At 43.3% G+C, this 69370-nt stretch overlaps 1 protein-coding gene across 1 annotated transcript; it reads right to left on the bottom strand.

Moving 5' to 3' along the window:
• Positions 1 to 31799: 31799 nt before the first annotated feature.
• net1 (neuroepithelial cell transforming 1) lies at positions 31800 to 63568 on the bottom strand. The gene is given in 12 exon segments (XM_030046160.1): positions 31800 to 33805; positions 33911 to 34097; positions 34364 to 34534; positions 34643 to 34900; positions 35042 to 35215; positions 35470 to 35532; positions 36121 to 36209; positions 36212 to 36284; positions 36456 to 36563; positions 47820 to 47882; positions 55515 to 55578; positions 63350 to 63568. Coding segments are annotated over 12 exon segments (1854 nt in total). The 5' UTR covers positions 63490 to 63568; the 3' UTR covers positions 31800 to 33341.
• Between the last annotated feature and the right edge of the window lie 5802 nt (positions 63569 to 69370).

Here is a 69370-nt window from a genome sequence, read left to right as displayed (position 1 = left end):
TGAGCTGATCATGTCTTATTTTAAGTGTAATGAGATATTTTGACTAGTAATAAGACATTTTTGACTTGAAATAAGACAAATAATCTTCTTGCAGTGTTATTCATACGCTGTTAGATATAATCAGTCCGGGATGCTTCATACATCATTTTGTGGTGACTTCATCGTCTTGATCAACCGGTTCTCCCTCAACCTGCCTCATCAGCTTCTATTTTTATCAGGGATTTCCTATATTTCCTATATTTTCTCAAATTTCCATGATTGCAGGTGCATCCAAAGTGCAAAGACGCAGCATGTCTTGCAGCTGCATGGCATTCTGGTCAACTGAGGCTACTGCTGATGGAGAAATTGGTTTCTATCCTCCTCTAACGATGGATTTCTGTTGAATATTTGTGCAAAACGATGTTTAGAAAGTTTCAGAAAGTTATGCTATTTAACATCATTGTAGGCAGATTCAGATCTATGTTTGGCCGTCCACAGCAACAAGAAAAATTAGGCTGGAGGTTTCTCTTCTTTTAAGGCGAACTGTAGGCTGTGTTGACGATCTGGACTCAGAGACAGAGTCTGATTCCTGAAAAACGTCAGGAAGCTTGAAGGAGTCGTTGCGGTGGTTTGTACGGGGCTGCTGAGGGCTGATCAGATGGCAGCAGCAGATCTGTAATATGACTGACACGGCATTATCGCTCTGCTGAGACAAGACCAAAACATTATCTCAGTTTCATCCAGGTAAACACATTTATCGTGGAGTAACTGCACAGTCTCTCTTGTATGTCTGTTTTGCTCACGGCGCTGCGCTGAACCTCGCCAGACGACAATAAGCCAAACATCCCACAATGCACCGAGCATCAGATTAAAGCCACACGTGCGCCTCGTCACGGCGAGAGAGCTGTTCTGGGTTTTTGTCTTAAGAGATTATCGCAGGTGACAAACTCGGTTCCTCCGCTCTGTTAGTGACTGTGCCCATTGTACTTTATCTGCCGCACAGAGGTCGCGGCGGTGACGGATGGAGGCAGCGGCAGCGGCGGCTCTGGCGGTATGTTTATAAGGACAAAAACAGCAGCGGGCTAATTGTAGTGTTGCAGACAGCAGAACGATGGATAAGAGACAGAAACTGAGCCAGGGAGGGGGAACTCCGCAAAAACACATCCTGCCCGGTGACAGAGGACTGACAGAGGACATTTCATCCATTTATAAACAATGAAGTCATATATAGATTGTTACTGTGCGGGTATATGTGTGTGTGTGTGACCTAAGTGTCCTTCCCTTGGGACTGTATTGTTCTAAAACACCTTCCTAATGCAGCTGGAAGTCTCTATTGAAAGAACAAGGGTTTCTTCACTGTGATGTAACCTGCTTTTTTAAAAGGAGCCCTGCTGTGCTGCGGTGGTAAAACCAGCCCGTGGGGTGCACACGCTCTATTTTCAGCAGGTATATTTCAGCTTCAGCCTTGGTGTCACGCTGTGCTGATCTAATGACTCTGAAATAAGGCACTAACGCTCATATCAGGGTGCCCTGATGGAAAATGAGGAAAAGAATAAAACCAGCTGCTGGGCTGGGCCACAAATAGACCTGAAGTCAGCAGGTAGGGAGCCAAAATCCCCTGTGGCAGAGAGCTAAGAATAACTCGCTTTGTGACCAATATCAGCCCCGTAGTGTTCAATATAAAATAAATCCAAACATGATGAGCAACTCCGCAGAGGCCTGCAGGCCCAACACGTTCATCCCACAGACTTTATTTTTGCTTTACAAAGACATTTTGGTATGTGACAGGGTTAGACCACTCGATTGGTTCTCAGGAATACCGAGCCAAGATTAGCCTTTCGCCGAACATCGGATATCAGTCATTGTCATCTGCTGCTGATATGATGGAGGTTACAGCTACATAAAACCAAGCTGTAAAACCTGACATAAAACTTCTATCTGCCTCTATTTGCTTTGCATGTTTTATTTATGAAGTTAAATGTACAATCATGTTTATTGTGGTAGGTTGCCCTGCCTCAAACAGCTGCAGACTCTAAAGAAATTGCGTTAATCTGGTTTCAATAACAAGTTTTAGTCTTCCATGACAGTCTAAGTGCTGTTGCAGCAGCTTTTCTACCTTATCAACCACACAGCGTTGGGGGTCAAACAATGATTATTTGTAATTTTTAGGCTCTATAAATAAAAACATTGAATGTAGTGAATATCAGCACAAAATACTGTCTCTCAGCAGCTTTCAAAAATCCATTTCAGTCTGACACAGCGATAAAACTAAACATAAAAACTAAGTAATGAAAACAGTGATAAAATATGATGATTAAAGGCACAAAGAGGAGAAAACATGCAAATCTCTTCTGGTGGAAAAAACAAAACAAACCGACTGTAATAAAGGAACAAACAAGCAGACTCAACTGATTTGGGCAGCACAAATGAAGTGGCAACATGATGGAAAAAGGTGGAACAGCAACAAAGTGCACAGCCTGACAGAAAAAGGGAATGAATTAAAATTCCCCGGTGGTGAAGGATGAAGCCACAAGGGGAAATGAGCGTGATGGCAAGTTGGAGGGCGTGTGTAGAAACTGTTATTCCCTCCATCTCGGCTGCATTTTACAGAAATAAAACAAAACAGCAGGATTGAGGCGCTACCTGGCAACCCGTAGCGCTGATGTCAGTGCGGCTGCAGAACAGTATGCACTCTGCTCCCTGCCAGAGCAGAGTCAATCATCTAACCACAACCACCGCTCAGGCAGTGAAACCAGTAAATAACACCAGTATGACGAGATGGAAGGCACACAGTTTGGTGCAACTCTCCGAGCGTTCAGGCCCGGCTCTAAAGTAAAATCAATATTTAGGTTGGCCGGACTCGGGCCTTCGCTCACCGCAGCCAAACCTCCCCTGCTATTAGAAAAGCCAACATGTGTACTGAGTCATGCATGGAGGCAATTTCAGATAAAAGACATCGCTGCAGGGGAGCACACGGTTCACCTTGTGATTTCTTCAACACACAGATGAGCTCTTGTGCGTCGCCTTGTACACGCAAGCAGGCCGGCGGTCGGGAGGCAAAAGGTGAAGTGAAGTGAAGTGAAGTGAAGTGTTGCTGGGTGAGGTTGCCAGGCAGACATGCAGAAACACAGCGACATCTGTGCACGATTGGCCTCAAAGAGAAAACCAGCAATCATCTCACGTGAGTCAGTCGTACGAATGAGTGAAAGCTTGTGCAAGTCTGGTGTGTACCCACAGTGCTCCTCTGGCCAGCCACTGAACAGGCTGCATCGTCAAAAATCACATATCAAAATTTTATGATTGATGGAAAACCATGGAAATGAAGTGCAAAGCCGAGGTGTTTGTTCCCAGTGGGCGCGGGGCGTCCACCAAGGCTGTGCTTTCTCACCAATTCTGTTTGTGCTTTTCATGGTCAGGGATTGGAGGTTGTCCAGTGTGGTAACCTCAGCGTTATATATCTGCTTTTTTACAGACGATTTGCTCCTGTATCATCGAGCTGTGACATCCAGCATTCACTGGGGCGGTTTGAATCGGTCGAAATGAGAACCAGTACCTCCAAGTCTGAGGCAATGGTTCTGCTGGAAAACGGTGGTTTGCCTCCTCTGAGTTTGGAGTGAGTCACTGCCTCAAGTGGAGGAGCTCGAGTGTCTCGATGTGTTGATCACGAGCGACGGTAAAATGGAGCGGGAGATCGGCACATGGACAGTCGTCATGGTGGAGCGTTGTGGTGAAGAGGGAGCTGAGCCCGCTGGTGAGGCTTTCAGTTTTCGGCTCGATCTTTGTTCCAACCCTCACGTGGCTTCCCTCGCAGGATGCACCGTTAAAGGGCAGTTTGAGGAGCTCAGAGGAGAGCCACTGCTCCTCCACGTTGCAGGAGCCGGTTCAGGCGGTTTGGGCATGTAATCAGGATGCCTCCGGAGTGCCTTCCTCAGGAGGCGTATCAGGCACATCCGACTGGGAGGCGAATTCCCAGGGATGACCAAGGACACAGGCCTGGGAATGCTTTTAGATCCCCCAGGAATTAATGGTGGTGGGGAAAAAGAACATATGGGCTGCCCCTCTCAGTCAGGCAAAGTTGAACGGCTACTTTGCCTTTTTTTTACTGGACTTCAGTCTAAAATGATTTAGCCAGATAAAGTAGTTGGCTCTTTAACTCCATCCATTGATTTTTCGCTCTTAATTTCTGCCACCAGAGAAGCTCTGACTTCTGCGCAAACGAAGAGGAATCAACTTGATTTCAAACAAGTCATTTAGCGAAATCCAATCAAAAAATGAGTTTAAAGCATACTGATACTTTCAATAAAAGGAATTCACCATGTTTTCAGGAGACAGCTCAGTTTCGCTCTTTGCACTGTACTTGTCTCAGCACCGTTTGTTGCTCTGCTGGTTTTTATTATGGGTACATTACGTCAAATAAAACAATACATTGGTAAATGAGGTACAAAAGCGAAGCACCCACTATTTTCCTCTGTGCTGTTATAATGCAAGGAGGGGCAGATGAAACCAGTCAGTGTGCACAGTGTTGTGATTATAGTAACTGTCTGGTCAGCACTTTTTTTTCCCCCTTCTCTCCAGTGATCCGGTAGATTCACAACTTTCTGCACATCCAAGGTGGTCAGGATGGGGAAGTACTTTCATTACCTCATGAAACTGACAGAGAACCAGACAGCAGCATCTGTCACCTCGGCGGCCCGGTGGTCCAGAGCTGCAGACGCCCCAGACGGAGCTTCCTGCCGCTGCCGACTCTCAGAGGGAGAGGCCACGTTCTGCTCTGCTGACTCAGCGCGAGGCGAAGACGAACCCAGACGTATGACAGCGGCTGCACAAAACTCCTCGCTCCCACCGCTGTCCTCCTCCGCAAAACTTTAATTATACCTGTCAGTCAAGATAAACCTGAGTGTTGCACAACCTGACGTGCAGTTTACAGGCAGCTAGGGGGCACGCATATGTTTTATTTTAGGATTTAAGCATCATGAGGACAATGGGGAAAAAATGTGCTATACATTGTAAATACTGAACAATGAAACATCTGTCCTCACAGGTTAGAAAGGGGCCTCTAGCCTGGGGCAACCATGCAATGAGTTCACAATGTAAATCTTATACAGATTTATTTAACATCTCATGTTATTCAGCCACATTTCCTCCTGTATACTCTGTTACACATACAGTATTTGCCACTGGGTGGAAGCTGTTTTCTTTTTAAAGCACCTCACAGCGCCATGATGCATTTTAGCGTGCGTAGCCCCCGGTGGGAATCGAGCGCCCTAAGCCTGGCTATAGGAACGCCACCTCGTTCCAGAACAAACACTAAAACAAAAATGAATTTCAGTCTCGGGGAAACTCTGCCAAGTTCTCCTGCTGGCAGCGACGTCTCTGCGTTTATAATTCCCAGTCCAAACATTACAACCTTTCCTGCCTCCACTGCAGGCTGCAGAGCGGCAGACAAATTTGCAAGCACACCACTGCTGCCCAGGCTACCATGAGCACCAGCACACACACACACACACACACACACACTCCTTCCCTGTGTTCCCTGATTAACAAGAGCTCTGTGGCAGCCACTTCTCCGATTTCAGCAATAAACCTCGTCGGGGGGTAATCAGGCGACCTCGGCGTGGAGCAGCGGGGGTAAAATAATACCCGAGCCGCCGCCAAGTTCCTTGATCCTTGGGCAGTCAGACAGGAAGTGCTTTAATCACAGCTTCCTGTATAGCTCAGTGCGACTGCCTTGTTTTGTCTGAAGGGGAGAGGGGAGGGTAATGCATCGGGCAGCTGTTGCGGGAGGCGCTGCGGACGAAGACACGACGCACGGCGAGGGCAGCGGTGACAGCTTGTGACCGGAGAGGCTTTCCTGTACTTTCACTGCAGGAAATCACAGTATTTAAATGAACCAGGAAATCAAGGCGTTTAACTGTTGCAGGTTTCTTGGGAAGCTTTTTGGCTTGCGACCCCCGTCTCACATTGAATATGCAGAGTGGTGAACTATCCAACTAGAGAATAATCACCCCTGTTTGGGATATTTTATTAATAATCAAAGTGGGGCTGGAGGCCTTAAGGATACCAGTGATTTTGCGTTTATACTTCATGTTTCTGATCATTTTTCCCAAAGCATGTGCTACTCTGGAATACTGTGTCTGATATTATGTTTCCTAGCATTTTATCCAAACATTGGTTTCTATTTACTCCACTGCGATATGAAAATGAACTTCAAACTTTCTTCACGCCAGTATCCCACCACTGTAATAAAGTCGTCCACATTAGTTTCCCTAAAAGCAGCAGCACTGCTTCTGATGACTTGACATTGGTGTAGTGGAGTGAAGCGCTCCCTCCGCCAGGGAAAATAGTCCCCGGGGAAAATGCAGAAGCAGAACATTATAAGGTGGCTGCTTCATCAATAAATTCAGCTTTGAATTGAGGGATTTTGATTGTATGTTGTGAAATCTTTTTATTTCCCCTTGCATGACTTGCACAATAATTCATTGCAGTGTAAAATGTGGCTTAATTATAACTAAACCAGACATTTGAAATCACTAGTATGGTCTTTTAAAACTACTCAAGAAAAAAAACAGTGAAAAACAAGAATCCCATGACACTCAGCTCTGGATAAGAGTGTCAGCAGAAAATGTCCATGTAAAATAATAACCCATAAGAAGGTTTCTGAGGAAAGCTGTGACATGGGATTTGTTCCCCTCGCTGGATCAGCCACACAATCCGGCCGTAAGACAAAGGCTGACAAACACTGGCTTCACATGACCGCATGTGGATTTCAGCCTCATACGTCTCTCCCTTGCTGGGACCCTTGCTGTTTCTCATGCGGCGTGCCCGCAGTTCAGTAACCTCTGGCCACAATTTAACAGCACGCTCATTATCAGTAATAAACGTCTTAACTCACTTGGCGAGATGAGCCGCACAAAAGAAACCTTGTTCGCTGAGACATGAGCTCACTAACAGCCAGGCCTGTCTGCATGAACCGGTTTGCAGACACATGACACCCTGACTGTGTCCTCTGAACATCAGGGGGACGGCTGCGGTACGAGCCTCCAGAGGGAAAACACTCCTGGCTGGAGGGTTGCTAGTTCGAATCCCTTGATTGGCTGGGAAAATCCATGTGCACGAAAGTGAATGTGAACCAATGTGTCTTATTCCAAATGTCCTGGCAGTAAAAGTGACTGAGCTCCTTTTTCCAAACAGTAACTGTGTTCGCTGTGATCTTTTCCATGCAGTTAGAAAAAGGAGGAGAGAACACGCTGCACACTACATGCTTTTAAAGGAGCATTACGTAAAAAATTAGAAGACAAATTTATAATAAGCACATAAGTCTGCATGGTTTTTCTTTGTCAGGCCAACTCACTGTTGTTATTCCTCTTTTAATTTATGTATTTATTTATTTTCTTCAACTGTTTTACTCCATGTCTAAATGGTCCTCGCTTCTGCACTTTTTCACGGTGCAGCTTTTGTTGTGAAATTTGGAAATGACAAAAAAAAAAGTAGAGCCAACAAAGTAGAAGCAGGTTCCTCTTCTCATCTTTGCTGACTGAACTTTTATTGTGAAATGAATTAAACCTAAAGTCAATTGAAAGCGAAAAGTCAATATGAAATAAAAATAAGAACTAATGAAAAATGTAAAACTGTAATAATCTTTTTGTTCAGTGCTGTCCTCATGCATTCTCTCCAGGTCTTCAGCGGTGGCCATCGCTTCGTCGACTGTTATGATGCGGTGGGTTTCGGCGCGCAAGCTGCAAACTCAGGGGAGAAGCTGATTGGTCCACCTGATCTTGGCGAGCCAGCCGCCTCTAAATGCTGCCAATGTTGTGGGCGGCTATCGCAATGTGGAAACCTGTGAGATTCATCTGACGTGTGACGCAGGCGGCGGCAGCAACGGTTTGTTTGGAATAAACAGAAGAAGAAGAAGATGAACTGGGCCGTCGCTCAGCAGGTGAACCGGGGGGAACGCTCAGCCCGAGGACAGAAATGAATGCAGAATCCTGTGTTTTTGTTCATTTCTGCAAGATATGAAACGCTGTCTGCTTCTTGTAGCACAGCACAAACAGTGAAAATAAAAAGCACAGAGGGAAGGACAGTTTGGTGTTCACTGGTGACAGGAAGGCCGCTGTTCTGCTCTCCGTGTGCAAAGACAGATAAACCCATCACAACACCCCGAGTCATCTTTATCTAATCGGCTGATATGGAGCCTGTGTCCTTCATAATGTGCCTGCCCCCCTTTCTTTCTCTCTCTCTCTCTCTCGTTATCTCTTTATCTCTCCTTGGTGTGAGTCACGGCTGAACACCACAGCTCGTCCTCCCACTCTCGCTGTTGCTCTTGGAAAATTCAGCTCGTACGATAGATACAACATAGATACGAGGGGGGAAACGCAAACAAAGAACAGTACATTGTATTAACGTTGCATCACTGTTTGTTGTCAAGTCACATGATATGCATAAAGCGATAACTGACAGAATGAGAGCAGAGTGATGGATGAGGGTATTGTTGTTGTTTTTTTTTTAAAATCCATTTAAACGATTGCAACATATTTGATTTTGTCGATGTACGCCTCAGCGTCGGTCTCCCGCGTTGGCTCGGCGATCGGAGACGTCACCTGTCCGACAGCCCAGGGTTATGATTTTGTTGTTTATGCGCAAGCAGATGATGACACTGTGGTTTCTGAGAAAAGCTCCCGCAGGCACAGCGCGTGGTCACTTTCTCAGAATTCACCGCAGGCAAAATAGCAGACCTCCATGTCGCGCTGTTGACACCAAACAGCGACCGTGCAGGCGCCGCGGCCCTGATCACCTCTGCAGCCCGGAGAGACGGCGGCAGCGGCGTCTGAAGTGTGGAAAAAACCAAACTGCAGTGGAGACCTTGAATGCATTTCTCTTTTTCATTTTCATACACATCTAGCCTTGTTTGCTTATTTCACCACCTTGATAAAACTGGAGGAAAACTGAACTTGTGCAAGCAACTTCAATCTGCAGACAGAATGAGCTGCACCTAAAGGAATACTCTTTCAGTTTTGGGCAAAATCTCCTTTTTCCAGCTTACCCAGACTGAGACAAGATGTTTGATACCATTGTCACCTCTGTATGTGCAGTGGTTCAGTTTCTATGGGTAGCATTTGGTGTTAGCTTAGCATAAAGACTTGAAGTCTATGGGAGTCGTTAGCTTAGCTCCATCAAAGTGCAAAAATAAACCTCACAGTAACTCCAGAGCTGTCTTATTCACACAGTGCATAAATAATGACGGGTTAAATATAAATAATGAGGGTCTAAATAAGTTTTGGAGTTGGTGAAAGTTTTATTTTCTCACTTTGACAGAGCTAGGCTAATAACATCCATAGACTTCAAGTCTTTATGCTAAGCTAACACGAAATGCTGCCCATAGAAACCGAACCACTGGACGTACAGAGGTGGAAATGGTGTCAAACATCTTGTCTCAGTCTGGATGAGTCAGAAAAATGGGTTTTGGGCAGAAGGGTATTTTAACCAAAATATTGGTATATTCCCTTAATGTTTACCACCATCAGTTTTTCCAAATAATGAGTGTTTGGTTTGAGAATGCAGCATAGGGTGGCATAAGAGTTGAGTAATATTGCTGACACGACTTCTCCTGGCAGGCAATCGTCTGAAGACAGAGTAACGCGGTGGCCTTGTGCAAATCAAGATACCCGAGGCTTACAAAGCATTTAACTGTACCAAAGTTCACATGTAGATTAGAGCAGATTATGACATGGTATCTCCGGTTGATCTGGTTGAAGCTGTGCCACAACTCAGTCAAACGTCGTCACGGCCTGCCGGTGAATGTCACAATATCCAGCCCCGCCTCTCCGACAACACATCAGCGCCCGGTCCTTTATCAGCTCAGACAATGGGCTGATGTTTTCCCACCTTATCCTGGCAGGTGTAGCTTTGTCGCCGCTGCAGGGGCGAGCCAGCCTGCTTTCCCATCGCCGTGGAGAGGAAGGGGAGTTTTCCCTTCGCTTTTCTCACGGTGGTCGAATCCAAAACTCCGGGGATTAGTTTACAGCAACTTACAACTGTGGCTGCAGATCAGCTGGAGCGATCAATCATTAGTCAACTGCTGGCTGTTCGTTCAATTGCCTGCAGAACAATGCAGAGCGGAGTGGCAGCTCTTGGAAATAGGTCACGGGACAAAGCAGAGGAACAGCCACAGTTCAAGTGAAGATACACAATACTTACAGGACAATACAGAGAAATGACAACTGCTGCAGGCACCTATAAATCTAGGCAGAGTGCTTAAGGAGAAATCCACCTCGAAACACTTAAATGCTGTTGAAAAAAAAAAAAAAAAAAACAGCTAGTGGCGATGCAGCTTGCATTTCTGGGCCCATTTTGCTGTTTAGAGGTACATGCCTGGAAAATTGAGACATAGATGGCGTGACAAGATATTTTCAGCGGAACTGCGATGGAGGGGGGGGGAACCTGAATGATAAACATCAGGTTTCCATTCAACAAGCAGGAAGGCCAAATTGTCCACTAATAAGCTCTACAGAGCATGATGCAGCCACAAATCAAAACACAGCAAAAATCTGCATTTTAGCAAGTCGTTCAGAGTCATTTATACTGTTAATAATCTTGTTTTTCTTAAAAAAAAAAAAAAAAGTAAAAAAAATCTGCCAGTAGGATGAGATAATCCCACTTGTCTCCCAACTGTAATCCAGATCTGCCTTATTCTGCCTTGTTTCCGGGTATTCAAACTTTAAAAATCCTGAAAAAAGTGAAACTGCATCAGAAATAAGAAGGATTATTTCATCCCACTAGCAGATTTTTATGCTGTTGTTCACTATTGCTCTCTCCGCCGACTTGTAGAACTTAAAGCTGAATGCTGCAAGTTCATCTATGTTTTCTATCTGTTGAAAGGCATTCTGGGAAATGTAGGAACCAAACTAGACGACGTAGAAGTTGGGGTTGGAGTTGGAGTTGAAGGGTTGGGCTCGTCAAAACGACACTTCATCGCAGAATAACTCCAGGAATGCCCTGAGAGTCACCGGCCGATAATGTTTAACAGAGTAAATGTCTGAGGGTGGATTTCCTTTGAAGCCTCTCCTCGTACGCAAATATTGACACGACTTCCAGATGTGTCAGGAAATGATCGGCTTGATAAGGAAGCCGCAGACCAGCTCACCTGTGACCGCAGACCAGCTCACCTGCTCGGGTTGAGTCTTTGACCTAGAAGCTGCTGGTGTCAAGTGAAACTAGATGAGTACGTCATGCCATCGCTGCAAAGTTAGGCTAAAATTTTGGCGAGGGAAAAACCGGCATGGCTGTTTCCAAAGGGATCCCATGACCTCTGACCTCCAGATGTCTGAATGAAAATGGGTTCTCTGGGCAGCCACGGCTCTCCCCTCTGCAGACATGCCCACCTTCTGCTAATCCCATGCAGATTGGGCCGCAAACCCTGCAGTCCACATGTGTTCTTTTGGCCTGTTGTAAAATTTGTGCAGCCTGGGGCCAAAATCTAGCAGCCATTTCATTGCAGTGAGACCGTTTTTTTTTTAAACTTGACGTCACTGTATAAAATGACCTGTTGTGACCTCTAGAATAATCACAGCCTCATGAAACTTTACAACTACAAACTAGAGTGAGGCCATTTAGAGGATGTCTGTTTTTTTTTTTTTTTTTTAGGCATATTGACAATAAAAGAGGAGTTTCTGAGCAATTTCCAGAACAAAATGCTCACCAAAGTCCAACTTTTTCCAGTTTTTCTGTGGTGTTCCTCAGGGTTTTTGTGTCCAAATGTGGTATTTTGGAGGGATTTTTTTTAACCATTTTTATCACTTCTCTGGGGTGAAAGAGGTTAAATCAGATTGCCCAGCACTCAGTGTTTTTCTACAACCCTCTCCCCCAAAACAAATCAGCGCAACGCTGCCAATTTCTCTCCCCTCCTGCTGGAAACGCAGAGGAAATGAACGATGACTACCTCTTTAAAATTAAAGATAATAGCGCCCAACAACCATGACTTCATCTAATGGCCATTTAATGAAAAACAAAATAGTGGCTAACTAAGCGATCTGCAAGCAGAGCAATGTAAATTCTCAATGCTGTGTGTGTGTGTATGTGTGTGTGTGTTTTCATTAAAATACCCCATGGTCCTGTGAAAATAGCTTACCCCCACTGGACAGTTCATTAATGGATCCAGCGTGTTGTTTCGGTGGATGAGGGGTCGCTGTCATTACACTGACGAGGAACTCGCCGAATGCTCGTTTCCCGGGAATGTTTCCGTTCTGGTTTTTTTTTCTGCCCGTTTGGCCGAATTACATCAGATCTCCTGACTTGAATACCTGCATTATGTCGTCCTGCTAATTGCTTGTGACATTTTGAACCGAGGGACGGATGATGTGATTGCATACTGTATGTCAAGTAGCTACTTACTTCGGGACGTAATGTGCATTTAGGCCTCGTAAACACGACAGGGAGGCTCGGTCCGGCATTACCCAGGCCTCTCTCGTACATTCAGGGCCAGTTGGTTTCATTCAGAGTTGTAGAGCAGAAACCCCGTCTTCCTCTCTCTCTGTCTTGTCTTTATTCCTTTAAATATCGGCGCTATGGCTTTGACTTTTGCACTCTTTATTCTAAAAGATGCTGCTCTTGATAAAAGTGTCAACCAAATGCTGTTTTTAAGGCACCAAGTTAGAAACATGGCCATTTTAATCACATCCCGCAGCTCCATAATGTCTTTTATACATTTGAATTGTGTTTTATTTTGACATTTCATGCTTTTCATGTAATTGTATCTTGCTTCTCTTATTGATTAGACCCTTTTTATGATCATACTTTATTATTTTTTATTCTTTATTCGGATTCCCCATTAGCTTCCACACAGTGGTTTCTAATCTTCCTGGTTTTCCACATAAAAACAACAATGAAACACAAGGAATAATCAATCTTCAATAACACAAAAAGACAAAAACAAGCCAAATGTAAAGATCAGTAAGTAAGTGAAATGAAAACAAAACAAAAATCATTTGGAAACTCATCAGTATTTCTTTTAGTTCCCTTTTAAAAGAAAATCTACTTTTAGTCTGTCTAATATTGAGGACTAATAATGATACTCATTCAGAAATTCCCATAAACATGCCGCTACTGACTCAAGAGAAATGCTGACTTGCACTTTGGGACAAAAGCGGCAGTGACGAACTGCGAGAAAGGCCACATTCAGTTTTATGTGAAGTGACGACAGCGGTGAATTTCTGAGTTTCAAGTCTGGTGGTGCAGCGCGTGAAGTCACTTCCCCTCCTGAAGGCACGTCTGCTGCCTCTCAGGATGCCTCGTCTCATAGGAAACAAATCTCCGCCTTTACGCTTACGTCACCGCTTCCGCTGTCAGTTTGGTGTGCGAGGCCGAGGGAACCCGTGTGAGGCGAGACAAAGGAGACGCTGTCGAAACCTGTCCCAGAAACAGCCGGCGACACAAAAAGAGGCTTAGGGCCCGAGAGCCTAACATCACACAACATGAGCCAGGTGTGTAACGGCAGCTCTTTTAGACGTTCAGGGGGTCCGACAGCTGCTTTGAACTTAAGTGAGCATTTCTGAGAGGCAAAAAAATAACCTCAGTGGTTGTGTGGAACCATGGAAACAGGGTTTTTTTGGTGTGTGAATGAGCACAGAACAACTGAAAGTACATCTTCAGTTCCTCAAATTATGTTGCATTCATGGTGGTGGGACAGTGTGCTCAGTGAAAGTAGTGGCTTACAGTCATCGCTGTGGTTCAGTGAAATTCAGCGCACTTTTTGTTCTTCTTTTTGTACTTTTTGTTTTTGTGTATGAACACAGCTCTGGTAAAAGGTAAAAAGGACCCAACAATAATTAAAAAATTCATTAAAAAAATGGACACAGTCTCCTCTGTTCGCACTTTGGTAGCAACAAGCCCAAAATAACCAAAGGGTCCTGTGGCCAGAGCTGTTTTAGTTTTGTATTTTTCATTAGTTTTTAATTTATTTTCTTTTTTTAATTTTTGTTTTCAGCTCAGATTAGTTTCCACAATGGGTTTGCTCATTTCAGTTTCAGTGCACAGTAACGTTTCAGTTAATCTTTCCTCCCTAAAGCCTAGTTTTCAATTTTTATTTCAGTTAACCAAAATGATTTTTTTTTGTTTTTTCACACCTAATTTCAGTTTTTAGTTTAGTTTTAGTTAACTGTAATAACCTTGCCTACAATAGGGTACATTCCCCATGAATCACACGTTCGCTTTAAAAAGATTTCGAGCGACTCTGCAGGTCTGGTTGGTTCTCTCTGACCTTTTGCCTTTTGCCCTTTTCATTCTTTGACTCCGCCCACGGAGGTTCAAATCAGCCAATGAGATCACATCTGCCTCCAAGAAAAGAATGAACTGCTAAAACCTACAAATCTACAAACAAAAACTAAACCTACTTTAACCTTCTTTGAAACATTTTGCACCTGGAAGTTAATGATATAAACATACGCCGCTTTCATATTTGTTGTGAATAAAAGAAGGCACAGTGCAGATTTTAAATTCAGAAGATAGACAAAAGATAATACAAATGCAGTGAGATGAGAACAGCTGTTGTTCTCAGGGTTGGGCACGTGTTAACAGCTTAGGACAGGAACTTTTATTGTAATAATCCTCAATAAACAATATTGTGATATCTTCACAGGAGCCCTGCAGTGCTGTCGGTGTCGCCTGTAGCAGGGCGGGTGAGACAGGCGAGCTCTCTCTGTCTCTCTCTCTCTGTGTTTCTGTGTTTATCACCGTAGGCAAGAGGTGTGTCTGTTGGCAGGGAGCGACTCCCCCTGAGCTGGCAGCTCGGCTCGTCCCACACAAAAGCTCCGTTGAGTGCAAAATGAAGTGTGCACGGCTGGAACAAGGGAGTGAAGGTGTGAGTAATGTACTACGGGGTGAGTAATGGGTTGAAAAACATTGCGTGTTCCCTGGGGTTGTGGAGGAGATCCAGGTGGCTACGGGGAGGCTTGACACGCAAACCGAGCAGAGACCGGAGCTTGACCCAGGTGAGGTCAGACCGCCTCAGTCAGCCGTTCGGGGGGCGGAAACCTTGTTTAGGTTTATGTCTCACCAACACCAACAAACAACATTGAGACGCGTAAACACCAAGCATGATTTAGAGCGTTTACCTCTTTAGTTTGATTCATCAGGCCGTTCAGGGGCTCTCACGGTGCATCTACTCCACAGGCCTGCTTCGTCTGGAGAGGTGGGAACTTTCAAACTCAAGAAAAAAGCTGAAAAGTCAGGAAAAAGTTGGTCCAGTTCCAAGTAAAACACAGCACAGCTATAAAAGATAAATTTAGGAAGCTAATGCACTGCAAAAAGTCAAATCTTACCAAGCAAATTTTTACTTGTTCACTTGTGTCACAAGTAAAAATTTGCTTGTTCCATTGGCAGAATTTGTTTCTTGTTTCTAGCAAATTTTCACTTGTTTCAAGTAAATTTTCACTTGAAACAAGTGAAAATTGTCTAAAGACAAGTTATTTCTGAACTGATCATGTCTTATTTTAAGTGTAATGAGATATTTTGACTAGAAATAAGACATTTTTACTTGAAATAAGACAAATACTCTTGGTAAGATTTTGACTTTTTGCAGTGTGAACATACAATACGGTGCATTGTGGCGTGAAAGCACATGTTGACGCCAGACAGACACAAGCCAAAATGCTGCCACAATCAGGTGGTGAACGCTCTACTGGACTATGGACCGATGACGACATTACTCTCCGTTATTATGTTCACAAAATTTTGGTTCATTTGATGCAGGAATGTGACCGAATCTACAGGGAAATGCATCAAAGTCGCACCTTTAGGTCTTAGTCAAACCACACTGAGCAAATTATGGCTCAGGATGCCTGTAAGATGCATGCAAGTCTCTGTCCTGGTTCAAGAAGAGCACGGAGCTGATTCAGAGAAGTAATCCAGCTACAGAGAAGAACCCTGAAATGTTGACATCCAGAGGAGCACACAAAGTCCAGCGAGCTTGATAGAGTTACAAGGAATCAGATTAGTTTTTTTTTACTCTTCTAATCTCCCCTAAAATCTGTAATCTCATAGGTTGACCAGTAAGGAAATATCTGCCCAGTACACAGGTGGCATGTGAATCCAGTTCGCTGGGGGCTGGGCGGTGTGTGTGTGACCCTAAATGACCCAAAATACAAAAAAAACACAACACAATCAGCGTCTCCGGGCTGATTCAGACTGAGGACAACAAGCTGTAGGTGTAATCGCCGCGTTGCCGGGACGACCGCGGTGACCAGAAACCGACTGTGTGTATCCACGTCTCAGTTTCGCCTACATACTCATCTGTTAACCAAACTCGCTGTGACGATCTTTAGGTCTTCTCCCTCTCCCCTCACACACCAACACACCCAAACCCACAGTCACACACACACACACACACACACACACACACACACACACAGCAGGAGAAGCAGAAATGTGTTTTTCCAGCGGGTTGTGGTCGAGATGCAGAGATCATCGCGGTTAGAGAGTGATAGTACGTAGGTTTTAATCTAAATACCTGGAGATGCCAGAGCCTATTGGGTTACAGTGTAAGAAAAAGAAAAAAAAAAAAGAAAAGAAAAAACAATTTATACTTCGCTGGCTATGACTCAAAACCTTCCCCTTAAGTAACTCTGTGACTTTTTGTCCCTCCAGGCCTTCTTACTGCCTGTCTCAATAAACAAAAACACAGACTTTTTACGCAAGCTGACTTTCCACTCGCCTTGTAAAAAAAAAAAAAAAAAACAATCCCACACAGGTGAAGACAGGTAAATCTGCCCACCTACAGAGCTCAACATATCGTCCTTTCTCGTATTTCCCAGTAAAACCCGACGCTCACCGCTCCACCTCTCCGCCCCCTTGACCTTCACCTCGCGGCCGGTGCAGCTGCAGCCTCCCGGCCCTCACGCCGACGTGGACGTGTCAGGAACTCACCTCCCGATTTTCCTGCCCCTTGGTTCTTCTTTCTCACAATTTTCTGCCATATTTTTCATCAAATTTCAAAATATTCCCATTTACTTCACTGAATCTATATTCAAAACAAAAATCATGGCCTCAATAAAACAAACCCAAACTGTGAAAAAACTGTGAAAAAAATACTTGATTCTCTGCCTCCTTGTACTGATACATATTGTTTAACATACTGGTCATTCTAATGCTTAAGCTCTTGGGAAATGTACAACTGAGATTGGGATTTTTATTTCTATGAATCAATAAAATGTATTTATTTAGCACATGCTCCAATTTGGCATATACATAGTGTATGTAATATTGTATTTGTAACCAGCTGTAGGCATGAATTCCTTATTTTTTCATTATTATAAAGGCCTGAAATGGTGAATTGACCCTGTGTGTGCTTTCTGGATTTATATATATATTTTTTTTCAAATACAAAAATAGAAAAAAAGTTGAGGATGCGGTTTTCACTCTGTATTTTCAAAGACTGAAATCCAGTTGCTGAATAAGCCCTGTGCCTCTCAAACCTCTCTGTTTCTGGAGGCTCAGAGTCAGAGGGTTCGGAAACAGCACTTTCATGGTTTTTTATGAGCGCGTGTGATTTAGGTCTCCGGGTCTCAGAGATCATCTATAAAATCAGAGTGGGTGTTCTGGTGTGCCGGCCACCGGTTTCCATAATAATAATAAAAATGATGATGTGATGTGAAGTGTTTATTGATGCGTGAAGGTCAAAGGTCAGAGATCAAGCCGGTAGGGCTCCAGTGTCTTGCCCAAGGACACTTCAGCAGGCTTTGGCCCCGTTGTGTCTTGTTGAAGGATGGTGTGTTTAACCACCGAGCCCTCCCTGACGCCCTGCTGCACTTAGCTTTAGTTTAGGTTGGTTTTTTTTTTTTTTTTTTTTTTTTGTTAGGGTAGCGATGCAGTCACGCTATAGGTGGAGGCCGCCTCTGCACGTTCAAGTAGGCTGTAAAAACAAGAGCCGAGCAGCTGATGTGCGGCTGTTGATGCACTTGAAGTGTTACGTAACAGCGGGTTATGAAAGATAATTAGTACCAGTTTGTATTCCACCTCAGGATCCACACCCTGAACAGTTACTTGGGTGCGATTGCCATGCAAAGTTAGGGTTGACAGGTCGGGCACAACGACAATCAACTGAACCTCACCTGGCGTCAAAGGTGGAGTTTGTTCCTGAACGTGGAAAGCGAGTCTGTGAGAAAAAAAACTGTTATTCAATCGAGCTCAATCTCCCAGTCAGATCCATCAAGATCCACTGAATCGAAGGTGAAATTTTTTACGACTGCGTTTTGTAACAGTCACTCGCTGCTCCCGACACAGTTCCCACGCTCCTTCAGGGTACTTGAAAGTCTGTGAATTCAAGGAAAACATGCTTTTGAAAATGCATGACTGATCGATAACCAAAATGCCAATAAACCTCTTCACCTGAAGCAGAAAACCCCATTTGCATGAAACAGCAGCAGCTTTAATTATCAACATTCTTCCTCACTTGACATGATTGACTGCAAAAAACGATAAGGCGTCTGTGATGTTTAATTTTGCCCTTTTCTAAATCCAAAAATATGCCAATTCTGAATCCTTGAATATCAAACAAACGAGACTCTGGAAGTCACCGAATTAGTTTCCAAGAGCTGAACTGCTGATATTTTTGGCACAAAATCGACAATTCTCATTTTTTATGATAAGATTTTTTTTTTTGTAGTGTTGTGCTTTACTGACATGATAGCGGCCTCTCCCACCACTGAAACTCCCAAACACATCTGCAGCTGTAAAAAAGTACAGTATGCATTTATCATCCACTACAATATGAATTATGCTGCAGATTAGGGAGTTTTTCGCCGATTTGCGCTCACGTGCAGGGCTCGGATTTTCTGAACTGTGTTTTTGAATCAAACTGGACCGGACCTGGTGTTGGATTTGACCTGGACGAGGCGAAAAGAAAAAAAAAAAGATCAGGAAGAAAAAAGAAGACAAAAGAAGATAAGAAAAGAAGAGGACAAGGGAAAACGATAAAAGATGAAAAGGCAAAAGAAGACAAAACAAAGAGAGAAGACGACAGGAGGAGATGAAAAAAAACGATGAAAAGACAAAAGATGACAAGAAGACAGAGAAAGAAGACAGGAAACAGAGAAGACAAAAGAAGACAAGCAAAGGCAAAAGAAGGCAAAATAAAAGAAGACAAGAGACGTAAAGAGCCACGGAGGGGATGTGAAGGGGCTTCAGAGGCATCCCAGCCTCAGCGTGTCGACGGTGGAGCCGTGGTCGTCGTCAGCGAGGAGGAGCACATAGTTTCCCTGCGAGGACGCTCCCCGGCAGCCGGGAGACAGACCGCAGGGCTTACGTAACTCTCTCTCACCTCATTTAACTTTCAAGACGAGGTGAAGGAGGGCGGAGCGAGCGCTGAGGTCGGTAACGACAGGGGACGGCCTGCAGCTCGATCCTGATAAACATCATCGGAGCTTAACCCTCCTATCACCTCTGGGGTCAACCTGACGCCATTCAGTGTTTAAATACATGAACCACATTGTGTTTTTTTGGCTTCATGTTTAATTTCCTGATTTGAAAATGAACATGATGATGTCTTGGGCACATTGTGTACCCTCCAGGTGGTTGTAGCTGTATAAAATATATTTAAAAAACAACATTTTACACACATTTTTGTTGTTTTGGACACTGAGGCACTACAACATGTCATTTCTAATTGTCAGAAATCTTCTCTCTGATTTAGAGCCCTAACCTAGCACCAGAACCACTGATAGTTAATGTGACATATGAGAAAAACATGATTCCCACATGAACTTTGACATACAAAGGAAGATAAGTGAGGGAGGTCATGTTTTATTTAAAGGGCTATTCCGGTAGTCAACAAGACACATAACCTTAGGTAACAATTTTTTTTTTTTATAACAATAAGTTTCTAGAGGTTGAATTTACTGGGGTCATGTTGACTCCAACTGATAAAAAATGTTCATTTGAAGGTAACAGGAGGGTTAATGAAAAGGGTTAAGACACTGTTCTTCCAGGAAAATGTCCACACCATCTAAAATCTCTGCGGTGAAGCTAACCTGACCTCGTCTTTTCGAGCGCTTGTCTCTAAATGTCTCTGGCCGGGCTTTCCCATCCAAACTTGTAAGCCCTGGCGTCCTGTCTGAGCGCGGCGGCTAAGCCCAGAGGAAGCAGACAAATTGAAGTCAAGTTGACTTGTGAGGGCCGGCGGGCGGAGAGAGCGGGGCCACACGGGCTCCCGGCACAACAACCTCCTCTGCGGCTCCTCAGTCTGGGTTAACAGAGGGTGCACTGTTAGAGGATGCTGTCCTGAGCAGGGAGGGGAGGGGGAAAACAGGGCGCCCACACACTCTCCCTGTCAAAACTCCATTATTTTTCCAAGCCTTAATTTCCTGACTGGGCTTGTAGACTCTGGCCGCTGTTCACCGCGATCCACGCCGATAACAGCTTCGTGCTGCACCGTTAAGGCGGAAATGATTCAGCTGAATTTTGCCTTCATTATTATCAGTCATGACTATTTGCTTCACGTTAAGGAAACATTTTATTGCACTTTTGCACCGTGACATATTTCACAAGTACCAGCGGCTAGAAATTTGTCTTTGTAGGTGAACATCTGTGCCGTATCATATTGCTCACGATGACAATGGTATAAATTTGTACAAGAAAAAAAAAGTGTGATGTCATGATATTAACAATAAAGCAGTTAACGTGTAAAGACACAATTTTCATGTAAGTATAAAATGCTTTACTCTTAATGTGGCCGTCATTTACAAAATTCAAATGAACAAACAAAGGAAACTGAAACTACTGTCTGTTTTTTCAGAGGTGGTTTGTTTCCTTCTCGCTCACGTGTAATGGAAATTAGTGGACACACCACACTGGGACTCTAACAAACACTAAAAAAAACACGACTGTTAACTGCAGAAAGATACAATTGCAAGACATGATTACCTACAATTAATGTACTAACTGTACTCCCTGGGAGGCCATAACACTTTATGGCTGAAGATTGTTCTTCCCCAGAAATAAACATCATAAAATGTGCAATGACGGTGTGACAACAAAACCATTCGTGTGGCTGTTTGTGCCCTCAGACCAAACTGTTGTTGTGTCCTACATTTCTACATTATGAAACTCTCTCTCCATGCCGTTTCAGACTTCTCTTTGTTATATCCTCCGCCTGTTAACTCCTTACACCAGTTTGGACAACTGGAAACACTGGATTAGTTTCCAAGAGCTGAACTTGAGCTGATATTTTAGTCACAAAATCAACAGTTCTCTTTTCCACGATTACATTTTTTTTTTTTTGTAGTGTTGTGCTCCAAAAAAACTCCAAACATACTTGCAACCTCAAACACTAAAGTATGTACTTATCATCCACTACAATACAAGGTTTTTCTCCGATTAATGCTCACATGCATGGCTCTGAATTTTCCCCTTTTACTCGCTCCTCTGCTCTTGAACTGAAACGGACCGGACTCTGTGTTGGATTTGACCTGGACGAGGTGAAAAGAAGGCGAAGGAGACAAGATAAGACAAAAGAAGATAAGACAAAGAGGACACAGGAAGACAGGAGAAGATGAAGAGGAAAGTGAAGACGAGAGAAAGAAAAGACAAAGGTGCAAAGGCACTCAGACCGAGCTGTTTTTGTGCCCTACTTTTCCAGGTTTTCTGCTTAATGCAACACGTTTAAAGACGTGGACCTTAACCCAGACCTGCTGAGGAAGCTTGTCGGACACGAGGAGAAGAAAAGAAACAGTGGAGCTGCTTGTGGATTAACAGGGTAAAACCTCCGGGGCAGGATTTAACATGGATCTCCCCATACAGCTCGACCCTCTCTCCTCTTGTTTAAAAGCCTCAGGTCTTTGTTACATCCTCCGCCCGTGAACTCCTAACACCAGTTTGGACAACTGGCAACAACAAGAGGGCTAAATCTTGAACTCAGCTCATAATTATGTCGCTCAGGCCCTGTTTTGGTTACAGATCTCCGTTTCTTGGGGCGGGGTGGTGGGGGGTGAGGGGGACCACACAGCTCGGAGGAAACACCACTGGGAGCACAATCTCACAGATTTCCTCCCGGGTCAAAGTGTTTTCGATATGGATCTGCGAGGTCTTGAGAACGGCACGGCATCCCACACACAAGCGTACATTCAACTCGAGGTTTGATACCTTCAAGCCCCAGCGGTTCATCTGGGAATCTCTTTTTGCCTCAAGAGACAGAGTCAGAGAACATTTGTCTTTCAACATTTGAAAGAGTCATTTCACACCCTGGTACTGTGGATCTCCCTCCCAGCTCCTCAAACGGGGGAGGAATGACTCCACATCTTTGTTTCAGGCTCCAAAACCTCATCAGCCGCCTGATATCCCCGTCTCCACCCAGTGAATCACAACCTTCATCCATCATGTGTTGCTGCTTTACTCACATGGAGTAAAATGATATGTTTATGTTCAAAAAAAAAAAAAAAAAACGTCTACTGTTGCTCTTACTTCTTGTCCTCTTTGAAAGATTGTTCTGGAGTCACAAGAAATAATTACTAACCTCTATTCCAGTGCATTTTGGCTCTTTTCTTGTGCTTTCTTGCGATGTTGATTACCCAGGAATTGAGTTTTCTGCTATACTTTTGCGTTCATCTTGTTCTGAATCACAGCCAAAATCTGAAAATGTAAAGGTAATATTATTCTTAAACATCTGAAATCTGGGTATGCAACAAATAATTAAAGAGGATGGCATCACACCATGAAATCATCGGCCGTAAATCCACGGTGGAGTTCATCCGTCTCCGTCATGAACTGTAAATTTCACTGAGGGGATTATGAGGTAAGTTGGTCTTGGCAAAACAATGTTTAAAGATTCATGCTGTGTACGCAAAAGTAAATGTCACTCATAACAGAGATAAACCGCGTTCCAAATCCCTCTTTTATGAGGCTGCGTCCTCCTAACCCTCATCTTACATATACAGAGCTGTTCTTTAATGTGCACACACGCACGCACACATGTGTGTACACGTACGGCGGGCTCGGCGGAGGCGGAGGGGCTTACGTAAGAGAGGGTGATCGTGTGGTGAAGGAGTTTTAATCTCGCCTCGATGGACGGCCGAGACGTCCCAGCACAGAAAACACAGAAAACAGAAATCTGGGGTGAATCTCTGGGTGATAAACAGCTTTCAGGTTCGCTCAGACCGTCTGCTGTGTCTGTTTAGCTCGCCGGTGATGCCGCGTGAGAGGAATCTGTAAGTTTAGGGACAGTTTCCCCCATGGGCACCTCCAGGAATTTCGGGCCCCATGAAAACAAAAATATATATACTTGGTTTTTCCGCGGTTTAATAATTTTATATTAGTTTTTACCTATTTTTTGGGGCCCCTGTCAGATAAGGGCCCTTGGAGTTGTCCTAACTTTTCCCCCATATACGGCGCCCCTAGTTTCCCTCATCACCTTCAGCCTCTGAACAGGGTGGGTACTCCTTTGTAACACGACGCTCTTAAGGCGCTGACACACCAAACAATCATCAAAGAACTGGCAGAGACAAAGGCCGAGTGTGTCGTCGCCTGCGTCAGAGCCAAAAAGTTGCACTTGAACACACCGCAAAGACTACAGCAAATGGCCAATGAGCACGTACGTTCTGCTGCATGAGAGGAAATGACTCTCCACCCCAGCAGGGGGGCGGTCTTCCATATTCGTCATTCAAAAAGGGAAAAACACAGTCGGTTTTCGTGATATAGCGCCTAATTGAGAATATGTCTGATAAGAAGTTGCAAACGGCTCTGGTTTTTTGGTTGTGGAAGACGAAAGGAAGAGGCGGAGGTGAACAATGATGTGGTTTTTCTTCCCGTGCACTGATTGGCTAAACTGAACAGCCAATCAGAGACAGATCCATTTAACACCCCTGGTGCTCTGGATCCACTGCCGGCTCCACCGCTGATTCACCACGCTCCATCCGCCGGAAAGCCGCCGAAATGGGTCCGACTTGTGCCGACGGTGCGGGACACACCACAAAACCTGCCAGACTCAAATCATTTTACATTAAAGCTTTAGCGCCCCTACGCTTTTTCGCATCTTCTCACTCTTAAGATAATCCCAACACCCAACATAGCGCATTCAAATTGACACATGGAGGCTTTTGGTTTCTTTTATTTAGTAGGTAAAGTTGATCAAAGGGCTAGCCACAAAAAAAAAAAACAAACAAAAAAAAAAACTAAATTTATCATATTAAGAGATGGACTGACACAGGTTCCTTTTGTTACTGTTATTTATTTTTATTTCTTAACCCTATAATGCCATTTGTATCATATATGATACACATTTTCAATTCCGTTTTTTGTTTTCAGTTTAATCAATACTTGACCAAAATACTGTTGTATACCTTTGAACACTTCCCCTGTTCACCCTGGACCATACCACTGGCACTTCAAGTACATATCATATATCATACACCAGAAAGGTCGTGTAATAACAGATTTTTTGATTTGATTTGATTTTTTTTTTTTTTTTTACATATATTTTGTTATAGGACTAAATAAAGGGTTCAATTTCAAAAAATTGGAATTTTCTGCCAATTCTTTCATAGTTCAGGCTTTATAGGGTTAAAGGCTATGAATTCACACAAACATATTTAATTTAATGCCAACAGGCTGACAGCACCTAAAGCTACATCTTAAAGGGACTTGGTTGCAGCTGCATTTTTGTTTATATGGGTATATATAGAATCGTGCATTATGAAACACTAGAAATTCAAAGAGATGCAAGTGCTGTACATACATACTATACTGTAAAAATCACCCGGTGGTTCCTGGTGCTTCGCATTTACGATGAAAAGGCCTTTGTCAACCCAACAAATGTAAAATATGAGTCTCGATATTTTACGCTTTAGCGCTACAGTCACATTAAAGGTAAGCTGCAGGCCACAGTGAAGGGGATTAAAGGTTCAGGAGTGTCTTCCTGGGGTCAGCATGAAAAATGTTATCACTAGAGGAGCTAAAATCAACACCTCCCGAAATATTCACTCCAACTCCACTCGGGTATTTTGTGCCGGGGATAAAACGTTCTCAGGACGGTCTTAGCTGGCTCCCCTCCGGCCTGTTGGTTTTCTCAGCTGAGCTCCATGTTAAGACATTTATGCTTGGACGGGAGAAGGGAACAGTAAACAGGCCGATGACAGGCTTTAAAACAAAGCGCCCGGGCTCATGCGTTCACACAGTCATACTGACAGGGTGAGGCAATCCGAGACGGGCGAGGACGCTGCCAAGCCACCATCTTAGGCTTTGTCTAATTATGTTGTTGAAGGTGGGCCTGACAGCGCGTGTTGTGGGTCAAACGCAGATTCCTTTTTGATGGCTCGCGTGAGGAAACGGAGGCAGGAGACATTCCTTCTAAATATACTCAAAATAAAATGAAAAAAAAAATCCAGCTCGAGGTGTTTGATAACCATCTTGTTTGTTAGGTTTAGACCAAACTTGGCAGGCCGCGTGCCCCCAGAGCGCTTCAGCTGGCCACCGTGCTTTACCTCAGCCGTCCTCAGCATATAAGGCCTGATCGCCGCCGCCGCCACCGCCGCCGCCGCCGCCGGCTCCTAACACGAAAAACACCGAGGGAGAATTTGGCATTGGTTTCCAGCCGTCCATGAAAAACAGTGACAGTGTCTCTCTCTCTGTTACTGGAAGTCTCATATCCTTAAAAAGCCCCAGGCCACAGGGGGAGGAAATGAAAGAAGGCAGCTGCAACACAGAAAACAATATTGAGGAGGACGAATACCTTTTCAGTCGACGTCACGAACATCCAGACCTTCTGCTCAGCGTCTGCCTTCAGCGGGATCGGCAGTTTAGCCCTTCAGGACGCCGCCGTGGTCGGGTTCGCCGTCGCTGTGTGGCCCGGGCCTTTCGTCCAACCCACAGGACTTTATTTTAAATTCTAGCGGAGATCACGAGGTTTCCAAATATGCCAAACATGTCCCGCTGAGTTACAGAGAAATGTGTATGAAATGATTCACATGAAACAGTGGCATCTTGGGACTGAATATTTCACTGAGTGTAAGTGCGACTTATGTGTGATATATTTCCTAACTTTGAAGATGCATAAGGGCAAATTGAATGGGAGTTTGGAGCAGAGATTCAACCAAAAACAAGGAGAAAGAAGTGAAAAAGAAGCAAAAAACAGAGCCAACAAACTGTCCCCAGTATCAGGTTGTTGTTTCAGACACTGACGGAGCCGGGTTTCTACTTCTTTAGATTCATTTTTTCTACTTTTTTAACCTGTTCGGCTGGAACTTGGCTGAGAAAATCTTTCACAGGGGGAAAAAGTTTGAGAATTCACTGCAAAACTCAAAATCTTACCAAGAATATTTGTCTTATTTCAAGTCAAAATGTCTTATTTGTAGTCAAAATATCTCATTACACTTAAAATTAGACATGATCACCTAAGAAATAACTTGTTTTTAGACAATTTTCACTTGTTTTAAGTGAAAATTCACGTGAAACAAGTGAAAATTTGTTTGAAACAAGTGAAAACTGTCTAAAAACAAGTTATTTCTGAGGTGATCATGTCTTATTTTAAGTGTAATGAGATATTTTGTCTAGAAATAAGACATTTTGACTTGAAATAAGACAAATATTCTTGGTAAGATTTTGAGTTTTTGCAGTGACCAGCAGCTTTAGCTCACCTTTTGTGACAGTCAGGCTAATTTTACGTCAACATTTCCAGGCCCGGCTTTTTGTTTTTGTGAGTTTGGTCGCCAGCTTCCATTTGAAACAGGTGAATATTTTACTGACCGCCTCCATTAGCCGCCTCTCAGATCTTTTTTTTTTTTTTAACCCCACATGTCGTCTCCTCGGGCGAAAGGAAATCCCTGAGACTTATAGGTGATGTTTGTCTCAGAGTGAGGCACACCGAGCTGACAGGTCCTGTGTTGCCGGCGTGTGAGTGATGACTGAACATGCCCCGCTGCTCCCCGTGTGTCAGGGCGAGTCGAGCCGAGTGTGTTTTGACATAAACATGCGCGGCTTTTGATGGAGCGATTGCTGTGAACCCGTTTGACCTCGCAGGCCTCGCAGGTCAGATTTTTGGCGTTTTAGCTTATCGTGACCCGGGCTTGGGTGTGGGTTTTCGGTAAAGTGATCTTGCGGGGAGTTTCCTGTGCCTCGTGGCGTCTGGAAGGAGGTGTTACAGCACACTCGGTGATCTGATACACAGAGAAGCTACACAGCACAAAACCCTTTGTCTGTCTGCATGTTGTTCTCACACACAATCCCACTGTTATGTGTTTGTCTGCTCTCTCTGTGTGTGTATGCGTGGGGCTGCGTGGCCTTTTTACCATGCATGAGCCGCGCTTAATTGGATTCATCACCCACGGTCCTCCACTGCGGCAGCGTGATGCATTCATGCGTCGAGCACATGGACACAGGCCGGACTGTTCCTCTGTGCTCGGAGAAAGTCGCCGCTCAGACGGACTTGAAGTGTTTCTGTCTGCCGATCTGATGAGTTTGGACGTGAGGGAGGCGGCGAGCGCTCCCTCCCTCACACTTACACCCCCGCTGACGCCCTGGAACGCGGAAAAATGTCAAACACAAAAGCTCAGGATGCATGATGTTGGATTTTTAGCCAATATTTTCCAACTCTTTTGCCTGATTATGGACATAAGCACATATTCCAGGGGCGAAAATCCCATTTCATTATTGGGGGGGGGGGGGCAATAAACAGCAAAATTTCTGAGAGTAATTGTTGGGGGGGACATGAAAAAATTGCTGTCTGGCACAACTGTACCTCCCTCTTTCTCTCTTACGCTCCTTTGAAATTTGCCATACAGCGTTGAGCTCTCAGCATGTTCATATGTTTTAAATAATGCTATTAAAAGCAATAATCTTCTAACCAAATTTCTTTGCTCACTGTTCTATTTCCACTACAGTCCATCAAAGTAGCTTTACAAGCACTAGAAACTCAAAATAAGTTCTAAAACTAGAGGAAATACCTTGAATAATCCAACTACATCAAACTATTCTCCAAAAAACAGATTTATTGTAGTGTCAACAAAAAACAAAGCAAGATATGGCATCAAATAGTGACATACAGTATATGTTTGAGCTGTACACTGCCCCTTTTAGATCAAATAAGAAAATGAAATGAAACTATGCCACAAAATAATGCAACTTAAAATGCATGGGGGGGGGGGGGGGGGGGGGGGGCAACTGTATGGATGGAGGGGTCTTGTCCCCCCCGACCCACCGGGATTTCCGCCTATGATTTTCCACTTAATAACAGAGAACATGAAGTCTCTCCTGTCGTGGAATTAACATTTTATTATGCCTGCTCTTATGGTGAAAACCTATAGGGAGATAAAGACATGAATATAAAATGCAGGTGAGACTAAAAGCAGGACAAATTGTGTCTGATCCTCTTCATCCGCTCTTTAAAGAATTCATAAAACTAAAGAAAACAAGAACATTTACAAAAAGTCTTTCACACCGTCGGCATGTGGTGTTTTTTATATTATTATTATTATTGTTATTGTATGTGTTGTGATTTACTGTGATGTGTCTTCAGCAACTTGTGAAGCCCAGGGCGAGTGTCCTCATCTGTGGTTTCAGATTATCTGTCATCTGTTTATCTAAAATATAATACTTTTCAAAATGTACACAGTCTCTGGGCAAAATAAGAAAAGTGGGTAATTTTATAGATTGTTTTCTTTCAAACAAACTTTTGAGATTCACCCCGTGTGAACAGGTTTGGATGATGTTCTCGTTTCTTCATTTAAGGCACAGTTCACTCAAAATACACACCCACAAAAAAAAAAAAAAAAAAAAGATATTTCCTCAAATATGAAATGGATCCATCCAGATAATTTATGTGTGATTTGGCAAAGTTCCCAGTCTGTCTGCTCTCAGTTTGCTGGTGTTCTTCGCTGCAAAAAGGAGAAACAGTTCCTGCCAAAGACACTGGCTGACTTTTGTAGTTCAGCGTTCACGTGTCAGCTTGGATTATCCAAACTGATGAATTTATGTGAATTTTGAATTTTGAAAGTGATGAAACGCAAAAGACAAAGCTTGTTGAGGAGACTTTCTTTGAGTTTTTAGTCATGGCCACCATATTTTCTCAATGAGGAGCTGGTAATGATTTTAAAATGAATCTTAAGCGTTGGAGCTTGCATGCAAATCACACCTGCACGCGAGGTGAGGGTGTCGTCCGCGCATTGTGCAACGCTGCAGGTCAAAATAAGACACTGAATATTCCTGAAAACCAAATGACGGCCCCAGAGGCTCTGTGGTGGATTCTGTCATCGTTAGTCACCGTCACATTTACTCACTTCCAGTATCAAGTTAAGTTTTCACTTCCACATTGTTGCCACGGCCGTGCGGTTACTGGGAAACAAATGAGCCAGTCCAGTCGGGGAAGTTTGAGCTTCCTCCTGATGTCAGATGCATATCAGTGCCTCCTCTGCTGCTGCGGCCCAAGGGTGCGTTAGATAATGAAGCAGAAGCTGGTGAATTGGTAGCTGCGGGTGTCGGGGTGGAGGGGGATGAGTGTCACAGGATGTGGCGGTGATGGATTAGGCCGGCGCAGGGCTCAGCTGTCCGCGTCCGTCACTGATCTGACTCTTTGAATAGCGCACACGAGCTGCTGAAAGAGAAGTTTCTGGTCCACCGGGAGGAGAGAGGAGCGAGCGCCGTGTTTGTGTCCGGGCCGCCGCTCCGACTGTTTGGCTGCTAAAAACCTCAACAGAGCCTCCATCTTCCAAGACGTCTTTCATCGGTGGTGGAATCAGGGTGAAAATTTAGCCCAACACTAACAAGGATACCATCAGCAAAAATAATAATAACACAGCGCCGGAGATTAGGTGCATGTGTGTGTTACATAAAAATGTGAGAACAGAGAGAACAGAGGATGAGACGGTGGGTTGTTATGTAACAGCAGCTGGCCAGATTAATGAGTGTACTTTCACTGTTTTAATGTCAGCCCTTTGCTTGCTCTCAAACACTCTGACTCACTAGAACCAGTTCATTCCCAGTCAAAAAACACATTAATTTTTATTTCTTAACACTGATTTTTCACGTTTCAAAGATGCAGTGATCACCCAGTGACATTTTAATTGTGAAACACCTGCAATCACTAAGTGATCAATGTCCTGGCTCAGTCACAATATTACAAAATAGCAGCAAAAATAACTCCATCATCAGGGTAAAGGTGCCAAAACTTGAATTAGGAGCACACTCTTTAACTCAGCTGACCAAAAACATGGAGTACACTGCAAAAACTCAAAATCTTACCAAGAATATTTGTCTTATTTCTAGTCAAAATATCTCATTACACTTAAAATAAGACATGATCACCTCAGAAATAACTTGTTTTTAGACAATTTTCACTTGTTTCAAGTGAATTTTCACTTTTTCCACTGGCAAATTTTGCCAATGAAACAAGCAAATTTTCAAGTGAAAATTCACTTGAAACAAGTGAAAATTGTCTAAAAACAAGTTATTTCTGAGGTGATCATGTCTTAATTTAAGTGTAATGAGATATTTTGACTAGAAATAAGACAAATATTCTTGGTAAGATTTTTAGTTTTTGCAGTGTAAGCGTGTACTTTGGGGGTTTAGTCCACATGGTTCTCACCATCGTCGATGAATTATTTGCTTTTTCCACATTTTTTCTCAGTTGAGTGTAAAGGTTGTCATTTAAACCAACCTTTGGTAATTTTACAGAATGCACCTTTAAGCCAGAGTCAGCTGGACACAAGTGGATATGACTTTTCCTACCGACTGATAAGAAATTAAGACACAGTGGATCTTTGATGAGTCTATTTTGATTGTTGTAAAGGTCAAATCAACTAAAATCAATATCGATATCAATCAATATCAAGATCAAAATGAATCAAAATATCGATAAATGCTGCTCAGTGACGTGTAGTATCAGTCCGTCTGCTGCAGCAACACTTTTATGGAGCTTTTGAGTCGTTTCTGGGTTTCACCGCTGACGGTTTCTGCTCTTTAGCTCTGCAGGCAGGATTAGGCCAAACTACCTGGCCAGCCAAGACATCAGAGCATCCGTTCAGTAAACTGTAAGCGCTGCTGGATGTTCAGCCTCCATTAAAGTAAATAAGTGTGTGACGTACCCCTGCGGAGAGCGTGAGCGAATGTTTGGAGCATGCTCTCACCTCTGAAAAAGCAGACATGAGGCCATGACTTAATAAAAATCGCAAGCGGGGCCTGGATTTTGCCAAGCAGACAAAATTAAAAGGGCAAGAAAATCAGGCCGCGTCCAGCAAAAAGACTTAACGTCTGACATTTAGAGCGCCGCTGAAACGAGAGTCTCTCATTTTCAATTTAATGATCGCTTTGCTCATCTTGCATCATCACCAAACGGCACGCCATTTTTTTTTATTATTTTTTTTTTTTTGCAACAAAGCCCTTAATTCTGAAAGGTATTAACGCTAAGCTGCTCTCTCTCTGTCTTCATTGTGCTGCTGAGGCTGAGAGACTCTTACGGGCCATTTGCCAGCTCTTCCAAATGTAAAGCACCAACGTTCGATGCTGTAAATGAAAAGGCGAGGCGTTCCCTGCCATGAACAAAGTATGTTTTCCTTGTTCTCAGGAAACAGGCAGGGATGTCGCAGCTTAGAGAGGCAGTTTCTGGCTAATTCTGACGGTGGAAAATATATTTTCCTTGGCAGTTCCATGGAAGCGTCTGTTTAGGTAAGAGTAGAGCCCAGTGATAAATCAGAGGATCTCTCCCTGTCTTCCTCCCTCACTGATTTGGGAACTTCTTCATTTCATGCTCCACTGAGTCACACAACCTCTTTCGCAATGATAAACATGCACGTCTATTTTTATGTGAGAGCGTTTCGGACCAGTGAAGAAGGAAAAAACAACGGCAGGCCAAAGAGTTCAGATGCAAATCTTACACAGATCTTTATTGTTCGATAATTATTCATTTTACACCTTTTACATACAGACCGTGGCAGCCAAGTTGCCCTTTTCTTTTTTCCCCACATCCTTTTTTAACAAAAAAAACATTCATGACATTTTGTTCTTCACATACAGAAACCTTCCATCTCCCTTCCCCTACGTACTTTGTCCATCGATTCATTCTCACCGGATTTTCACCACCAATAAAGCAAGGTGCAACCGTCAGCTCAACTTACATACAGCAAGTTTGTAGGGTTACACGTCCTGCGTTAACAATCCATTTCAGTTCCAACAAACACTTTCATCCGTATTTTCTCGTCTCTCTCAAGCCTTCCGACAACATTCCCAGGTTTTCACTGACCAGTCTTGTGTATTTTCACCGGCTGTCCTTTGAGACAGACGCCAGACAGGCAAAGATACATTCTGCTGCCTCTACTGTTCCTCGCAGTGTCGACACCTAAAGCTCCATGCAAGATGCTACATTGAAAAAAAAAAACGGTGATACGTTTCATTTGAAGAAGTCAGCTTGTTAAACCAACATGGCTCAGTTCAAAGTAGTCGGTTTCGTTTTACGTCAAATAAAACGAAACCCCTCATCTCTCGTCTTTTTTTTTTACTTTTCTTTTTCTCGACATCGAATCACTTGTCGTTGCTATGCTCTGTTTTTGGCAGTGTGTTTGTTCCTACAGAGAAAAAGGTAAATAAATCTTATTGGATTTAAATTAATGCCTCTGATTGCAATAAATGCAAAAAAAAAAAAGAAAAAGAAAAAGAAAAAGAAAAAAAAAATCCGGGTGCTAACTGTCACTTAAGGAATGTACAAAAATAAGACTTGTCCTTAGAATCAGACTTTACAGAGAATTTTGTAGCTTTTGTTTTGTGTACATCTTGAATTTTTCAGGGTTCTTTTCTATCATCCTATACATGCCCAAAATTTCAATAACTTCAACTAAAAGCTAAAAACAGTGCTGCTTTAAAAAAAACAAAAAAAAAACAAAAAACAAATTAAAACAAAGAGCTACAATAAAATTTAGAATGATAATATAAAAATGTAAAACTTTTTATTACCCAAAGAAGAATGATAAATCTAAAATAATGTTTAAATACCAAATTAACAGTAAACAGACCTTGATGCACCACCTCTCTCTTCAAGAAATCAACAAACTCATGACACACAGATTAAAGTGTGAAAATGTGTGTTTGCTTCTTCTAATGCTTCCCTTTGTGCGGCCGCTGCGAGCCGCGCAGGGCTCCGCAGAGTCCCGCGTCAGATTCAGCACTCGGCCCGGTCGGCTCGAGCCGACGCGGGACAGATGGAGGGGTTGGGTAAATAGCTGCCGAAGAGGACAGTAACACAGAACACTGTTGTAATAATACGCACTCCGTCACACATAAATACAAGTCCCACTGAGCGGGGCCAAACCTCGGCCCCCTCTTCTCCACGGCATTTCTCTTCTTTTTTTAATAATATACATGTATAAAAACAAAAGTCCACCCAGGAGTCTCTTTTCTCCCGCCATTTACACCATAGTCTCTTTTCTCTTCCCTAACGAACACAGAGACCTCTTGTCCTTCTTGGTTTTGTGCGTCGTGGGAGAGGAGATCGGCGATGACGCCGTTGACGACGATGATGATGATGTTGAGGAGGCGGAAGAAGGTGAGTGGGAGGAAGGGGAGTTCGTGGCGGAGCTGGATGTCTCGCTGGCGCACGGCGAGGCGGGGGCGGACTGCGAAGCTGCCTGCGGGCAGTTCTCGTCCGCCTCCTCCATGTGGGTGATGGCGGAGACGGAGGACGGGCGGCGCTTGGAGCGGACGTCGACCGCGGGCGAGGCGGGCGTGGTGGGCTCAGGCAGGGGCCGGTGGACGGAGATGGCGCTGCGGAGACAGTTGAGCCACTGCTGTTTGTGGAAGATGTCGTTGACCTGCAGTGTGTGGGACTGGCCTTGGCTCGGGTCTTGGAAACGCACACGGAAGATGTTCTTGGCTATGGAGGAAAAAGGAGGAGAAAGTTAGTAATTCATCTTCGGTTTGATGCGCAACAAAACTATATTCCGCGACAGTAAACTCTGAGGTGGAGGACGAGGCTCACCTTTGTCTGCGTTGCTGAAAGCTCCTCTGAAGGAGCCGCCCATTCTGACGTCTCCGTCCTGCAGGTCCTCCAGCACCAGATCCTGCACTGGGATTGGCTGCCGGTAGACCTGGAAACACTGGCGCTCGTTCCTGGTGACGGGGCGCGTGAGAACCAGCAGTTCGGTGAACAGGAACACGTGCAGCTTCTGGAGGGGAAACACAGAAACAAAAGAAATCATTAAAAACCGGGTCGGACATTTTACCGCCTCTACCACTAAAAGCTTTCTCTTATGGAGTGCTATCACACGAGATCCTAACACGGTTAAGTCATGGGCTGTTTTAGGGGCTGAGTGAGAGGGGAAAGTTGTTGCCTGGTTGCCTTATAAGGGGTGTGAGGCTTGTGTTGGTGCATGTGAGGAAGCCGAAGGAGTGATGTGCTGCTGAGAGCAAAGTGTGTGTTTGTTTTTCTCACCGTGCCGCTCTTGTTGCGTAGCTCCCCGTGACACAGCAGGCTCTTGCACTGGTCGATTCGCGGGTCTCTCTGCCGGTCGTCCAGATACTCCAGCTTGTCGATGTAGTACTGGCACTCAGACTCTCCCTTCTTCATGTTGATGTCAGACAGCACGCCCTGGATGATTGTGATCTGAACACACAGGAAAACTAATTATTACACCCAGCCAGATTTTCAGATAATTGAACAGATAAGGCTGCTTCTTGTTTTTAGCCAACTGAACGTGTGTCGTAAACTCACCGCTTGCTCCAGGCTGGTGGTGTCGGGGTGTTCTGCCGGTGTGTGTCTGAGGATCTCTTTGAGCAGCAGTGGGTATTTGACGAGGCGCGAGCGCGGTATGTCCAGGAAGCTCCACAGGTCCAGCTTCCGGCTGAAGGGCGACTCGAGGCAGCGCTGCAGGAAGTCCTGAACCCGCCTGTCCTGCTTCTTCTGGTCAAGCAGTGCCTTGGCCGCCAGCTGGTTGCTGCAGTAGTCCCTGTAGGCGTTCAGCCTGGGCAGCTGCAGGGGGGGGAGGAGGGGCACTTTAGCATTCCTTGCAATCCAGATAAGAAGTAACAACCGACCACAAGCAAACACAATTTTAGTGAAATTCAGAATAGTATCAAGGGGTTAGAGGTGACGCAGTGACAAGACGCTTACCCAGCTTATGACAATCTGTCCGATCTGTCCCACGGTCCCGTCAGGCCCGGTGGCTTTCGACAGCTGGGCCAGCAGGTCCTCGTGCAGCGGGATGTAGGCGTCCAGGTTGCCAAAGATGTGAGTCAGCTCCTCCTCGGACATGATGGACAGCTTCAGCATTGGATCGTGGTACGCCTGTGGACGGGAGGGGAGCCAAAACGGTCAAACAACAGCCTCCTCGCTTCATTTTATCAAGAGGGCCAAGGAGCTAAGAATAGCTCAGCAAAGAGCTTTCAGGGTTACAAAGGAGACGGGGAGAAAAACAGAGGTATCATTCCTTTCTTTTTATAGTTTCTGGCTTGACTGTGCGGAAGGCGTGCCAGCTTTTGATTTAAGCTGTTTGCTTTATATGTACTCTCCTTCCATCTCAGAGGTTTAAAAGTACAAACCTTGCGTGCGAGCTGGAGGTCCTCTATCAGGTCCTGTTCTCCACGAGACAGCTCGAATATGGCCTAAGGAGAGGGAGGGCAAAAGATTAACTATTTTTATTAACGAAAAACATGAATCAGGATGCTGTTACATTATTACACTCAGCCGTGCTAATGCCAAATGACCAAGGCCAACCTTTATATATCTGTGTGACTGCTCTCTGCTCTCTGCCCCTCCTCCCTGCTCTCTGCTCTCTGTGTTTAAAACTGACTGGCGTTTATGGCTTCTGACAGTTGGCTAAGATGTCTGACATGTATGGGTAGAGTGGAGAGGTAGAGCAGTGGAGCACTAATATGTTAGCTTGTCAGGTCTGTGTCAGCTTACACAGACTGGGGAATGAGCGCTGGACTGTTTTTTAGCCCATTTAGCTTATTTAGCACAAATTCTGCAGGTATGTGTGAAGCTAGCCTGACGGTCTGAGAGACAGAGAGGAAGGTGTGGGACAAAGTGCAGTTAATCCTTCCTTCCAGCCCCGGCGCTGTCTGAGTTTCTGATTTGCAACACATTCTGCCATCTATCACTTCACACTTCACCCTGACTGTGGCCGGCTTTACGCAGCTGCTTTTCCTCTGTCTGTCTATAAAAAGCTTTGCCGCGGTGCTGGTTCTCACCTCCTGCCGCTTGATCTCTTTAGTGGAGAACGTGCCCTTCTGGTGGACGTCTAGCGTCTCGGACCACAGCGTGCTGTTCCTCCTTTGGGCGGCGTGGGGGCCGCTGCCTTGCTGCAGGGCTTCTGGGGCACGCCCGGCGACTTGCCATCGCCCCGGAAAGAGGCCTGCGTGCAGGAAACAGGAAGTCCCCGATGTTAATCATAATGCACATGGAAACCTGAATGTTTTCAGTCAGCAACATTGGAAGTTTAGTACTGTGATAATGAGCTCCATGATCATTTAAGTGTCCCTCGCCCTTTAACCCCAGTGTTTGGGCTTGTGTTTGTGTGGCTCACCTGGATGGTTTGGCCGAAGCGCCGGACGGCCCCATTCTTCACTGGAGAGATGAGGTTGGCTAGCGACGTCACCCTGCCGAGAGGACGGACACGCTTGTTGCTGGGTTCCTGGTGAAGGACACAGAAAGAATAAAGGTAAGAGTTTGGTCAGGCGTTACATCATAGCCCATTTCAAACATGAAATAAAACTTGACTTCCTGTACGGTAACCCGTGACTAAACAAATCGATCAGTGACGCTACCACTCGAGGATCTCAGTGAGTACACACACTCCCTTGTGACTTCTTGTGATCAAACTCATAAACTCCGAGTCATAAATCCTTATTATTGACTCCACTCCCTGCTTTTTGGGCTGGGAAATTGGAGTAGCTGGAGCCGAGGTCAAGCCGCAGGCAGACAGGCTGGCGGACCAGCAGACCGAGGCGAGGCAGGGACGAGCAGGAAGCAGCGCCGGCAGCTGTTGGCCCCATCATGTGAAGATTCTTGGACCAGGCCGGCCCGTTGAGCACAAAGACCCTCTCTGACTACCGATCCAGAGGGGAAGGGGGCCTGGAGGCATGCCAGGAATGCATGGGACCCTGTTCTCAGCTGTTGGGCAGTGAGTGCCTAACACCCCTCCTCCCCACACACACACTCCACTACCCAGCTATATGGCCTAACAACAGCTTAACTCCCCTTGAGAGTGTGTCTGCTCCATCACTCAAACAGTGCAAGATAAATGCTTCCTGATTGCTCCAGCTCTTTAAATGTCTTTCCCAGAGAGAGACAGAGGGGCGTATGGGACAGTATGGCAGTGTGTCAGTAAAACAGACCACCGAGGGGAGCTGGAGAAAGGAGCTGCAGTTGTAAACAGTGAATCTGTACCCTCTCCGGTGTTTATACAGTTTGGCGACGCGGGGGGTGAATGGGGTGTTTATGGCTGCGAGTTGAGACAGGCTCTGCAAAAAGCCTTGCGTGAGAGCAGCGCTACACCTGGGCCAGGTGACAACTCCCCCTCCCCACCCCCTCTTTCACTGAGCCCCGAGGCAGGGAGACGGGAGAGAACTGCTTGGCCTCGTGCCAACAACAACAAGCAGAAGAAATCAAAGCACTTCAGATCTGAGGCAGCAGAGCCTCCTCAAAAACGTGACACTGTGAGACATCCGCAGCTGTAATTAGCATTTCCAAAGATGTTTTGCAGTGGAGGGAAATGAGCACATTTAAAAAAAAAGAAGAAAAAAAAAAGAAAAAAAACTTTATACTAATGACTGTTTGCTTGCTGAATTTGAGCACTGCAGAACCAAAGGCTGCCTGTGTTTTCTCCTGACTCAGGCCGAATGGGATTTTACCTTGGCTCAGCGAAACAGGGGGAACAGAGCAGCCATTCAGGCTCCAGGCCCTGCGGACACAGCTGTGGAACAGATCCACTCAGTCTGGTGCGGCCGGCAAGCAGCTGTGGCTGCGGCCTAGTCACGGTCCACTGTGGTCAGTGGCTCCACATCGGACCAGAGCAGCCAGACAGCCTCAGTAAGTTACCTACCCTTCTGCTGGCAGGGCCTGTAAACAGAGAGAAGCCACATCCGAACTGCTCTGACGGTGGTCTGGATGCAGTGTGGTCAGCCAAAGAATCTGGGATGCAAAATAAAGGCTAGAGAATCTCTACTTTGAGTTTACTATGGGGAAAAGAGCTGCTTGGCGTTGTAAAAACACTGATGCGTGAGCCTGGCAAACTCCATGGACAAAGGGAAAAAAGTAAAATTGGTTTCATGTAAAAAGAGAGGGTGGGGTGTTCCCAATGTCAATATTGGAAACGTGCATTGCCCATTGTGCCTTTCCTGTCCATTGAAGACCAGCCTCAGAATAACAAAGGGCCAATAGCCCCACTCTTTGTATACCAGAGCAGCTCTCTATCTGCTGGAAAGTGCAACACTGCAGGCAGACAGGGAGAGTTTCTATTTCTGGCTGTTTGACCTGGGAACTCCCTGGAGAAAAGGCGAGACTGGCTCACTTCAGGAAACCAGCCGAATCCGGGATTTGTGCTGCTGGTTTGGACAGCCATCGTCCATGGAACAAAACCCCCCGCCACAGCACCCGCTCACGTTTTCAACACACACACTGTACATGTGCGCTGCACTCCTAAAACGAGATTACAACCTCATAAACATCAGGGGGGTTTCAGTCAAGAAGGGTCCCCAAAAGGCTTGTTTCCTGTGCCCCCGCGTTCGCTTTGATGTCGACCCGTGTGCGTGCCGTGGGCTAATACCCAGGTCTGTCCCCGCTCCACTCTCACTGATTACAACACAGCTTGAACTGATAGGAGACCAGAGCAGCCTGGCTTAAAATAAAAAGCTGAGGTCATCAAGAAGTCAGCATGGGAACAAAATCCACTGACTAACGCAACCACGGGTGTTTCAATCATAAAAATCCTGCATTTTATCATCAACTTCTCCTTTACAGACAATGAAACTTCTTCTTCTTCTAGAGATCTCTTCCGAAACAGAACCACGAAACCTCAAAAGGGGAAGGAAGGAGGACTGCAGTAGTAATGAGTTACAAAAAAATGTCTTGTATCAGCAGAATGGGAACCGGAGAGCACACCTGGGTTTCAACGCCCCGGTTCCTTTAATTGTGTTTGAGGCTTGAGGAATGCTCTCAGGCTGTGTGCTGAAAGAGGACCAATCTGCTCCGCAGTGCCCCGAGGCCCAGGGGAAGTCCAACCTGGGCTGAATTTGCATCACAGTTAACCTTTTGTAACTGGATTCCCATGTTGCCATCAAAAGTTTGAAATCAAAAAGCTTAGTATTCCTAGGTTGAATTGACCTGAAAGGGAGGGGAGGGGGGGCTGTTTGAGGAGCCTTTGCCTCCTGCTGCCTCACTGTTTGCGATACTTGAGGTTTCTGCTGCTTCACTTAATCCTTCAATATCCCACCGAGGCTGAGCTACCTGCCAGGATGCATTCTCAGGGAAAGGGCAGACTAAACAGACGGGGAATACACACAACGCTGACAGATCAGCTCACCGTTTCCAACTGTGGAAGTGTGATGAAATCCAATGATTAACTTTTCCAGGTCGAGCAGTATCACTCAAGCACTGTTCTTGCAGGCACAAAGTCCAAAGTTTCATCTCACAAGTAGAAGGTGACTGAAAGCACGTCAACACACATGCACCCTGTGTGCCCAGGTGAGATAAGAACAGGGCTAGGCGCTGATTCACTCACATCTGATAAGAAAGATATGACTTCACCTAAAGGGAGTTCTGGTCAAACTGATAGCGAAAGACACAAGATTGAAAGGCAAAACCAGCAGTTCACACAAATAAAAGTACCCCCTGCCACACACACACACACACACACACACAAAAACACACATACACAGTCTCTGTTTTCCCATGCAACTCACCTCTGACTCTTTGTTAGCTTGGTTCTGGTAGTCTATCACTTGCAGAGTCCGTTTGATAGGCACCAAGCTACCCAGTTCATCGTAAGCCACCATAGCTTTCAGTAGAAACAAAATATCCACTTTAATCCCGTCAGGTCAGCTCCGAGTAATCCACATGAGAGAAAATGACTGACTACAAGGACTCTATGAGAGTTTAAAAAACTAAAATAAATAAATACACCTTCCCCTTATTCCTCCTTGTCCTCCCTTATGATAGGGGCTTTCAGAAGCTCCTCTCACACACTCTGTCTCACTCTCTAAACTTTGGTCTGAGGTGGACAGCGGGAGTGAGAGTTTTATACTGGGAAGAGGCACGGGGGAGGAGCAAGCTATGCACGGCCCTCCCATGGCTGTAAATGAGACGGGATCAGTTTACTTGGAAGTGAAGAGAAGAAACCCGCAAGCTCCTTGTGTCTGATTCACACACGCTCAAAACAGTAGTGAGAATCTCAAAATCATGAGGAGAGGTTTACTGAGAAGAGTTTACACCAACAATTTCCATGCGGGCTACTTAAAGATGGAAGAAAACTGCATCTTGTCTGACATAATGGGCATTAACTGGGGGAAAGTTTCCAGGAAAATGCATATTTTTAATTGCCAAGTACAATAAATAAAAACAGGAAAATCTCTTGTGAAATTAGAATGAATGACACTCTGAGAACTAACTTTAAAGTTAGGCCAAAACAAATGAAAATTAACATGAAAGCTTAGAACGTAGGTAAGTATAACAATGACTTAAATAATTACTTGTATTGTGATCTCTAGATACTGTGACCACAATTATTTGTCAAAATTATTAGTATTGGTTAAAAGTATTTGTTGTACTGTTGCATGAACTTAAATAAAAATTTTTTTTTCTTTTTTTGGTTACTATTTTCAACTGCTGGATACATTTGGAGTGAAATTAAATGTTTTGACATTGTCACTACTTTTAAAAACTTAAACCATACATGCACAACTTTGCAGCTTTTTCAAAAATACAGAGGGCTTATTCTGCCTAAAGTTTAATCAGTTCTCCAGGACCTTTCAGCCACTAACATCTTAAAATAAATGAATATTTCTAACACTTTTCATATTAAACCAAATAAACAACAAAATAGACCTTATTTTTTTTATTTAGTTTTTCATTGTTAAAGTGCAGTTAATCAAAGCTGGGGTAGCTCTCTGTGTTGTGGAGGGTGTAAAGTGCAAATGCTGTCTGCTGTTTGGTTTGACTAATGACAGAGCTGTTATCAGCCTCATCAGCTGAATGAGGGTGATCAATTAGAATAAAGTGCAGGCCCTCTGACACACACACACACACACACACACACACACACAGATGTTTAAGCTGAAACCTGTATATTGAGCTGTGTCGGGGGCAGGTTGCAACTACCACTGGCTTGTTGATTGGTAATAATAGGGTTTAAAAGCCTCGTGTTTAAGGCAGTTTCACTGTAAGATTCGGCCTCAAACAAAGACAAAGCAGGACAGAAATCAACCTTGTGTCCCCAGTTCATGCACATGTACACACCCATAGAGGAAAGCCGACCAGACAGACACCAAAATGAAAGGCTGAAACATTGGTTAGGGAAGTGACAGCCACACCTGAAGCCAAAGTGTCTACACACCCGTACAGCTGCTGCACAAATGGAGCGCAGAGGGAAGAGGTGTCGGGCCTGATGGACAGGCTAACATAGTGCAAAGTGGAGACACTGCAAGCTGTAACACTTAATAAGTCAAGGTGTGAAAATGTGTGTGCGTGTGTGTGTGTATGTGTTTACGGCAAATGGATGAGACTACTTTGCCAGAGCGCTGGCTCTAATTCATCCTCCTGGGTCAACATGGAGGCGTGAAGCAAGACACTGGCTACATGCAGAGAGTGTGTGTGTGTGTGTGTGTGTGTGTGTGTGTGTGTGTGTGTGTGTGTGTGTGTGTGTGAAAAGCCAGACGCTGATCGAACTGCATGTTGGTTTGACACCTTGTTTGTTGTGGTTGTTGACTGAGCAGTTGTGACAGAAAGGATCATCTGTTGGAGGCCAACAGGACGCCACGTCTGGCTTACATCACCGCTGTGCCTTCAAAACAAGAGCCATGTTCACACTGGACGTGATGGATCTGAAGGCACACAGGACTTGTGGAAAACACTTTCCCGAGTGTTTCATACTATTTTGATGTTGATGTTGAACAGATGGAGAAAATTGAGTTTTTTGGAAACGCTGACGTAGGCTTGTCATGTGATCTATGTTTCAGTGTAGTCATGAGCATGCTCAGGCCGTGCAAGTGGGCTTGTGCATGTTCGTTAGGGGTCTTGAAGCATTTTGGGGTGGATGTGTGGAGTGTGGATGTTGGGCTTTTGGAAAACGCTCTGAAAATGCTCTCATGGCAGGAACACCAAAACAGCATTTTCAAATTTACCCAGCTTAGTGTGGACGTGGCAAAAGTCGATCTGGGGGCCGCAAGCAGCGTGATTTTTTTCCTAACCCATATTCCTGTCAGAGGTTCTGTGCTTAGCACATCAAACCGGATAGTTAAGTCATGGCATGAGGTTAGACACCATCAAGTTAAGGTGTTGGTTAACGTGTTGGTTAACGTTATGCAAGAGTTTAGTGTCGATAAGGCTGAGGTAAGGCTGTGGGACGGACTTCCGGTTCTTGCCAGGAATACAGGTCGGAGAAAAAAAAATCCACGCCTGCAAGCGATCCTCGCATTTTAGTTTATGAAGAACAATTTCTGGAAGCGAGACAAGTGAGAGGTACGACAGCGATGCAGTGAACTATGCAGACTGAGGAGTCAGTGGGAGACACCGGCAAATGTCTATCTGTCTGTCTGTGTGTGTGTAGTCTATGCGTGCCTAAAGAAGACAGTTTGTGCAGTCCTGTAGTTACTCACTGTGTGAGCAGACCTGAGGCTGAATCAGCTGTATGTCTGGAGAAGGCTGGGGGTGGGCCGGCCACGATTAAATAACTAAACACAACATGGCCGGGCCTGCCTGGCCACTACGCCCCCTTGTCACTCTGAGCTGCAGCTGGAGTACGGGCGTGATTTACACAGCAACACACACACACACATCACCATAGGCTACAGCACTGGTGATGGGGTGGGATGACTAATGCAGTGAGCCACGGCGTTTCACCGCTCTCTAACCCATGCCGTGCCAGGGACAGACTGAGCCCCGGGGCCCGGAGGAGCTGAACAGAACAGAAAATACCCTCCACATCAGCAGCCGGGCCTAATTACAGCTCTGGGGAAGACATTAGGTTTGCAGCTTAGGGCATAAGACACACACTACGGAGCACTGACTGGCGGTCTTAAAACAACAAGCAGTCTGGTGGAGGTGCTGGTGCCCTCTGGTGATGGAGGCCAGCAGAAACAGGAAGCAGAGGGGGCTGCTGGACTGAGGGTTTTATCTTTCTGGACTTCAACAGTTTATTTATACAATCAGTCCGCATCTCCTGTTTACCAAACTGGTACAAACGTTGTATTTATATCTCTTGTGCTATTTTTAAGTGAAAAACATAGCTTGGAGGTTAGAGGAATGGGGGGATGCGTATGTCATCCTGGTTACCAAGTGGCCAGGTGCAATCACAAATGTTTTTTTTTTTTTTCCATTAGGCTCATAAAACTTCAAGAGTGTTCAGCACAAAGTTCCCCGTTTGCCTCCTCATCCCCACTTGTTTTCAAAACCACTCTAAAAGCTGACCATCACAACTATAAACATCAAAAACTACTGTAACAACTATAAATATCTGAAACTACTCTGTATCAACACTTAAATAAAGCTGAAGAGACACTACAGAAGGGGGGTGCGGAGTTGTCACATTAATCTGGTCACAGAACAGCTTTTAGAAACAATGCAAGCCACAGTTCTCAAAGCAGACTAACATCCCCAGGTTACTCAACAGTGTTGTTTTGTCAAAGTGCCCACACCCAGAGCCAACCTGGTTGCTACCAAACAGAGCAGCGTAACCAAGAACCACAGACTGACAGTGAAACTGGCCTGCTATTTGGAGACAGATCAAACCAAGATACCCTCAGCTGCTGCACACAGGACAGTGCACCGTCTTGAGAAGTGTGAACTGTAGTGCCGAGGCAATTAGTCAATGAACCAGTCTGTCAATCAACCGGAAACTGGAAATTTATTATAGTTTTGATAACTGGTTAATTGTTTTAGTCATTTATTGAGTACATACCCCAGAATTTGCTTCCCTAAGATCACTAAAATGCCAAGACTGTCTTATTTCTCTACGTTCATATCATATAAAAGATATCTGGGGGTTTTTGACTGCTGGTCAGACTAAGCAAGCAAGACTAGTGAGCATTTTAGGCCCTTATCACTTTCCATAAGCATTATTTTTGTTCTTTATAGACTGAACAAATAATTAATTAAGTGAAAAAAATGGATAGACAAATCAGCACCATGTGCCATGAAGTTTTGGGAGCGGTGGGGGGATCAGAGGTAGGGATGGGAGACCAGGACATACAATAGACATTTTTACCAATTCATGGTCCATCAGTGTTCATGCAGTGAGGGTTTCATTTTTCAAAAGGTTTCATTTCTAGCAGAGGGTTTTTTCATGGAATCCTGGCTCACTTTCCAGTAGATGTGTTGCAACACCAAACAAAATGTGCATCATTTATAGAAGCTGAATCACAGTCCCAGGTATTACTGCTAACCAGTAATGAAGGTGAGTTGACATGGACTACAACTGCGCAGCCACACACCACTTCTTGGGAACGAGAAGGAGATTGGTGTTACTGGAGCCTGCATGGGTATCAGGGTGTGTAAATCTACACGCATGGGCATGATCGGGTATTTTCTGATGCTTGTGTTGGTAACTGCAGGAGAGTATAGATTAAAGATAAGACTACCATGTTCCTTAAATTTACCTTCCCGGGAGGGCTTTTGGCAAAGGGCTACAATAAAGAATATTTGTCTGATATGATGTAATGCTACAGATAGTACCATTTCTCATGAAATAGCTCAATCCTGACCTAAATACAGGCTTACAAAGTATATACAAGGTTTTAGAACAAACTGGCTTTTTTGACAGTTTCAAACCCAAACTGTCACTGACCACGCCAAAAGTGGAATAAGAGAACGCTATCCCAATACTGATAAATCAGTGAAGGGCCAATACTTGTAATAACAATGAGCAAATTGTCTACACAGTGGTAGCCATTGTGAAAATGCAGCCAAAAGTGCAGCAAGTGGTATGATTTCTACAACAGCTGCATCTGTATGTGGAAGAGTGTGTGTGAGCGGATTAGGATCCACTGGTAACGGCTGAATTAGTAAAGAAAATAAAGAGAGGAAAACACCGGGCTGGTCTGATTTAAATCAAGGAGCGGCCCTGGAGACTGAGCGCAGTCCTCACAACACTGTTTCAGCTTTGTTTAGCTCAATCAGAGCAACTGATCAAACTGGTTACAGTCGCCTGGCCTGTACATCTTAACTAATCCATCTCATGTGGGTACAGGACAAAAACTGCCTGTGTGTCAGCAGAATGGATGGAGTAGGGAGGAGGGTTGTTTATAAGTGCCGACTGGTCTGTCCGCCAGCACGCCGATGCTGGGTGCCACAGTGAACTACAGCCGAGTTTCATATCCAAACATATCAAAGAGGACAGGGAGGAAAAAAGCAGTGATCAGAAACAGAGATTAGTCAGTGTCTGAGGGAATAGGGGCAGATGATAGGAATTTTAACATGAATGTAGATTAAACTTGGGCAATCCTTAAAACTTGACATATTCCTTTAAACACACTTACGGAAGCACTGATTGGTTGTCACCAAGCACATGCACTGATTAAAAAAGAAGATAATAATAATGATAATATAAGCCCTTTAATAAGGTCCAAAACAGAAAAAAGAAAAACAGATTAAGATTATACCTGTCATGTGCAAGGCATGATTTTTTTTTGTAATGCATACAGTTTTTGGTAAGAGGCTGCACTTCAGTTTTATTTGAAAAAGAAAAATCCTCTGTTTTAATGTGACGAATCTATGTACTAGGACAGGCAAACCTTTGTTTTATATGCAAGGACTGCTAACTAATAAAATTAAGTTTAAGGTAAAAGTTCGGTGTTGGGTTTGGTATTGGCAAGTTGCTTCACTTTTAAAAGAATCGGCAATCAGAATTAGACAAATAAAATGAAACCAGTGCATCCCTGCTAGACTTGGGCTGTTACTAGTAAGTTTATAAAGCCACTTTGGTTGAGTAAACAACCACCATTCAGCACCTTTTGTTTTTGGAGAGCGTAGTTGCCTGGTAGAAGTGAAAAGTGGCTGGTTACTTTTGGGATTTAGCAACCACTCTGATCTGTGGACGAGAAGCTTAGTGTGACATCTTGTATATTTGTGTCAACAGCCAAAGGAATGTATGAGTGATACTAATGTATTAACTCCCACCTAATGCAGTAAGAGGACAGAACAACTACAATTTGATTGGATGTCGATGGTGACTCCACCAAAAGTGCCTGATGATGAAGAGATCATCCCACGTCGGAATATCAGTTACACATTGGCGTGTGTGTCTGTGTGTGTTTGGGCCAGACAAACAGGACAGACAGCACACCCACAACCAGATGAAATGCATTTTTCAATCTTGCTCCTCCTGAGTTTCATCTTTTCTAATTTGCAGAATCTAATTTGGTGTAACAGCAGACTTCAATAAGCTCTTGTTGTAGCTGCGCCAAACAAACACCGGCTTTATCTAGATGGCTGGTCAGTGATAACCATAGGCATGTGGATGATACGTGCTAAATAAACAAGACTAGCACAGACTTCAGATACAGAAAGAGATCGTATACAGAATCAACAACAGTTGAGCAATCTGCTTTGGATGTTGCAATCAAATGTTCCGTAGCAACAAAAACATAACCCTAATCTAAAAAGAAAACTTGTATTCCAGTAAGAATGTGTACAGTCAGAGGGGAAACCGCTCCTGAGCACCAGAAACCTCATGGGTAAAGCTGGACAAGTTGGTTAGAGTTAGTTCTTGTGAACTAGAGGGGAACCCTGACACACAGACTTCTTTGGATTTTGACCCAGTGGTCACACTCTCCAGTAAATATCTAATATTTTAATACAAAATTTTTCTTGACGAAATTGCAACTGAAATATGGCTGACACTATAATTTGACAGATTCGACAGAACTTCTCTTACTTCTCTACTATGTACTATTAAGGATAAATTGCTTCCAACAACTGTTTAACATCTGAAACAATACAACTGTCATAAAAGATGCTACAAAATCTTACAATAACTCCACCTTTCCTCTGAATTACACAACAGCTATTTTTTGAAGTAGTGCCACACAACTTAAAAGTGGTTTGTTTGTTTTTTTAGTTACTGAATCAGTTCATCATTAGTTTCTTCTCTGTCACCAGCAGAGAGGCTCACTTTTTCTGCACTTCTCTCCTCTTACATACGGTAATAAGTTCTATCAATTGATGCCGATACCAATATGGAACTGCTTAATCTTTCCGGGCCTTTTATGTATCAAGAAGGTTGAAACCAAAACGAGTCACTTCCTGCATATTGGCAAATGGTGATTGTCATTTCATGAAACCAAGGCATCGTCTGGCAGACTCTGGCCTTTGTCTACATCAGTGGCTGTCAGTGTGGGGTCTGCAGACCTGCAGGGGTCCTGACAGGGACTTGGGGGCTTCAAGCAAAACAAAACAAACAGCAAAAAAAAAAAGGTTTTGACTTTTATTTCCTTAGCTAGGTATGGAATTAATGTACACAAATGACTATATTTACAGGTTTCACTCTCCTCATTTACGTAAGTAAAAAACCATCCCCAAAATTCAGGTTTCTGGGAAAAAATCTTATTAAATGTTGGTCTGTGGTCAAACAAACATCTATTTGTGTGTGCATGGACTTAATGAGACTGGGAACTATTTTGCTATGATCGGGACTGGGGTCAGCATGGCATACAGCGTAAAGCCTGGTGACCCATTTTACCTTAAAATCGAAGCTGCAAAGGCTGACTGCGTCACCATCGTCCTTCTCTCTGCGCTTCCGCTTCTGTGGAAAGACGAACAGACAACACTCTTTCAGCCCTTACATGAGGCAAGAGATTCATACCAAAGCCATATCCTGCGTACTGGAAAATATTGACTGTCTTGTGACCGAGAATGGGAGAAAAACTGTGCCACTCAAACAGGCGCATAACATGAGTCTGCAATACACACTGGGAAAGTGGTTCCCGAAGCACTGCCTGGGGACCAGCAGGACAACTGCCAGAAGAACAGGGAATAATTTAAATGTCACTTCTATTTAAATTCTTAGGAGACTTGTGAGAATATGTTGGAATGATTGCTCTGATCGTAGTTTTCACTCTCACTGCTGTCGTTCTCTCTCCACTGCCAGTAAACCATAATGCCAGTGTAATTCAAGCACTTCTCTGTGTAATCATCACTAAATCTATAATATCTCAGTTAGAGGGAACTGAGATAAAAAACATTGTCTAATACTCATGTATTTGGATGTCCTTACGGTAAAAAAGGTTTAAGAGACCCTGCACAATGAAATATCTAAATAACTAAAAAAAATTGGTGAGTAAATTCCCGCACTAGTATTCTCAGACTGTATTCCAAAAGCCTGTTGTCCACACTGAAATGCCCTTATGCCCCTCCACTATCAAGCATGCGTGCAGGTGCTGGATGGGCCGACATCACATGACAATCCTATTCCAGCATTTTAAAAAATAAAGCTCCTTTTCTTCTTGTCCACACATCAGACTGGCATTTTCAAATGTCAACACTTAAAAGAGTGAAAAGCCCAATTTTCTAACACTGACTTAGGCCGTTTTCCAAATGCCCCTCAAAAAAGATCCAATTTCAAATTTACCTGGCTTAGTGTGGACATAGCTTTAGATGTGGAGACAATTAGAACCACTCCATTCCACACTCTTACCCCAGACCAATTATGCACATTGCTCAAGTAGGTTTTATGGCAGAGCTACAATGGACACTGCTGGAGGTCCTACTGGGAACAGGAAAGGGTTAATTAGGCAGAGAGACACTTTAACACCTGCGTGTGGACTGTCGGTCAGTCAGGGAGAGCCAGTTAGCAGGTGAGAACAGAGCAGCGGTCTGGCTTGGTGGAGCAGAGGGTTGTATAAGGCCTGGGGAGCAGGGGTGGCCTGTGCGACCCCCTGGGCTCCGTCATTACAGCCCATTAAGCAGGGAGGCCAGACTGCTGCTGGCTGGACACACAGGACGTCAAGACCTGATTGACCAGCGAGGTGAAGAAGGGCAGAACGGACACATAATGGTCAGGAGTGGCTGACGAAGAATGACAGAGCTGTCTGCCTGTTTGTTTGTATTGTGTTGAAGGTGTGTGGGACACTTCCTCCTTTACTGTTAGACCTGTTACTTTTCCCACATACTTAAAATTTTACAGAGGTATCTAGTCACCGAAGTCAACTGAACATTTTTTTCCCAGCATACATTCCAAGTGCTCTAGCTGTTCTTAGTCTAAACATAGCACTGAATGGTGCAGTGTGTTCAGAGTCGGCTGCATCTCAATAGGAGGCTGTGAGTGGAGCAGCAGATGACAAAAGATTGTGTAACAACATTAACTCACTGCTAATCAACAGACCTTCATTTTGCATTATGACCGAGTACAGCAGAGGAGTTTCACTCTTGGCTTTCAAACTAATTGGGGGGGTACTAGCTGACAGGGCATTAGCTAAAGCAATAGAAACAAGAAGGACATTAAAGCACTGAGACTAATCACCTATTGCCATTAGTGCTCTGTGATAACGATGGGTTTCAATGACACCTGAAACGATGGTTGAAACTGTGCCAATAAAGGCTACACATTGACACGCCTTAGTTAGCTAATACTGCACTATATGACTGGAACAATAATTAGCTTCTTTATATCTTTGTCTTTCATACTAGAATATAAAAATATATGTATGCTGTATTAATCAGGGTCTGAGTTACTCCCAGTAATTGGATGCATTGGGAGTGAGTTTTAAATTAACACACTGTACCTGATTTTATACATGAAACAACACTAAAAAACATTTAGCTGACTCTGAAAAATGAAAAATGCCTATTAATTATTTTGGCTGGTAAAACTTATTCTTGGCAGATGATTCTTTTAAGGTAAGTTTGCCAGCAGGTTAATTTCACTGCTACAGCGTACGCACTACTTCTGCATGTGTATGTGCGTGTGCGTGTGCATGCATGTTATGTGTGTTAGCAGCCTGATATTTAGACTAGGTTATCCAAACACACAAATGAACAGCAAGACCAAAGACCCCCCCATAAAAACAAAACAAAAAAAAGCCTGAATAGCGGTGGTGAGCACAGATCAGCTGATGTCAGCAGCTCATTGTCCATGAACTCGTGAAGTGTGCGTGCTAAGTGTGAATGCTCCCTCCAAGTAAAATATTGCTTTAAGCTCGGGTCTTATACATGAGATAAAAATGACACGAGCATAATCTTTATATCAAAACACAGACGCCGGGGGGAAAAATGAGAGGAGAAAATTAGCCGTCCTGTTTCGGCCACCTCTGAAAACGTCTCCATCAGCAGCTTTGGCGGAGAAATAACACACCAAGCAGTGACTTGTTCAAACGGCGGGCTGGGTTCTATGTAAATATTCTGGCCCAACAGACACAGTCCCCCTCTCTGCTCATGGACAGACTAAGTCTGAGGAAACTGTGGCAGGGCCTACGTTTTATTACTCAGAGGGAGCGCCTAACAGATCCTCAGATCCATACTTTTTCATATTCTGGACATCCAAGTTGATTCTCATTAAGCCTTGGACCCACTCTTAAAGTTGTTTTACCTGAGATGAAAATGGGAGTATACTTTGGATTGTGTTAATTATGGAATTAGCCAGTTGTAATATGCCTATTTGTGAAATAAATTAAAACTGGTGAGATTAAAACATTAACACTAGTGAATTAACGCCTTGAAACCTCTGCAAATTCTCTTGAGTTCCTTAAAAACACAGTGGGAAAAGGTGCTAATCAGATTTTTTTACTTATGTTCTAAAATTCAGGACATTAGTAAAAAACAGTAAAAATTAACAGAAAATTAGAAAAAAAGGAAGTTGACCAAAAAATTACCGGAAAATCAGAAAAAGTAAAAAAAGACAAGGAAATGGCCTGAAAATTATAGTTAATTATAGTTACAAGAAAATTATGGGAAAATTGAAAAAAAAAAAAAAAACATGAAAGGAAGAAAAAAAAACAAGAAATACAAGAAAATAATCAAACTAACAGTCAAATTGCTTGTGTTTGAGTCCAGATGCCTTTCACAAACATCTAAATGAAAGTGAAATCAAACTAATTTTGACGAGGATTGCCTGGAAGACCCCTAAGGAGCCCTGGTGGTCCCCAGACCCCGCTTTGAAAACCAATGACGTGTACAAACAACAGATAAGAAACACTGCGCACAAGTTGCAACAGTCTCAGGCCGACTGAATGAGGGTTTTGTTTTTTGACAGTTGACAGAGGCCTCTTTTTTATTTTTTTCTTGCTGCGTGCCTGCTGAAGCCCACACAAAATTATACAGTTTCGTATTACTATGATGTCATGGGTTTAATGTTCAAAGAAAAACCCCCCTTTTGACCTGAGAGAGCATTCATCCTAACCTGGAGCTGGATTAGACAAAAGCAAAGCTGGCCAAGAAATGTTTAACACGTTGGGCCAATGTTTGGTGTTTGGTGAAAAAGGAAGACAAATATTTACTGTACAGAGAGGAAGGGGTGGAGAGAGAGAGAGAAACAGAGATAAAGGGAAAGAGAGAAAAGATAGATTCGTCCATCCACATTTATTCCAAAATTAAATTTGTGTTTAGTCTTTTTTCCCCTCTTAAATTGAATGCGATATTGATGCTGCTTATCTAACATTCCTGCCAAAAAAAGCATATCAGATTGAACTGAGGGAGGGAGAAATGTTTGTTTGTGTGGGCCGGGGGTAACCCCCACTCCCACCCTCCCCGGCAGCAACAACCTGGGTGGAGCGGCCTCCCCCGACCCTCTTTTCCCCTCCCGTCATTGTTCTGCTCCATTTGAGTCACATGTAAATGACACAATAAAACCATGAGCTGGTCTGCTGCCAGAATACACACACACACACACACTCACACACACTCACACACAGGCCTCTGCAATTAACCAGGGCCAAACTCTCAGCAGGTTTGCTTTGCGCACAGGGTCACTGGGAACTGGGGAACTACGCTGCTTATTCCTTAATCAGCAATGCATTTGTGCGGCTGCAAACTAATGCTGATTGAAATATTATCAAAATCACAGTATGGTTAAGAGCAATATAAAGCTTTTTAATAAATGTAAAATGTGTTAGCGTATTGTGGTGCAACAGAGATGTCTTAGCCTACAAATCGTATTGTCCTGGCATAAGAAAAGACGTTTTTATGCTTTTTTTTCCAGTGAAAATGAAAATTATGATGCAAAAAAAATCCCATTCCTATTAAAATCGTGAGTCATATCCCAATAGGAATATCTATCAAAATAACATCAGTATGATTTCTTTACTATATTGTTTAGCCAGACTGCAAACCAGGTGCAGAGTTTTATATCAGGAGCTTTTTGCCTCCAGCAAACTGAGATTAAATGAGCCGCTGCTGATTGAAGTATGACAGAATAAACTTTTGTTGGTGCTGTGATTCTCTGTTGAAAAAATTCATGGTCACAAATACATCACACAGAGCTGGTGGGGGGAAAAAAAGAACAGGGCAAAACAACAGTTTAGTTTTGCACACACCATCAACCATTAAGTCATATAAATCCAAGACATAAACAGCTGAACTGTAACAACATCAAAGCGCAATGCATCAACAATGGAATGATAAAGCGGTAATGGCTTCTCTCATTGAAATGAATAAGCTTCCCCTGGAGAATAGAATAGTCTGACGAGTTAAGTGTTATCTGTGGGTCAAAGACATAAATCCTGCGCGCGGTGGAATGGTGAGGAATTTGAGATGTGGGGGACTTCAGACAGGCAGTGGTCACAAAAGCCCATTTTGGTCTGAATATAAATGTTGATATGGGCAAAGCTTTCCCACTGTAATTATGAATGTTTTGTGTGAAAACCTGATGCGCCTCAGCAGCAAAAAGCCATATTAAATCACGCCGTCTGATTAAAGCTGGAATGCTTGTGATCAGACAGGCCACTCTCGGCTCTGACATCTCTGGCCGCCCGAACATGTTGCGCGAGGGGGCAGAAAGACCTGCATCCGACTCCTGCTGTTATTAATTACCTTCGCATTCCACCTGCGGCAGTTTTGGTTTGATGTGCTTCACCTTGGCATTGAGCTGGAAACCTAATTCACATTCTCGCCATGACAGAAAACCCCTTGAGGCCTCGCCTAATGTAGTCTGAGAGAATGCACCGAGCGCTCAGGGAATGCTTGCCTCGCCTCCTTCCAAGGTTCGCCTGAGGGCCGTCATACCCCCACCTACATGAGGCCCTGCCCCAACAAGAGACCAAAAAAAAAAAAAAAAAATCCCCCCTAACCACTTCAAAGCCCAAAGACCTGACTAAACTTTATTCTAAGTCCTGGCTAAACCTCATTCAAGTTTCAAGGGGAGGTGCTGAGATAAGGGTGGCGATGAGACAAAGAGAGAAGAAAAGGCCTTTCCAGGCTTCTTTTATCGCTCGCTATTTGGTGGATTTATAAATGTCAGATAAACTGGCGAGGAGAGGAGAGCAATTTGGAGGGTGAGCTAACGAGGACCATGTGTTTTTGGTGGATGATCTAAACGTGCCAGTTCAACATGTTAAGAGAATCAAAGGCAGCAGGCTGGCACGAGATAAAGTGCCGCTGCCCCCCCCCCCAACCGAAGCCCTCCTTTTATTTCCCATCCTGTGCATTCAGATGAGCAACAGATAGGGTTTCAGACAGCAATAAATCCTGGAATGCCTATGAGAACGTTGTGCCATTTGCCGTCCAAATTTCTCCTTCTCTTTATCTGTTTCTAATCAGCTCATCTCATTTAGGGCTGACTATAAACTGTAAACAGGCCAATCCATGAGAAACAGCAGCGATTTTTGAGCCAGTATGTTTTTGGTGGTGGGCTGGTGGGGGGGTTGTATGAAACCAGAACAGGCTGGATTTTTTTTATTTTTTTATCATTTGGTCTACAGGCTATGTGAGGAGGCTGTCCCAGGGGGCTTTGCGTCAGTCATCAGACAGTCACGCAACAACAGTCATCACAGTCCCTGAATGAGGGATTAGATGAAGATACAGACAGAACCTCAGATGTAATGCAATGAACTACCCATGAGAAAGCTGGAGTGTAGAGCAAATTTCACAGATTTAACACGTCTGATAATCCCTGAAACCAAAGTACGGGAACCAAGGCTGTTCAGTGATGTGAAAACATATACCAAAACCCCGGTCCAGGAGTTTAAGAGGGCCTTGGTAGATAGGATTCACCAACGGACAATATAATGCTCTCAACTTTCAGGCCAATTTTGTGTCAGTGCAAAGATAGCTCCATATCGTTTAGCTGTCCTTTTATTCAGAGGTATGCCAATAAAAATCATAACTCAGAATCTATTTCCAGACGAAATCTTCAACTAAAATAAACAAATGCAAACAAAGCAAGGGGTGCAGAAAAACAAACTCTGTTAATGTAATTCTGTTACCTTAAGATCTTGACTAAGCATTGAGCATTTATGTACAATTTGGTGAGCATTATTCTTAAAAAAAAAAAAAAAAAAAAAAAAAAAGCCCAAAGTCTCCAGTGTTCAAACGTTAAACAATGAAATGGAGAAAAGTTAGTGTGTTGCCCTCCTGAATGTTTTATCTAGGTTACAGTGGCTGTAGGCCAATAGGAGCTGCCTTTCATCGCTGTGACAATGAACAGCGCTACCATTTCCGTGACTTTGTTGAAAACTCCAAGACAAGATTTAAAGCCAAAACAGATCATTATGACGGGAACCGGCACACAGTGTGTTCCCAGTCTGCCCGACAGGACAGAAGTCAGCCAAAAGCCAACCTGTATGCATGTGTGGACAGTAAAGGTGTTCAAAAAAGTTTATTATATTGCATAATGGTTGTAAATTAAATAAAGTGGGCATGCCATATTTCTGCTGCTATGATCCATCTTGCAAAATCATGTAAGTGTGAGAATCAGAGAGTTCTTGATTAAATATTGAGACAAAAATAAGGTATTGTGATTTTAACATTAAAAAGTACCTTAATTATGATTCAGCTCTGGGGTTTCAAACTTTATGCCGTGGTAAAGGCTGATACAATACTGATATTTATGCCCTGAAGCTGCCCATTGTCTACATTTTGTGCTGATATTCAATATCTTGACCAATTCATGCCCCCCAAAATTGAATAAAATCTGCAAAACATTTAAAGCATTTAAATGAAAAGTTCACTTACATTTCCACCAGAACACTACTGAACAATTAAATTAAAAACTATAACATGCAAAGTTTTTGTTCATATGTCGCTTTGGTCAGGGACGGCAAATCTACACTATTATCAATAGATGCAGTTGTTTGGCAGTTTTATTCAGTTTAGCAGTTTTTTTTCTCAAAATAAGAATATGTCAGTTTTAGAATGCAGCTTCTGTGCCTGTAGGTGCAAATTGTATGTGTCTGCATTGCAAATGGCCTAAGATTATCGGCCAACAGAGTGTCTGGCCTGTACTCACCAGACTGAAGTCCCACTGAGGTCCTGGGGTGAGGAAGGTGAAGGAGCTTCCTCTTCGCAGTGACCTGCAGGACAGAGACGAAAACAGACTGTCAGAATCATGACAGAACTGAGATTTGTCCTCACCTGCAAAGACGTACTGCCTACAGGCCTGTTTAGCAGCCTACCACTCTGGGCCTAGGTTTTGGGCTATACGCCATTTCAAAAGGTGAAGTCAGGCAGAAACAAGAAACAAGACTGAGAGACAACCACCAGCAGAGTCAAGAGCCGCCAGTTGGATTTAAATCACCAGTCAATCTGTCCTGGCCTAAATTCCTGCCCTAAAACACCTCAACATGAGCCAAAGCGTGAGTAAAGCTGTTTTAGAGGTGAGCTCACAACATTCAGGTGGTGGTAGAGAAACAGTGACTCAGAGGCCCAACGTGACCTGAAAAAACACAGGCCTCCTCTCCCATCCTCCGTCCAAGTTGGCTGTTACCTACCACAGCCTCAGCATGGTGTAGCCGCAGCGCTGTCCTCTCTGCTGCATGGTCACACAGCAACCCAACCAGGACCAACCCAAGGGGGTACTCGCGGTCAGAGGGGGAATGGAAACATGACGACTTCAGTCAAAATGAAGTTGTTCAACCACAAAGGTCTCTGAGCTTTCCTGAGCCTAGCCTGCTCACTTCCAGTCGTGCTTTACATTCACATACCCCTATGAGGTGAAGGAGGAGCCCGTCACCCCACACCTTCCTCCTTCCCAAAGACATCAAAGAAAGGCCCAACTGTCTCATTTTGTTGGGAATTTGCTAATGGGGGAGCAGCTTTGCCTTTTTTGGGAGTCACAAGTGGGATGAAACCCTCCCACAGCACCCCGCCATACTGCAAATCTTTCTCACGCCCAGTGACTTATCTGTAACATGCCTGATTATTAAAGCATTAATGTTAGGTTAGCCCCGATAAGGACACATAGAGGACAATTACACAACACATTGCTCTCAGTGATATAATAGTTACACAGAGGGAAAAAAATGCATGCACAGCATCAAAGTTCAGGTTATGTTCTCCAAAAACTAAGGGTGCACTGTTAGAATTATCAATACCGGATTAAAATGTGTCAATATGTCAAGTCTTTTAACAAAGACTAACATCTGATACCAAAAGCTGTGTAACATGTCAGAAATAAAAGCAAATTGTCTTTTTTTTTTTTTTTTTTTTGGGTACACAAATGCACATATTTCTCAAAAGGTGGGAAAAAAAATCAAGGATTTTAGATCAATTAATTTGTCAAACAACCCCAAACTGATGGTCCAAGCCAAGTCTCCACTGTTCAGTGTATTTAATGGATTTGGAGGGGCACTTGGTCAAAGTTTTATACTCGGCGTCAGCGTTGAAAAGTGGTATCGGAGCATACTTAAAAAAACTGAAGTGGATTTTTATTTCAGCGCTATTTCACATTGGTGACATTCTTTCAGAGTTAAATGTGCAGACTCTCATATGAGTTCATAAACCATCACCTGCCAACATCAGCCACCTCCGGGACCTGTACCGCCCTGCAAAAAGCAGTAACAGAAAACTGACTTCAAAGTTGATCTGCTGCCTCAACATAAGGACTGCTGAAACAGAAGAAGACTGTAAATCATTAGAGAGCACTGAGGGTAACTTGCTGATACAGAATATAAATCTCAGCCACAGTTTCCTTTAAAATGCACAAAGTGGCTCCTGCTGTGTGCCTTGTTCACCACTGGGATTCAGATATATAAATACATTTAATTTAACTGGTTTTACCGAACACTTGCCTAAATACAGTATATGTCTGAGAAAATGTACATGGAAAGTGAGATGTTCTTCCAGAGTGGAACATTATTTCAGGGCATCATCACACACAGGCGCCAACAGCCCATACAGGCAGTTATGAAACTGACTTCTGCATCGGCGCCTGGAGTCCTACCTTCCTACACTGCTTGACATTCACATTGTAATCTGGGCTCACAAATTGTCTTAAATCTTGTCAAAACAACTGAACAGCCAGGAACCTTAAAATCAAGGGAACCTAAAAAGGAATCAACATCCTGGGAATGCGGGACCCCTCAGAAACACTTGTCCTGTGTGTGTGTCCGACAAGTGCTGCTGGTAAAGCTGCTCATAAGGCTGAGTCATTCCAGTCATTCTGCTGGCCTGCTTGCTGCCGCTCCAGGTGGCGTCTGTCCAGTGACACAGCAACTGTCTATCCACAGCTATCCAGGCGTTGCAGGAAGCATGCAGCACTGCTCCCTCACCCACTTCCCAGTACTGACTGGACATAGCAGTGTGTAAAGGCTACTCATTAGTCATTCTTTGCAATCTAGTGTTTGCATAGCTTAGATGTTGAACTATTTCATGAACAATTCATGAATCAACATTTCAAGATAGTAAAGACCTCTCTATCGAAAAAGACATCATGGTCGAAACACTAATTTATTAAATGATGGGAATTGCATGACGTGTAGGAATACTGAAAAGAAATTATTTCTTGCCAAATGAAATGATATTACACACAGTATATCCAGTTTTATGAAAGCTTTCACATTCGCTGCTCTAAACAGCAAATTGAGAAAGAACTGTAGACAGGCCATGGCTGAAAAGAAAAAGAAAGAAAAAAAAAAGCCCTCATCAAAAATCTAAAAAGAAAGACGTCACAGTCCTACCCGCACTCTTTGATTGACAGGTGATTTCGGGAACTGATCTGCAATGACTTGGATGTTGTCCAAAAAACACCTCTCACTTTAACCATTATTGGTTAAGTGCATGATGGGCCTGTAAGACTACTACATAGAGATATACAAATGATGAGAGAAAAACAAACAGGAGTAGAAGGGGAAAAGGACAAAATGAAGGCAAACAGGTCCTGTGGAGTTCAGTGGGAGGGGCAGGGTTACAGGGTTCAGTTCCCCCAGGGACCACCCAAGCTGAAAATGTACACACTGTTGTTACTGTAAGGTGCTTTGGATAAACACCTTATGAATGTTGCATGGGCTGCAGAGTGACAACAATAGCTGAAAAGAGACAAGGAGCACAGGAGGCTCCCTGGGTGTCCTGCATGGTGGCAAGCTGTGGGTCAAAGGTCGCTACAGGTGTTGTTTGGAAATAACTGTTGAGGTGTTAAATTAACTCGCCTTTCCTTCCTCTGTCTGTCCTCTGAGTGTGAGACAACACTGGTGTAATCATACTGAGGTTGCTGAACTGTGGGTGATCATCAGTTATGACAAAAATGGGACACATGAAATTTTTAAAGCAGTATTGCGCTTAAAAGAAACACAAGCAACTGTGTTTCATTTTTTTCATATTTTTACTATTTTTTTCTGTTTTCTTGTGAAATACTGAATAGATTCAAAAAGCAAGGCCTCCTCCGATAATTAAGCAAATGCAACCTGAAAAGAGTTTTTCATTTCTTGTTTTTTAGGCATTTCAGTATTGCTATTTTCATTTTTTAGTTTCTTTTTTGGACTGTTCAACATTCAGCATATGCAGACATACATACATGCATACACCTTATGTCTAAACTATAATCATAAAAATATTGTCAGGGTACTATGACTTTGATGCTTCTTACAAGTGGCTATGTGTAATTTGGATGAACTGAAGCTATTGTTGCACTCTAATGAGCACCAGTAAATGTCTGCACCTCATTGGTTAAAAAAAAGAGGGAGCGTCCCCTGAGTTGATTGTGGTTTGGTCATTTCAAGGCAGTGATGACAATTTCTATAGAAAAAAGCTTCACTTTAGGCTAGTGTGTAATTAAAATGAGTATGGCTTAATCTCAGTGATTAAGTTTGTTACGAGAAGGTGTGTAAGATGAAACACAACATTGACTCATGCAGGATGTTTACCAACAAGATGCTTGTTTCACCTAGACCGTGGGTGGTGACCTGAATGATGGTAAGTCTAACGCTTCTGAAGAATATGCACAGCTTCCACGCAAGCCCAAATTACTGCGCTGCATCATGTTGTAGAAAAATAACAGGCACTGTCCCATGAGGCATGCTTTGCCACAGCAGCATTATACGTCAGCTGAGCCGCTGGCCACTGGCCACAGCTGCTTAGGAAAGATGTGCAGAGGATGAGATGACAGCGTATAATCAAGTGTAACTGGTCTTACTCTCGCTCACTTAATATCTCACCAATTATTCCACATAACTGCTCTAAAGAGAGCGCTATGGGAACAGATTTTAAAAAAGTATTTGTCTGTCTGAAGTGGCAGACACCAAGATTTCAGCAAAGTAGGCTTGCAATCGGAAGGTTGCCAGGTCTGCTCTCAGAATGACAGGGAGAATGTGGGTGGGTAAACTCGATGAGAGATGCACAGCTACTGCAGAGATGCCCTTGAGCAAGACAGCGTGTGGAAAGGTAGGAATGTGAGGCAGAGCATTTCTGAAGAACTGCATGCACGATCTGTGCGCGTTTTCCCAGAAAAGCAAATGTTTAAAAAATGTCTCAGCATTTAGTGGATCATTACATTTGGAGCATAGTTTGTTTCCTCTCAAAAACAATACAGCAACATCAGCACTAGCATTTGCACCGTTTACCATCAAATGAGTACTTTGACATGCACCCAACAATACCCTGATTACTGGGAGTAATCAGTTTTATGACAGCATTCTAATAGCCTGGTTTACATCTGACTAAATTGCTTACATAAATCAAAGACAGAACAGAAATCTAGCTGTGTTAACCACTCTGATTATGAGCTTCCTCCAATTACCGTAAAATAAAGTTATAGGCCTATACATTACAATTTGAACAGTTGAGTGTTGCCTTAATGTTGGATTAAAATCCAATCATTAGTGTGCAGGCAAACATACCCAACGAAGCTTGACAATACACCAGATGCCTTGCTAATCCTTTGCTAAAGCCACAACTATTTATGAATGGTTTGCAAGACTACAGCAGGCCCGGCACCTTTATGATCTGATTATACACAATAAAAGGGTTAATATTCATGCCGTTACCAAATGGGAGGGTAATTTCACATATACATTCCTTTTGGTTATGTCAAACAAAATCTTGTTGTAGTGGTAGATGTATGTATGGCTGTGATTGACAATGGCAGAAATCCAAATATTGACAAATTAGAACAGACGGAAACGCTCGCTGCCAAGATGTCATGCTGAATACACAGGAACAGAGCAGCATACATGTTTTTAGGGAGTTGTCTGAGCATCGTAAAAATGGGAATGTTGCTGTCGACAACTCATCTTTCCAAACACTCGGTATAACATATCTTGACTTGAGGCGAGACACGGTGTTTACGGTACGGCGTGGTGAGCTCATGAGAAAAAGTGTGGGAGGACAAGGGTGTGCAGGTGGGGGCGGTGCTACACAAACTTCAATTTCACATGAACCAACATTGACAAACAAGGGCAGGGCCAAGCGTGATGCTAATCCACTGACTCACGACTCACAGCTCCCGCGACACACAGAAACAAGCACAAAGGCACAAAAAAGAGACCTTTGTCCCCTGGCTGGTGGCAATGGCGAGCGTGCAGTGACATCAATCACGTACACATAAAAAAGAAACACGTACAATGGCTATCACCTTTCAAAACAGCTCAAAGCATGGGAATTGGCAAAGCTGACACTGGATAGGTCTACATCATCCAGCAGGCAACCAGGCCAAAGATTTTGTTCAGGGTGTCAATGGCAGAATTACGCCAACCGAGCAGAAGTCATCATTTCAGTCCACATGGGTAATGTTGTACTGAATGACAATAACATAATTTGCTGGTAAAATTTTGCAACTTGTACAACCAACCACTTTGGCACATGACAATTATAGTCAAAAGCTTTGAAAAAAATCTATATGTCATGTACATGATTGATTTAACTCTCTAATCCAGAAGCAGCTCGCAAAAAGTGACTTCTGGTGCAAGCACACGACTTTTTAAAGACAAACTTTGACTGTTGAGGGAGTCAAACCTGCAGCCTCTCAGCTTAACTTATTGGGAGCTTAATGCAATGTGCGGACTATTTCTTTTTGTCACTGGTAGCAGTTTTTTGTATCAGCTTTTGCAGGATGTGCACATATAGTCGCTCTTTTCAAAAACTGTCTGAAGACAAGCGCATCAAAAATACCAGCTTATTCTCTTGCTTGATTTGAAAGTGCCATCAAGTAACCTACGTTTTTATCGCCCTCCGCAGACGAGTGCAAAAGTGCAACACGGCCAGGTCTCTGGCAGAGCTTATGCTGGCCTGTAATTGACATAAAACTCCCACCTTCACAACAGAGATGAGTAATCCAGCTAATTAGAGATCCTGCCGAAATGTCTCGTGAAAAGTCTGTATATCATGATAAAAAAAAACGCTTTGATTCTACTTTGTAATTTGCTTTTTTGGCTTGAGAACAACATGTTTTGAGACATACAGAACAGAAAATGAGTTACAGTGATATAATCATTGAGGTATTGGTACTGATCAATAACCCTATCAGCCCACTGCAGATAAGTTATGGTCATCCTGTGCTGTGGGACAGTGAAGATCTGACTCATTGGATCTTCACTGAGATCAAAGAGGGGTTCATGTGACAACGTTTTTTGCTCAGTCATGGTGCTCTACACCGACTGTACTTGCCTGATAGTCCTTGAACAAACCGTATTTATTTCTCTCGACTGAATTCTGCACATGCTTGGCACCCAGACCACAGACTCAAGGTCCCACTGGCAGTCTAGTCTTAAATGCCAATCTGTCAAGGGAAATTCTTGTTTTCTCTGATTAACTTTAATGTTTTTTCCATAAAGCTTGCTATGAAGGTCAAAGCTGGGTGATTTTTTTCCATGTTTGCCTGCAGAGCCAGTGGGCACTGGGCAAGGCCGGGCTATTTTGGCACACAAGATGGAAAGCCCTTTAATCGAGTCCAACATAAACATTCTCAGAGGTTTATTATCCCAAAACATAATGATTATGATTATGTTTGCCTGCAGTCGGAGAGCTTAAAATATAAATCTCATAGTATTGATATAAATGTCTCGGGAAGCTCAAGAATACTACTCAAGTATACATTTGTGTCTAATAAATTAAGAAGATTACCAAGGCATTATGAGTGTTTGTGTTGCTTGGATAGAGATTAACTGTATATATAAAGTGCTCCATTTTCTGCTCTGTCTTCAAGTAATACATGGAAACAAGGTTGGAAAAAACATTGTGAGCACGGGCAACAGTTTGCACACCACAATTTCCATGACAGGAGCTGTCTACCATCTCATATAAAGCATCGCATGCCCATGTGCTGCCCTGGCAAAGCAAATCAAAATAAAGCAAGGAGTTGGGGACAAGCAGAGCAACAACAATAGCGATTTGCTTTGTTCACAACACACATTAAACTTAAACTGATGACCCAAAATGTCCAATTAAAAGCAGGCAAAGCAGAAAAGGTAGAAAACACAAGGTAGTGGTGGGATGAGGAAAAAAAAAAAAAAGTGCCAAGCTATATACTATCTTGGTTAGAGGATGCCCAGCAGTAGCCGTTTGCTGACATCTTGTGGCGTTTTTACGCACCCCACATGGTTATCCAGGACCATTTAATGCAGGTATGTATTAAATGGAAAATTAGAAGGGTTTATGACATGACTGGACACTGGTATCTTACCATTTAAGCTATATATATGTATATATATAACCTCCCTTTCCATTTGGTGAAGGGGTGTAAGCTAGGTTACGTTCACCTTGCTGCTGCAGCGTGTCTATGCGAGCTGAAAGGCAGCCTTTTACCCGCAGTGGGCTAAACTAAGGATGTTTTCCTGGATAAATGATCAAATTAGTGATTTTACGGCTCACTGGTGATAGTTTGACTTAGGGTGTGAAGGTGTAGCTCGGTCTCACCGTCGGACATTACTGTTTCTGTTCCCGAGGGGAGACTCCTCCTCATCAACTGACAACTTTCTCCTCAAGTCCCTGCGGCTCGTCTCTCTTTTCAGTTTCTCACTTCCGCACTCTGGAGTCAACGAACCGCTCTCCTCCATCTGAAATGTGACCGTCTGCACGTCTCTAACCGTCACTAATAATATATGAAATGCTCAACCAAACAATAACAAGTGTTACTACAATGGCAGAGGTGCAGGAGTGACTTTTTTTTTTTTGAATATGGCGGAAATCCAAATATCGACCAATGAGAATAGAATGGAGGTGCTCGTTGCTAGGATATTACGACAAGTGGGCGGGGCCAGAGGTGAATGAGCATTCTTAGGGCGGGGACTGAGTTTGTTGTCGTTGGTATTGCAGTATTAGCCTGCTACTACTACTACTACTACTACTACTACTACTATTACTACTACTATTAGTATTACTACTGCTACTACTACTACTACTATTACTATTACTACTACTACTACTTCTACACATAATCATAATAATAACCCATATAAACGGTATTAATAATAATTTAGTAGCTATTTAAATGATAAAATATAATAATAATAACAACAACACAATCATTATTATCATTATCATTGTCGTTGTTGTTGTTGTTGGGGGGTGTTATCATCATTATGATTATTATTAACATTATTAGAGTGTCACTACTAGTATTAGTAATAGCAGTAGATCTTTAACTCATGATTAGTTAAATAAACCACATGTGAGGATGCATTAGTTATCATTTTTTTCTATTGTGTGGATGAGAAAAAATAAATGTCCTTATGTGTTTTTCAATGCTTTATTTAATCGGAGGGTAATGTTTTATTATAGATGTTACAAAGTAGTAATGTGTTTCTGATACCTTCAAGTTTGCGTACAATGGGCACTTTGCATTAAATCATACTGGGATGTTTATTGAAATTGGTTGTACTATATGCTGCTACTGCCAGTGATAATGATGACAATTGTAAAGCCTATTTCTTCAAACAAAATTACAGGGTGCTCTGAGCCAACAAACAAATCAAACTATACTTTAGACTGTGCATTTCAAATTACACAGGCAGACTGCAAGCTTTCCTCCGAACAGTCCATGCAACATCTTTATTCATATAACAATCTCAGTGGTTTCCTCAAAAGTCACTCATTTGAATCTCGAGGCATATGCTAGTTTCATTTGTAGATGTTTTATTTAACCTTTACTTAACCTCTTTTTTTTTTTTTTAAAGACCAGCCCTGCATCTTATTCACACAGTTAGGCATAGTCACACCTGGGAGCTGCATGCCCACTACATCAGTTTTCTGCTGTCGGCACACACATGATCACATCATATTTAACCAGAATTAATGCAAACAAGATTATATTTAGTGTTGCATCAGTATACTGTACACACATGTTGAGTTGAGAGGCTCAGAGGAGAGAGGCGGCGCTGCAGGTCGGTCCACACGGGAGTCGGCCTTGACCTTGTGCTGCCACGCTGATATCTGTCTCCATCAGGGCAGACGGTGCCAGGAAATCTTTGAGGACATTAGTCTGTGTTTCAGCATTCAAATCTAGCCCACACTTGCACTCAGTAGATGAAGAGAATCGATGAAGGTTGTCCTCTTTCCTCCTCTGGCTCATCACCGGTATCATCGGCACTGAAATCATCACCATGGATACATTTCATTTTGTTCGCTCTCTCTCTCTGACATCTCTGGCCTTTCTTCAGAGAGCTGAAATCTAGAGTACAGACCTGATTTGTGTTCATTTGTAACTGAAAAAGGGGCAGAATGAGAATAAATGTCCTTATTTACTTGTTACTGACAGGAAGAACCGCTGCTTACTTTGTTGAAAAGACTAGTATGTTTTTTTAAAATGCTTAACAATTTGTGGAATCTGTTATCTGAAGCACTTGAAAGCGCTGTGAGTCTCCCAAAGCAAATCAAACCCCTGAAATCACACAAAACCTGCTTTGTATTCTCTCCGAACGCTGACATGAATGTTGGGGAGGATGTGTTGGAGGTGATTTGCCTTTTTTCTCTTGGCGGTCAGTTGGCTGCAGGTTTGCTCTTGCTGCTAGGGGAATATTTGAATAAATAATGAAATGAAATTAAAAGTTCAAGTATCTTTGTTGGGGAGTTGATAGCGGGAGAGCGGAAACCCCCCCTGCGGTCATTCATTTCAAGATGAATTGGAGTCATAATTCCACAATTGATCAATGTTTTATGGCTAAGGATATTAAAAAACTTTGGAATGACCTCTCCCGCGGCTTCAGAGGATTATTAGGCCATGAGAAACACATTTTTATCCATGAGGCATTACAGGTGTTGCATGCATCATAAATAAACATCAACATATCAGCATCAAATTAATTGCAGTACCTTGATATTATTACCCTACACAGGTGAGACCAAGATTGCCAGCGGTGATGTTAATGCTGGTGTTTCTCCATCCCAAAAATAAGGCCACAGTTTTCACGCATCCTGCTGCTTGCTGACACAAAGAGGATGCTGCTGCTTTCTCTCAATCTGGCATCACAAAGTGTGCAATTGGTTTGAAGAGCAAGAAGCGGAATTAAAGCCGGTAGCACCCTCCATTACAGCCAATATGCACTCAAGTCATTCTACCATCTGCCATCTTTTCCCAGAACAACATCGCCCTTTTCCTGCTCAGTGCCATAAAGCAATCCAGCAGATTTGGTGTAAAATCTGAACCGAGGGCAGCTGAACATCCATGAGTTGGACCAGGAGAGGCTGCTTCCTCGTGGATTAAGTGTGGATTAAGTGATACTTTCACCCAAACTGGATTACACACACTAATTCAGGCATGCTTCTCTTTACGTCATTATTAAAAATGACAGGTAACTTTGATAAAGATGATCAGGCCGGTTTTGAGAAATGGCATCAGCCTTGCTTGAGACTTTGACAGCTGTCCTCCCTGAAGCTATGCAACTTAATCAAAACTAATACATCCTCTGTCAAAATGAAATAATTTATTATGCAACACCTGGGGCGTTAATGAACCCGATAGGCATGGGAAAGCCCTTGCCTCTACAATCATTTTACATCAAAGCTTTTGAATCATGTTATGCTGAGCAGATTTGTGGGGACAAAGTGGAGAAACGACAAGGCATCATTTTATTTATGTAACAAATAATTAGATCTAAGTCGATGAACTTATACGCCTTAGAGCGAACGTTCATTTCCCTAGATGTCATTTCCCTTTAATACAGATTCAAAATAGATTTCAGGCAATTTCACTTGATCTTTGGTCACACATTTAATGATAAAAACTATAAGATCAGCTTTGGACTTACTTATTGTAGGCCAAGATATGGCAAGTACCACCTCTGATCATGCTCAAATGATATTCATGTCAGTAATGTAAAATTAAAGGCGATTTGCTCTGTAAAAATGCAGTAATTCTGACAATCTGCCAGTGACTTGATAAGAACACACAGCTTGTGTTAACAGCAACTTTTCAACTCCAAATGACCGTCGCTAAAAGAACAAAAACTGGGAAATGTGCCGTACTGCTGACTTCAAAGTACCATAACACATTTTTTTTATTTGATCTATCATAAATTTGATCATGAGTAGTTTTTCACATGATAAATATCTCAACTTGGAACAAGATCTTTCAAATACCATTTACCGTTCCGACAGAACAGCTCGCATTGCTGACATTATTTTCCTCAAACAAGCTGCCTCTATGAAAATGTCAAGCTTATTACTCTGAGAACTGAGAGTTGTCCACATTTATTTTGGTGTGCAGCAGCAGAACACATCCAGCACTAAGCTGGCTAATTGATGGCACACTGGAGACGGCGTAAAACTTGTACAATTATTAGTTTTCTCGTGTCACTGAGTCAGGTTGCACAACGAGGTGTTTTGCGTTGGCTGTATAATTGTGCGGCCGCCTTAAAGGGCTCCAGCTGTTTATTGAATTCAAACTCATCCTCAAGGGTAAAATGACATATTTACACATTCATGAGGAGACAGGACACACACGTAGAAGGTGCAGATAAAACATGTTTGCATGTGACACAGCAAAGACTAAAAAAAGCTGATAAAATGTGTCGTGCATCACTGAAAAAAAAATCCTTAGACACTATAATGATAATCAGGGATCTATTTTATGTACCAGTTTATAAAATGGCAGTGTTACCGTACAATTAGTAAATTTTATAAATATTACAATAAAATAAATAAAATATTCTTCTTCCTTTTGGTTTGTAAATGCTGATGCATTTATATCATCCTGTCATTTTAGTAATATGAAAATCAAAAATAGTGTAGAGAAGTGAATTAGTACCAAAACTTGCCCTCCTGTCCCTCTACTTAATGTTGTAACTCATATTTTATTAAAATATATCTTAGGACTTCTAACATACATAACAGACTTTCTAACATACCAGTGTTGTGGGTGGAGGGTGGTATGGATAACTTTGTTTTTCTGTCTTTTTTTTAATGTATTTATTTTTGTGTGCATCTGTTTATGGAAAAAATGTCTATATTGCATCAATGAAAATAATGCTCTAAAATAAATAATAAAACATAGTGTAGAGAAAATGCAGTGTCATTTCAGATCTTAGGAAGTCACTTAATCATAGGGAGACTGATTAAAAAAAATAATTAAAAAAGAAAAAGTAGAACAATTGTTCTTAGATGACACTAACACTGACATTACGCTTACATTGCACATTTGTCAGTATTACATTGTATATTATCCTCATACTGTAAATTAGTTGCATTTAGTTGCACACTTGTTTACATTGTAAATTTGTCAATTAAATACCCCCTGTATTTATTTCTTTATATTTTATTGAGAGAATAGCCAGGCCAGTCACATTCCTTGTATATGCAAATATGCAAGGCCAATAAAGACTGATGCTGATTCTGATATTGAATAATCAGTATTTTCCAGCAGTCTGATTGGTTGAATTAGTTGTTAATGTAGATTGATGTGATCACCTGGGAGCTACACAGCATCCATTATTAATTATTGTTATGTATGTATATTATTTTGTAGGGGACTTTCCAGTCAGTGTGCATTCCTTCGTTAAAGGATAAGTTCGTTATTCTGGAACCAATTTACAGATGGCCTGGCTTCATCCTCACCATTTGCTTCGATATTGATCCTGATATCGACGTGGTGCATGCTCCCGCTCGGCTACCACAGCGGTCAATGGAGCAATGAGCAACTGCAAATGGCTTTGAAAAACTAATACAAAGTTGTTTTTCTTAAATGGGAAGCTCTGTGTTCATACACTCAGAACGTTCTCCTGAGAAAGGGGTTCGCAAACCGATCATTAATCTTCGTTTCGAACAGAAGTGTTTTATTTCACTAACCAAGCGCTACCTTTCTGGCTGTGAACCTCTGCGCTGTACCTAGATGTCCTAAGAAGAAGCAGCAAAACACAAATCCTAAAGGAATACGACCATCTGACCCCGTATCTGTTGACAAAACACTCGGTTTGCGATGCCTTTTTCAGGAGGACCTTGTGAGATCGGTACTTCAAGATCCTCCAAAGCCTTGACAGTCTTTGGAGGATCTTCTTTCCTGTGATTATGAGAGGTGTTATCATTGCTGCTGTTTACAGATTGCATCACTGTACCCATAGATACGGTGAAGAACGCCCTCCTAGGTGTTATTACCATAGGAACTGATGGACAAACACAAGACAAAGATGCATCAACAGATAACTTGAGCCCACGATGAAGCACATCCTGCACTTTTCCGTTTCCCCCTTATGAAAGCCCTCCAGTCCTCCCGATCAGGTTCATTCCACATTTGAAACCCTCTCCATCCCCTCGGTTACCCTTTGAAATTCATCTCCAGCTCGTCTTGTTGTTGTTGGAGCTCGGGCCACACTGAACTCACAGGGTGTGACTTGGCAACGAGAGGCGGTGAGGACACAGAGCAGCGAAGATAAGATAAGCAGCCAAAGATCTGTCACCGCAACTGTTTTCCAGAACATTGTGTTTCTCACTTCGGAGCTCATTCAG

The sequence above is a fragment of the Myripristis murdjan genome, chromosome 23 (genome assembly GCF_902150065.1).
Source record: "Myripristis murdjan chromosome 23, fMyrMur1.1, whole genome shotgun sequence".
Taxonomy (NCBI): domain Eukaryota; kingdom Metazoa; phylum Chordata; class Actinopteri; order Holocentriformes; family Holocentridae; genus Myripristis; species Myripristis murdjan.
Note: the sequence above shows the minus strand (reverse complement) of the source record. Positions and strands in the feature narration are given on the sequence as shown.